This window comes from Sceloporus occidentalis, unplaced genomic scaffold, assembly GCF_023333645.1.
Source record: "Sceloporus occidentalis isolate IW3139 unplaced genomic scaffold, rSceOcc1.0.p SCAF_291, whole genome shotgun sequence".
In the NCBI taxonomy this organism is placed as follows: domain Eukaryota; kingdom Metazoa; phylum Chordata; class Lepidosauria; order Squamata; family Phrynosomatidae; genus Sceloporus; species Sceloporus occidentalis.
The window spans coordinates 78632-147999 of record NW_028317271.1 but is presented as its reverse complement, the minus strand read 5'-3'; the positions used below and the strand labels follow the sequence as shown (position 1 = coordinate 147999).

General features: G+C 43.1%; 3 protein-coding genes across 3 annotated transcripts; 1 reads left to right on the top strand and 2 right to left on the bottom strand.

The window, feature by feature from the left end:
• Positions 1–10227: 10227 nt before the first annotated feature.
• Positions 10228–18536, bottom strand: LOC149275391 (serine/threonine-protein phosphatase 4 regulatory subunit 2-like). Its single transcript, XM_089504780.1, has 9 exons — positions 18503–18536; positions 14688–14769; positions 13580–13750; positions 13141–13234; positions 12803–12840; positions 12556–12630; positions 12167–12307; positions 11017–11279; positions 10228–10532 (listed from the first exon to the last, which is right to left on the bottom strand). The coding sequence occupies exons 1-9, from the start codon at positions 18534–18536 to the stop codon at positions 10228–10230; spliced, it is 1203 nt and encodes a 400-aa protein (XP_089360906.1).
• A 4262-nt stretch (positions 18537–22798) lies between these two features.
• Positions 22799–36323, bottom strand: LOC149275390 (glucoside xylosyltransferase 2-like). Its single transcript, XM_089504786.1, has 7 exons — positions 36058–36323; positions 30492–30675; positions 29889–30014; positions 26770–27021; positions 24183–24306; positions 23574–23746; positions 22799–22981 (listed from the first exon to the last, which is right to left on the bottom strand). Exons 1-7 carry the CDS (start codon positions 36321–36323, stop codon positions 22799–22801), a joined length of 1308 nt encoding a protein of 435 aa, XP_089360912.1.
• A 5174-nt stretch (positions 36324–41497) lies between these two features.
• Positions 41498–61397, top strand: LOC149275389 (protein SHQ1 homolog). The gene is made up of 11 exons (XM_089504777.1): positions 41498–41640; positions 41747–41811; positions 42199–42321; positions 44770–44921; positions 45834–45946; positions 48623–48717; positions 49470–49624; positions 50827–50880; positions 54077–54200; positions 55468–55588; positions 60767–61397. Exons 1-11 carry the CDS (start codon positions 41498–41500, stop codon positions 61395–61397), a joined length of 1776 nt encoding a protein of 591 aa, XP_089360903.1.
• The last annotated feature ends 7971 nt before the right edge of the window (positions 61398–69368 follow it).

Genomic DNA, 69368 nt, shown 5'->3' with positions numbered 1-69368 from the left:
AATGACCTGCACTCTGCGTGTCTTCCATTTCTATACACAAATCTTTTTTTTTTGTTCTTTCCTCCGTTGGTTGTAATTAAAATACTCTGGCTGTGCTCAATTTATATTAAAAAAAAAAATTAAAAACTTCATTAAATAAAAAAAAATACATGAATCGAGGCACTCTAGTTCTTATCTCAGACAAAAAATACCTATTGATCTGTTCATTTTGCTGGATTTTGAAATTATAGTAGAGTGGTAAAAAAAACAAGAGATCATAACACTTGGGTTATTTAATTGCTTAACTGATAATAATAATAATAATTATTATTATTATTTTTATTTTTTTTATTTATTTTTTTTATTTATTTTTTTTATGTTTTTTTTAGTACTGAGAATTTTTTTTATTAACCATGAAATATGACATTTTGAAATGCCAGGGCTAATTCCTTGACTGCCAACTGCTTAAGAACAAAAGTCTGAACTCTTGAAATAGAAAAAGTAGAAAATGAACAATTATCTTCAGATTTCAATTGTTTTCATTTTTTGACATGTATAAAATATACACTGGGATGTATTCGTTTGTTGACCTTGTAGATATAGGGAGCAATAAACGTTGGTACACATTAGGGCTTTGATATTCACAGACCGGCAGGACAAAATCAATAGTTTTAATTTTCACAATATTCGGCTGACAATCTCAGCGGGTTTTAATGGACACAACAATTTGCTTTTTACTGTTTTAATTGCTTCGGAGTCTTAAGACAATTCCTTTTTATTGCTTTTTTATGCAAGTCACATAAATTCATAGAGTGCTACCCGTATAATTCAGCTCCGAGCTGGAACCTTAAGGAGATTAATACACAGATAATGCCTAGGGGTAAATTCAACCAGGATCAAGGAGGACGCTTGATTATAGTCCATGTCGGGACTGGAGGGGGAAAATAAATAAGAGAGTAGTTTAGGAAATCAAGAAAGTGAATAACTTAGAAACATAGAACCTGTCGGCAGATCGGCCCCATTGGGCACCATCTGTTTTTCCTGCTGTAAAGACTCAAACCTTAATCAGTCGTTGGTCTCGTCTTAGATTCAGGAGCCGTATGTCTATCCCATGCAAATTCAAGGTAGAGCTGGCCTAGGGGGCAGGGTGGTAGTTGAACAAAGCCACTGATTGAGACAGGAGCGCAGTGGGGCCACGTAATGCAATGTTACATGAATTGTTTGGTCACTCGCACAATGTGTGAGCAACACTTGTAACACTCTGCGGAATACTGTGGCACTATATAAATCAATAATAATAATAATAATAATTTTAATAAAAATAATAATTATAATAATAATAATCTTAATAAAAATGATAATAAAAATAATAATAATTGTAATAATAATAATAATAATAATAATAATCTTAATAAAAACAATAATAATAATAAAAATTATAATAATAATAATAATAATCTTAATAAAAACAATAATAATAAAAATGATAATAATAATAATAATAATAATGCAGAGTTTACAAAGTAGATAAGAAATTGCATCTTCTTAATTTAATTCCTATTTCCATGTTGGATTTTAAGTCAGAAATATTCTTCCGAATGTCATATGAATGTTTTATTTTCTCATCTGCATGCTAACACATAAAACAAAAGCAGCCAAGCAGAGATCGGGGGATAGCAGAGCATGCAGGGGAAGGCGGTTTATTAAACAAATGTCTGGTCCCCAGTTAATTTTGTGATATCGTAACTAAGGAGAGCACAGATGTTCTTCAATCCAGAGTCTGGTAACAGGCGTTATTTGGCTTTTACTGAAATGTCACGTCAACGGCTGCACCAACGCGCGTTTCATATTCTGCTCTCGTGGGACCTAGTTTCGCCCGGACCTCTGCCGAGTGGATAAAACACAAAACCTAATAAACTGGCTTAAAATTTACATAAACCTAGGGTAATGATGCAATCGGCAAAGGTAATAAAAGAACGGTGTTATTGAATCCATCAAACAGGTTACAATCAAATGAGGCGGCGTGGAGGCTCTCGCCCGCCCAGAGACCCACCAAAGTCTGTATTTAAAGTAATAATGGCATAACGCACGCTGGGTGGTCTTCCAAGGCCTGTTGGGGATCTAGTGCTTTTAAGAGAGTACAATGGATAATGAAGGATTTGTAACCAAACTAGGACATTTTAATGAGTGAGTAGCCACTGAAGTCTACAAATCAGTTACATGTCGGAATATAATTTATATGGAATTGGGCTCATTGCCATAGCTGGATATCTCGGCTGGATATGAGATGAAGCGTTCTACAATCAGCTACAGACTTTACCTCTGTGGACACCTAACAGTTTCTGGATTGGGGAGATTATATCTGCCAAAAACATTCTTTTGTGATAATGATTGACAAAAAAGGTCCAACTCGCCTGCCTACAAAATGGGTATTTTAATGGTTAATTAGAATTTTTGTTTTAATTATGTTCTAACAATAACAGTCAGGTTTATCTGAAAGTTCTGAAGGCTTTTGTCCTGAAAGACAGTAATTTACTTAATCACTAGTAATTTCTAGGAAAAAGAACAGCCCGAGACATCCAAAGAATGACAAACCTTGATTACAAACAATTGTCAGGTCATTAGAAAGTACTTTTATCAAGCAGGGTATTTTTTTTCTCCAACAAGCACGTCGAAGAGTTCCTGAAAATTCTAGCACTGGGTGACTTTTTTGGATAGTAGAAGTAATATATATGCCTCCAATGACCAAGCGTTGAGTTTGATAGAAGAACCTGGATGAAAGGACTTGGATCTTGTATTGCGGCCATCAAGCTGAGATATGAGACCTCTTTAGATGCTCCTGTAATGAGTACCCGTTGATTTAAGTAGGAATTTGGCTCAGGAACCAAACGTAGCCATCAACTTCAGTAGGGACTGGACCTGAGTTTGTGTCATTGAGGACAGAGAAGATCAGCCATCTCACCCTACTGGACACCGCTCTTGGTGAATCAACTCCGGAACACAGATCCAGAATAAATCGCGAACTGTGGAATCAGAATGAGATAGTTAGACCTTTTTGTTAAAAAAAGGGAGAACATCCAAGTTATTTTTGAACTTCATATCTTTTCTGGTTTTGGGACGTGGAATTAGTTGGTTGCCTAAAAAGAGGCAAGAGAAAGTTAGCGACGACCCCGTCAGGACAGGAACTGAGACAGGAGAGGTTTAACAAAGGAGAGGGGAAAAAAGAGTTATTTTAAGAATATTTGGAGTTGAGAAAAAACTATAATAACATTCGAACGCCAGTGACCCCTAGGAGTGCAGCTAATATACAGACCCCTTAATCTACAGCACCCAAAATGTGAACATTATGACCTAAGATTATTAATTCAGTGCCTGGATAACAGACTGAAAGCTATGTGGTTGGTAAATATGATTTACCAACTAGGAGGAAAATGCAATTTCTATGGTGCAGATCAATACATATGATGTATCACTATACGATCCCCAAGGTTATACTTTATAGACTAAGTCCCATAAAGCATTATTAGGAGAAGACGCTGCTGAAAGAAAGCTACCACCTTTAGTCCCATCGGTGCCCTTTCACCTGCCGGAAATGTCAAGAATCCTTAATAAACGTGAAATGCGCCTCGTTACACCGCGGACATAAGATCCTCCAGATATGACAAAAATTCCTTAAAGTGCAGCTGTCATGTAGACCTGATAATTCGTAAAATCGTGTTCCATGACAGCCAGTTTGTGAACAATCTAAAGTATGGAATAAAAGAGCAAAAGATTATAAATACAGAGGAAGTTTATTAAACAGAGAAAAATTCAATAAATAAAAAATGATGTTGGTTTAATTTATTGCTAACAATGTATATAATAATAATAATAATATTTCTTTTCATTATGTCAATTTAAATGTTAGATTGTTTTGTAACAATATTTGTTTTTGGTAGTAAAAAAAACCTAACATTAATATTGTGCACTCTGTATAGTAACAAACGGAACCCACTCAGTATTTTGCTATTTACGTTAGAATATTATGAAGGCAATTTTCCACTTCATTCATAATTTCTAGATCATAGCCGGGAAGTTATGAAATTATTGCAAAATAGGTAAATTAGAAAATATTTTCTTTGTGTCATTCACTAAGAAGAACGAACGAATTAAGAAACTCTGGACATTTAGGGATAATATTAAAGAAATGATGGAGAAAATGAAATGAAAATAACATTAGCTTCTGAGCCATTTTATCCTTCTTCTTTTGTGGAAATGAAAGTCTTTGCAGAATATTTTGAGAAAATTGCATTTACTTTAATTGCCATTTTAGCTCTTCTAGCCCATCATAAGTGCAAAAATAAAAATATTAGAAAATATTAAGGTGGATAACGATCTCTCTCTCTCTGAGACATCATTTCAGTTGCCTTTTGGCCAATTCCTGATCGCCTATGATATGGAGAGGCTGCTTTTTCCATTATATCTTCAGCAATTTCTTTGTAGACCGGTTTCCCAGGGCCAAAAATAGGCAATCTTGCAAATTTAAAGAAACACAACAAGCTTAGATCGGAGTAACTGACTATGTGTTAGTTGTATATTTCGCATAGTAGTTAAATCTGCTAATGAACTGTAATGAGCTATAAGCTCCGCCCATGATTTCCTTGGGCAGCAGGGAGGATCTGGTTCCTCCTACCTTCTCTCCACCCCTGAGGAATGCTGGACATAGGAAAGGACTTTAAGGCAACTACACGAATATTGTTTATACTTGGGTTTTTTGGCTTTCTTTGGTAATTCAGTCTTATCTTATAAGCTCTCTATTTAATAACAGTCCCATGACCAATGCTTTCTCTGTGTTTTCTCCTTTAAACCCTTGTCCTAAATTACACTAAATTATCTTTCATTCTCTTACATCTAACTTTTCGTCTCCGTTGCTTTTCTTGGCTCCCTCTATCCTCTCTCTCTTTCTTACCTTCCTAGCACTCTCTCTGTCTCTCCTGACCTTCTCTTCTGCTCTGAACACTACAGAGACTGCCGAGGGCCCAGAAAAGGGCCAATATTAAAGACAGTCTTGGTCTTCATCACCCCACATCAGTTAGCTCTTTATCCTTAAAGGGATATAGAGAGGTTACAAATGAAATATTCTACTATATGATCCGGACCCTCGCCTGCTCCTGAAATGTATGGCGTCATTCCTCCTTCCAGGGAGAGTATAAGCTCTGGGAACGAATCTGTGTTTAACATGTAAATCGATTCCTGCATGCGCAGGATTAAAAATCCAAATCCAATTAGCAGTCGAACGGCTTCCACAAAACTGTATTAAATACCAAGAATCTCACCTTTCCCCTCAATTTGCTTCATGTGCATTGGCGTGTTTGTAAACCAGTCTCTGCCTCGCTGATATTGTTAAAATGTAATTGTTATGTACTGTACACAAGCTGCTGTGTTCAGCCCTCAGGATATTAATGGAAATGAACACGCCAGCCATTACTTAAAATCCTGCTGGGAATGAACACAAATTAGGAAGTATTTGCCTCGATAAGAAGGAACGCGATGCTTCCCGCTCTGCCTCGCTGTCTCTCTCCGTATCATTACGAACAGTATTAACATTTAAATGTTCCCTGGTTTTAAATCTTTTCATTAAAGCAAAGGTAGTTAAACTCTGCCAGGGGACGATGATTATTGTTTGTTTATATAGCGCCATCATATTCTGCGGCGCTGTACAATGGGTAAAAAGGGGTATCACATAGCAATTTGGACTCACAGAAATAAAAGGTAAGTAGGGCCGTGCTCAAAGGAACTTACAATGAAGATCTTGTATGGCATGGTTAAGATCTTTTTAGATGTCCCACACCAAACATCATAACGAGGTTAAAAAGATCTCACGTGGGATGTCCAAGATCTTTTAAAATGTTGTAATGATGTCGTGGTGATGTCATAATGATGTCACGATGATGTCAAACGCCAAACATGGTAACAAGATTAAAAAGATCTTGTATGGCATGTTTAAGATCGTTTAAGATGTTGTAATGATGCTATGGTGATGTCATAATGACAACACAATGATGTCCCACTCCAAACATCATAACAAGATTAGAGATCTCGCACGGCATGTTTAAGCTCTTTTAAGATGTTCTAATGCTGTCATAATGATGACTTGGAATAATGATGATTTTTTACCAGCAGCAGTCAAAGGCCAAACGTAACCTTCTTGTGATTTAACCTTTATGTCCCAAAGTGGCATTTTCTCGCCTTAGAAGGAGCACTGCTGGTTAAAGGGATATGTACCCTCACGCCAACAGTGCATCATTCATAATCCCATGCTGCTTTACTGGATGACAAATGTTATGAATGAAGGTGCCGCCAGTGCAGCGGTCGTGTTAAGCTATCGTATCTGCGGGATTTCTCGCTGTAGTAAAGATGTTGCCAGCTTCATTAGAAATGGCTGGTTAGCTTAGCGTCTTATTTTAATTTTTAGACCAGCGGGCGGTTATTCCATTAAGAACCGGTCATTTTGATCTGGAAGGTCATTACAAATCTCCTAAAACGCCATTGATGGAAACACATTTACCCAGCAGAAGCTGCGCCAGTCCCCGGACTCTAAAACCAGTGAATAGACTTTAAACGTTCACACAGAAATGGCTTCGGCCCCACATAAAAATCCAAGCGTTTAGATCATGTCAAATTCCAAGGAAAACGACTTAAAGGATGTTTCTATAGCAATCCCACTAAACATTCGAGGAATTCTGCGACAATGCCGCAGGCCCTGTGTACCCAATATCACTACAATAAATTACACATTCCCCGCTTATTTCTATAAAAACAAAAATCACTTCCAAGAACTTTCCCTTCGAACAGCATGGACATTGTATCATTTGGAATAAGGGTCGTTTAAGAGGAACGTTTGGGGTTCTTCTGCTTAACATGTTAAATTTAAAGTGTTACATTGTTACATAATTAAAACGTAACAATATAAATTCATTATTGGTGTAGCCCTTATTTATTTATTTTTCCTGATATTCTGGAAAAAAATTGAATTTTTAATCTTTTTAAGTGCTTGTATGTTTTTAGGGCAATTTAATCTGGAGCGGTATTCATCATTTTGTGTTTCTCCGACACAATTAAAATGAGTCAGAAGAAAGAATGAGGGTCAGGGGAACGGGGTTTATTTAGATATGGAGGACGGTGAAAGCGGACGATTGATTTGGTGATATATATATATTTTTTTTCCCCGGGTGCATCAGAAGGTGGCTCGCTATTGTATCCTGAAAGATAGCCCCCTTGGGACTTCATTAGCTATATAATGGGCTTATTAAAGCGACGGGTACATTAAGCATTTGGAAAGACCTTGATCAGGATTGCAGCCGCTGGTTTAATAAAGCAATTATACCTTCAAGCCAAATCCCACGTGAGACTCTTTAATCGGGAGAGGGTATCAGATAGAGGGCTGCTGCAAATAGTTTGGGGGGCAACTAGCGGCAACTAATGCGTTTATTGCATCCAGAACTTTATGATAGTTGAGGTATAAGCGTGGAGCTTCATAACCATACCTGGGAACAGACCCTGAGACTCTAACTATTAACCCTTTAATAACGTAGCATTCCCATTTAAAGGGAAAATGGGCGGGGAGTGGGGCGTGTCAAGACCCCGCTCGTGCAACCCGGAGGATTCGGGTCTTGACCCGGAGAACCGGTGCTTTACCCGGCAATCTCCGGGCAAACCCAGAGAGTTCCCAGGTATGGTAATGAGTCACCAAATGGGTTATCTAAGTGTCTCTTCACACCGCTCCTCGTGATCTGCGAGATGCACAAAACTCTGGAGAAAACGTTAGAATCTCAGGGTGTATCGTGCTGTTAGTCCAACCGAACTCTGAACTAGAAATAGTGTATTGGTGCAATTTTAAATTCAAATTTTGTGGCAGAATTTCACTATAGAGAAGTCAGGAACCCTCACATATTCCCAAACCCACAGCTCCCTCTAGTGGCCAAGAGAGATTTCACAGTAAAGCAGCATATATTGACAGGACTTTATATATTTGAGTGCAGAAGGCACATTTTATTTTATTTAATTTTTTTAAGACCATTGTGAGAAAGCAAAAGTCTAAAGGTTCTGTTGGTAATATTTGGGTTAAAGTATAGGAGTTTATCCAGTTTGTGAACCAAGGACTCCAGACAATAGCTCCAAACTCTGACATGCAGAGTTAATCTAAGTTTAATTGGAAAAAGTCACCCTCGGATCCTGTCACATTTACAAAGAAATCCAACTTGGCTCAGACCCGGTGTAGCCGATGGTTACATGAGCGACAGCATTGAGTGGTATTATCTTTAATTACCTTCCAAAGCCTCCAATTCTTAGGCAAGTTTAGCTCAACTCACTCAGTCTACACACTTTGGCACAGAGCGCCAACCAAGAGGCCAGGTCATACAAAGTTTGGTAGCCAGATAGGGACTGTGGTATTTATTATGGTCAATGCAGAAATAACTCCAATGTTTTATGCCAACATTTTTTTTTCTTCCAGGTCTGTATTGGCCGTCTGGCACACTGGGCCAATGCCCGCAGCTGGCCAACATTACTCCATGCATCTGCAGCGGCGCAATGTGCATTATGTAATAACGTGTCAATCAGCAGCTTGCTAGGTGGCAGAGATCGGAATGGGGAGGAATAATCAGTTAAGATGGCCACATCGTACATGATATCACATAGCGTAGGTGGGCACATCCAATAGTGTGTATAGACACAAAAATCATACAGACTCAAACTTTAGGTTTTGCTTTTTATTTTCAGGTGCATATATTTGATAAAAATGTACTCCATGACTTCATAACATTAATATTTATTGCTTCGTATGAATACTGTATTGAAAGCTCAAGCATTCAATGAACACACAAATTATACAATTATATAACGTTCCACGAAGGCAGTGAACACTTGGTACATCCTACAAAATCTACTTTACAGAAATTTTAAAAATTCTAAATATCAAAAAAAGCTATAGTTGAAGATACAAGAAGAAATTTGGCAGCCAGTAACGATGACAACGGGTTAAAGACCGATCGACCAAGTTAGGTGTCAAAAGAACAAAACCAAATAAAAAAAACACAAGAAAACAGTTGAGGCATTATTGTGCTTTCAAAGCTGGTCCGGGATGTTTTATCACTGGCTGTCAAAGTCCAAAAATATTCAGTTCACTTCAAAAAAAAAAAAAAAAAAGTGGTGATTTTAATGCACCCAAGTTATTCAGGCCGGGGACAATAAGTAAATTAAAAATACTCTCAATACAGTTGAGCATCGTAGCAATGCAATTGCATACATTTTAATTATGGGGAAAAGGGGAAAAAATAAAAAATAAAGTCTTTTGTAGTCACAAAGTTCCAAACAGATGAAGGCAAAGTACTTTTTGGGTGTTTTCCGACAGATTTCCGATCATACCTTATAAGAACCTGTATGCAAAATGCTCCAAGTGTAGTTTCTATAATAAGCGCATCCTCCATAAATAAAGTGAAAATGTCAATACTTGAGGCACCTCAGAAAAACAAAAATGTACAAAAAAAAAAACAAAAAAACCGGTGGTGCAGTTTTTGGAATGTGTTCATATTTGTATTTTTGCAGTGTCTGAAATTCCTTAGCGTCACAGAAAAGGCTTTTTATTATAGCTGATTAGTTTTTAAAAAGGCAAAAAAAAAAAAGCTTTGATAAACAATTTCTCACTGGGTCGACCCCCCATCTCCCCAAGGAAGAGGAAGATAAATGGATTTTTTCTGTTACAATTTGAACAGTTCTGTGTAAGCTTAGTAAGAAAATCCACAGACCGTTGTTTAAAGACTGTTTCCGTCGAAGCGGTGAGTTAACAACTAAAAGAACTGCAATAAACAGAAAAGGGACCAGACATGGGGGGTTTTTTTTTTGTATTTTTCTTATTTTAATTTTAACCAAAAACGTGTAACCCTCCAAAAGGGTTTGAAAATTATAACCTTCCAGTTTAAAAACCTCTCTTTCTAAATAATAAAAATAAGTCTATACACAAACCACTGATTTGACCAAACCAATAAGTCAGCGGTAGGCAGAACCTGAAGGAACAAAGATTCACAGTTCTGAGACGGGGGTAGATAAAGCTCATTCAGTTTCTATTCCAGAAAAGAGTTGTTTGCAACCTGCCTTTTTGTAAAACTAAAGGTCCAACTGGTTTGTTTTTTTTGTATGTTTTTTTACATAAAATTTGTATACAGTGTAAAAACAGAACTGTACTGAAAACACTGCGTCTCTAGGCGTCAGTTAATCTTGTTCCATAGGTTCATCTGCTACTTCTGCTGCCTCCTCGCTGTTTTCCATCGACTCCACTGGGGCGTCTGGTGCCTCCTGAAGAGCCGCGTGGGGTTCTGCGTCGCTGCGGTCAGTACCAGTACAGTTTGAAGTTGGAGCTTTCTCTTGTTCTTCCATCTGCAAACCGCTCTGAGCTTCGTCCTGTTCAGTCTCCTCCATTTGATGGCTCTCGTCGGAAGTTTCTTTGTTCACAGTTAAGTTGTCAGTGGCGTTTTTGTCATCCTCTTCAGAAGAATCACTTGGCGTCATTAAGGATTCTGTAAAAAAGAAAAAATACATTTAAATACTGGGTAATCACAATTCCTGTGAGTAACTGCTGATGTCACACACACTCAAAGACTAAAAATTAAAGTACAAGTTTCATCGTTCATTCATCAAAAAAAGCTGGCTTTTTTTTTTTTTTTTTAAATAAAATCTTGGTGAATAAGCTGCAGATACACCAAGCCCAAGATCAAGCTTTGACCTCAATTTTTTTTGGAAATGGTGTTTTGTATGACAGCAAAGTATATTTTCAAACCGCACATGTCAAGTGTGCTTAGCACAACCGGATCACATCAGATCCACTGATTCCGTTTGAACAGCCAAGCAAATCCATGATTTCAGCCAGGTCACAATAAGGCATCTAAAATCATTTAGGCCGTTTATAATATAGTTATGTAATATATAATAGCCTTCTCACTGTTGGAATTGACAGACATGCTGGACAGGGGCTTAAGGTGAAGGTCCAATCAAACAAATTACCTTCTCCCGCAGAGTGGTCAGGATCGTGGGTATCTTTCCCAGTGTCTTGCTTTGGTGATGCAGATTCTGCTTCTTCTTCCGTCATGTCTGAGGAGACCTCACTAGATGAAGCCCTCAGACTAGCAGATTTATCTTCTTCCTCCTCGGGGTCAAACTTTAGCCTTTTAACTTCATGCTCCTCTGGCTCTTCCAAGTCTTCCTCTGAATGCTTATTCTTCACAGTACTCGTGGGAGAATCCTCGTTATTAGGAGACAAAGTATCACTGAAAGCAAAATGAAAATAGAAATTCAAACCAAAGTTTTCTGTCTTAATTTCACAGTGAAAAGTTCCAACTTAACTACTGCTTCAAATCCAATTATGACAAAGCATAAACAGTAGTAGCAAAAAGGAAAGGAGAAAAGAAAAATAATTTGCCGTAGAGGAACACAATCAGGCAAACGGCAGATATTGGGTTGTAAGCACGTATGACCATTAACGCCCAGTAGGTACTTAACATATGGGGGTGCTTTGCATAAAAAGCGATCGATGTATCAGGTAATCTCATTACCATAACAGCTGATAAAGTGTTAAGGACTGGTCCATTCCACTGATTGCTATTGTGATAAGACCACTTAGAAACATAAAAACATAGTTAGCCGGCAAATCGGCCCCCGTCTAGTCTGCCTGTTTTTCCTTGCTGTAAAGCCTCAGACTTTAATCAGTCCTTGGTCTCAATGTATTAACCTCTACCCCTTCTAATAAGAAGCTCTTGCATTTACCTACCAAGCTCTTGACAAAGTAGGACTTCCTTACATTATATCTGAACCTTTGATGCTCTAGATTAAAAAGCATTTATCATTCAGTCAAATATAGTTTGCCAAAATGATTGCCCCTAAATAGCTCAGCACTGGAGAAGTTGATGTTAGTCAACACATGTCTAGCCCAAATTGGCCCCCAGCTGCCACTTAAACCCACAGTGACTTAACCATGAAGAAGCCGCAGGGTTGTTTGGAGATGTTTTAGCCAAGTGTACCTGAAACCTAGTGGCATTATATTTCAGAGCATCCAACCACAGCGCTAAAACTCAGGAGAATATTCTAAACCCTACATCAAAGGCTCTTAGAATCATGCAGGAGAAGAGAGTAAAAGAATTGCCAGATAGACAGAGACCTGTGAGCCTTTTCTTTCTGCAGTAAGTCAGAATCCTTATTCTCCAAGCTGTCAGGTAAACCATTGGTTGTCATGGGACTAGACAGAGAAAGCTTAGGTCGACTCAGTGGACGAGGGGTCCCTGGACCGTTAACATTTGACCTAGAAGAAAAAGGGCTTTTTATCACCCACAGCCTTTTTTTTGTTAAGATATGCTTTTTTTTATATTAATATCACAGTGGTGGGGAAAAAAACATTTATATTTTCATACAATGCTACAGCACATCATGTTAAGGATGTCCAAATGGGACTACAGCTGTACCCCAACCCCATTCTTTGCCAGTCTGAAGGTGGTTGTTGTCCAGCAGATGCTGATTAGAATGCGACCGTAACAAAAACAAGTCACGTACCTGTCTGTGTAGCTTTGAGAGTTACTTGGAAACATCACCCCATTCATTCGGTTCAAACTAGTAGAACTGTTTTTCCTGTAAGACAACGGCATGACATTTAGGCTTTTTAACGAAAATGCATTTAAATAAAACACGCTCGCGTGGCAGTGGAACCACAGCAGTGTTCAGTGCTAATTTCTACATAACGCTGTAGTGCATAACTACGCGGAGCCAACATGTGTCACTTCATTTACATGCAAATACTTACTCAGAAGAAGGGTACACACAGCTGACAACCATAACGTTCTACAAAAAAAGAAAAGAAATTAAATGGAGGCCTCAGTAATTCCTTACAAGTTTTAAAGATAGAGCTTGAAAACAGTAATTCAGTTTAGAATTTGTTGCCATCATTCCAATAAAAACAATCTAGACTCGAACACCATGCTGAGTCGAGGTTTCAGGCCAATGGTATCTTAGTCTCTAAACTTTAGATTTTTGAGAACAAAGTATTCTATTGTTTAGCACAAGGCAGTGATAAGAACTGCATCGGGCTATGGCCAAATATCACATTTTAAAATATAAAAATGACACAGGACAGAAACTTACCTTCTCTACTCCTCGCAGGAACTTGTCAGTCCCTGTGTAATTTCTCCGCGGGTCTGTCACCAGCTCACAGAGTCGCTGAATAGTGAATGGAGTGCTGAATAAGCAGAAAAATAGTTTAAAGAATGTGGTTAAGAACCCCACTCGAACAGCAAACTGGCAATTACAGGGTTAAACTGCATCTGGTGCAATCATACAGTATAACATGTAGAGGGCACTAGTGCCACGTGTTAATGTTAACTGCTGTTTGAAGAGCAAGTTCACTAAATCACTTTTTAAAACTAATCTGAAATCTGAACTCAAAATAAAATATGTAATATAAATATCAGGCTTCACAACAAGACTTGGTTAGCGCTACCAGTCTTTATGGGTTGAGTTAGATGTTCGACCCAATGTGTGTATGTGCGGGGGGGGGGGGGTAGTGAAAAGTTTGAGAATTTACCCATTGAAACCAGTGACAATCTTTAGTATTCTCTCCTTCATTTCATCAAAGGGAATATAATCCACATTAGGATTGGGAGGTCCTCTCTGTTCAGGGGCTGTAGATCTGAAGTCGTCCATCACCTTCTCCAGTTTAAACATGAAGTATTCTTTAAACTGGGGCCACTGGACACTAGGAGAGTAAAAAGCAACATTGTTACGGAACGACAATTGAAGTACAGCAAATAAACAAACACTTACTATTTTCTGTTTTGCTAAATCAGACAAATATTTAAGAAGCCGAGAAACAAGAACAAAATATGATTTTCTACCTAGGCGATAAACAGCCAACCCTTACAATAACCTCCCGATACGAGTTGTACATACGCACATCCACATTTATTTAGCCGTTTATCATATAATAAAGAGCAGGTACAGTAAATATGGTTGTATAAGTGCAGTAATTTTTACACATTTTGATTGGGGTTCAATAAATTAAAGCTTATGAAAGGAGGAGGCATTAAACCCGATTAACACACACATTTATACATTTATGAAACCAGAATTGGATTAAAAAAGGCACAAAAGGGTGTCTTTTGGATCCACAACCGTTGCCTCTTAGAGAAAAGGTTCTGCCCTGAGCGGAGATGCGAGGATGAGCACCAACCAGTGCGTTCACCGATCTGCCACTTGCCCCCCACCCCCCCAGGGTTATTACTCGAACTTTCTTTTGGGAGACAGATATTGTCGCCAAGCAATCCATGGACATGAACCAACATTCCGAAAACATGGCATTAAAGAAAAGCAAGGCTCGCTGGTAAGAAAGTCAAACCCAAATATGTTCTGTGGTGGCTCCTATGTGCACTATAACCCAGCTTCCGTTATGTCATCTCAACAGAGGAGGACAACAGAAACAAACCCTCTATTAGTTAAAACCTAATTAAGTAAACTGGGGGGGGGGCTGTGTCCAAGCATGATTCTGAAAGTTATATTTAAAACAAAAGACTAACAAAGATTTGTGTTCCATTATGTTCTTGGATTTGTGAAGGATTTCTGTGTGAAGCTCCTGCCCTCGGTATAGCTACCCTATAAGTTTTTAGCTGCAAAAGTGTAAAACAAAAAATGCTTACATGGTCTCTCCAGTTTTCGCCACATGACATAGAAACTGGTCCAGCTCTGAGCAGACCTCCTTCTTCCCTCGCTTTTCAAAATCTAGAAGAAGAAGAAGAAAAGAAAAAAAACATCTAAGTCGGCAAACGCATGAGCTTCTTAACGGGACAGTTTAGTGTCCGACACCCCGATATAGAAGAACGCATATTAATGTAATCCTGCCCTCCTTCACCATGGTCTGGCATTTGTTGCAATCAGCTGCAAAGAAACCAAAGGGAAGACTTTCCACACATGCGCACGAAGACCTGAACAGACCCCTGCTAGCAGCCCCCACCCCAGCATATAGCAAGGGGGGCAATTCTGCAGAATCGCCCCATGTGTTTGTAAAATTAACACGAAAATTTAAAGGGACCACGCAGCTATAATATGCATTAGAGTGCACATGACTGCCAGAGTGTCCCTTTAAATGAAGCACGGGCTTAACTCGTATCTAAGCAAGACCAACGCACTCAAACTACCGAAAGCAATTGAAACATCAAAGGGAGGTTGTTAAAAGTAAATATTTTAAACAAATGACCTTCAGAGTTATGAACTTCCACTCAGTACTGCGAAAAGTCCCACTACAGCGTAACACGACAAGCACGACACAGACAGTGTTATGTCGCACATTCCGACCTTATGTATATGAACCAAAGCCGGGCAGCTCAAGCTTTTTTTTTTTACTTAATCCTGTTTTTTTCTATTAGTATTGAATTAAAGATATCGTACTGTGCCGTTCTCTTGTAGTTCTTACATAAGCTTTCTAGACATCTGCCATCCCAATCCATCTCTTTAAAGGGGGGCTCCCACTATACTTTTATACCATTTTGGATGTCATATGGATGTAAAGAATATCTGTCACAAATAGTAATTATTTTAACGTTTCATACAAGTACTCGCCCCCCCCCCCATGAACCTGCACTCGTTCTCGCGACTGCACTGATTGCATCACACATGGCAACACATGCCCCGCAACCGCGTAAATATTTATGGTGTTTAACGGGCTCAAAAACACAAAAGTATCTGTAGGTTTTCCTGCTCTTCTGTTTCAAGTAACAGAAGAAAACACAGTGGGACTGCCTCTTTAATCAAAGCAGGTTTTCTTCGGGGCTAAACGACTGTAGACAACATTCTGACACAAAGTAACTCTTCACAGGATGTCCTTTGATCTTAATGGATGGATGGATGGCTTGGATTACTGAGAGTGAGAAACACAGGAGCGAGCGGCAACTGCACGGCGAGGGTCCGGTTAGAATAAAATCTCTGTTCAGGTGAGAAGGAGTTACCACTAAATTCACTAGGTTTTATTTTGGTTTGTGATAGAAGGCAACACAGAGACGTCAAATATATTATTTTCCATGAGGTGTGGGGGGGGGTCTTGTTTTGTATTTCAGAGGACAAAAGTCTCTGGATCAGTAAGATCATAAAACGAAAGGCACGTCAACAGCTTTAATATTGGCACCAAAAAAAAAAAAAAAGCTTCGTTGCCTTCAGCTGTAAGAAACACACCCATGGGTTAGGCTCCTGAGACGGCTTAAAAGGGACAGGAAAGAACGGGAGCAAATAAAAAGCTTTACTAAATAAAAGAAAGATGGAAGGCGATTGCACTTCTAAACAAACTCCATAAGCCTACACACTAATATATATATATATATTAATATATATGTATAGTAGAGATAGCTTATGAAGCCTGCATGTGATTGGATGGCTATTACCCCGCTGTCCCTTTAAGATTATGGATTATGTCGCAACATCTGCAGAACATCTCGGAAGGGAACACAGCATTTGTTACGTGAATAAGAGTTTAGAACCTCTCGATCTACAGCCGGTTTAAACGTTTGCTGCAGCCTCTGGCCTTATTGGTCTTTAAGGATGGAGTCTGTCCGAAAGTGAAGCCTTTTATTGGTCCAAGAGCAAGATGTAGAATCACTTTTGAAACCTCCTAGGTCTCATCATCAGATGGAGGTATCGAAAGGTTATTTGGTTGTACTTCTTCTACGCTGGCCTACTAAGATGTTATCACCTTTGACTCAAGACTCCGTTTTATTGTAGTCACAGACTATATGGGGGGGGGGCCTGGGACACTGCCTGGTTCCATTCCGCCAGGCACTCTGCACTGAGGGAGGGATCCAAGTGACCCCACTGACCCAACACGTCCGCCAGGCACTGAGCGCTGAGGGAGGAATCCAGTGACACCCCTCCCAGCACATCCACCAGGCACTTGGCGCCGAGGGTGAGAAGGATCCAGTGACCCCTCACCAAGGTCCGCCAGGCACTCAGTGCCGAGGGATCCAGTGACCCTTCACCAAGGTCCTCCAGGAACTCGGCCCAGAGGGATCCAGTGACCCCCTCAACAAGGTCCGCCAGGCACTCGGCCCCGAGGGCAGACAGGATCCAGTGACCCCTCAACAAGGTCCGCCAGGCACTCGGCCCAGAGGGATCCAGTGACCCCCTCAACAAGGTCCGCCAGGCACTCGGCCCCGAGGGCGGGCAGGATCCAGTGACCCCCTCAACAAAGTCCACCAGGCGGCACTCGGCCCCGAGGGCGGGCAGGATCCAGTGACCCCCTCAACAAAGTCCACCAGGCGGCACTCGGCCCCGAGGGCGGGCGGGATCCAGTGACCCCTCAACAAGGTCCGCCAGCCACTCGGCACTGAGGGCAGGAGGGATCCAGTGACCCCCTCAACAAAGTCCGCCAGGCACTCGGCCCCGAGGGCGGGCGGGATCCAGTGACCCCCTCAACAAGGTCCGCCAGCCACTCGGCACTGAGGGCAGGAGGGATCCAGTGACCCCCTCAACAAAGTCCGCCAGGCACTCGGCCCCGAGGGCGGGCGGGATCCAGTGACCCCCTCAACACTGTCCGCCAGCCACTCGGCGCTGAGGGCGGGAGGAATCCAGTGACCCCTCAACAAGGGCCGCCAGGCACTCGGCACTAAGGGCAGGAGGGATCCAGTGACCCCTCAACAAGGTCCACCAGGCACTCGATGCTGAGGGCAGGAGGGATCCAGTGACACCCCCCCCAGCACATCCACCAGGCACTTGGCGCCAAGGACGAGAAGGATCCTGTGACCCCTCACCAAGGTCCGCCAGGCACTCAGTGCCGAGGGATCCAGTGACCCCTCACCAAGGTCCTCCAGGCACTCGGCCCAGAGGGATCCAGTGACCCCCTCAACAAGGTCTGCCAGGCACTCGGCCCCAAGGGCGGGAGGAATCCAGTGACCCCTCAACAAGGTCCGCCAGGCACTCGGCGCTGAGGGCAGGAGGGATCCAGTGACCCCCCAACACGTCCGCCAGGCACTCAGCGCTGAGGGATCCAGTGACCCCCCCCCCCAACGCATCCGCCAGGCACTCGGCGCTGAATGCCAGAGGGATCCAGTGACCCCCCCCGGGCGTATGCCACTCAGCACTGAGGGTGGGAGGGAATCATGTGGCCCTCGCACCCCCAGTGCTCCCAAATATCTAAAGTCCCCCAATGACTAGTAACCACATCACCTGAGCCCTCAACATCCTGATTTGCTCCCATTTATCCCCAACCACTTCCCCATAAAAAAAAAAAAAGATTTTTAAATGCTTTCAATTACCAAATACCAGGAAACATACAACTCCAAATACCCCCCCAATTCCCAAGCGAGGTACCCCCATATCTCAGACAAAATCCTTTCCCTCAAAGCCCATCCCCCACATAAAAAGTTTTACCCCTAATAACCCCCAAATCTCATGCCCCTCCCCATAACACCCAGTACCCCTCTCCAGCCCATCCTGCCCTGAGCAGCCCAATACCCCGGAGGACAGTGACCTTTCAGAGCTTCCTGGAGCCGCTCGACGTCCATGGCCGGAAGAGGTGGGGGGTATCACCCAACTGCCGCCTCACACCGGCTGCCTGCCGCGGCTCCTCTCCCGGCTCCTTCTCGCCACACTCCCTCCTCTCCGCTCTCGGACCGCACAGCACCGCTCCGTCCGGCAGAAACCTCTCAGCTCCACAGCACTAACACCGGGGACCGTGACTTGGGCCAACCGGACCGGCGAAGCGAGGTGAAGCGAACACTACAGGGAGCGAGAACAAGCAGCGGCCGTCCAATATGGCGCTCGTGACGTCACAGGGAGCGCGCGGAGGAGGCGACACAGGACTGAGCACGTACAAGCAGCGCCGGGGACGCGCACGGTCGCTCTCGGCCTTTCTCTTTCTATTTTTTTTTTTTTTAATGGAATCATAAAGCGAGAGCTGATTGGTACTGCGTACAGCCAGCTGCGCGCTGATAGGGCGGCTGGTGCTCACGTCACTGGCCTGAGTGCAGAGCATGCCAGATCCATGTGATTCAGTGAGGAGATGAATTAAAGTTGCCATGTGATGTAATTGTTCACACGGTAAGCGTTTGAGCACATGTATAGTATTACCCCCGCCCCCCCCCCACACGGTGACAGCTGCTCCAAAAAAGAAAGGAAACTGTATTGTCAGTTAAAAGCCCCATAGCAGATTTTAATAATTGCCAACACTCCTAAATTTTCTATACAGGCAACTAACCAGTGCATACCACCCAACTGTCCTGATATTTCTTCCCTGTCCTGCTGAGCTCTGCATCCTGCATTTTGGGGCGATAGTAGAGCTCAACGGGATTTGGGACCGCAATGTCGCAGTCCTAATTCCATTCTAAGAATGTATGGTGCGCTGCCAGGTACCTATCAAGCTCCGCCCCCCAGTGTACCGATCTACCATGGGTAGAATTTGGGAGGGGTGCCTCCGCCCCTCTTCTCTTCCCAATGCCCCTCTCTCCCCCTCTGATGCCCCTTTTCCCTCCCCCTTTTCTAGGAGCTCGGAAAGTTTGCTGGGTATGAGGGTATCGCAGGGTTCTACAGCCATAAAATCCCCAATAATGTCTATAGAAACAGCAGGTCACATTAAAAGCCTTAGTAATGCCTCTCGGCCCAAAGCCATACCCCCCACCGCACCCCCTGGGGTAAATGTGTCACTCTGACCCTTTCAAATATTGGGAAGCAGATGGCAAATCTGGATTTTCACTACACCCTCCTGTTCCATGTTATTGCCCAACAAAGCATGTTGTGCCACTCCACCGGGTTTGTATCACTAGAGGCACCATACTAGTATCCGACGCACTCCCACCAGCCAGACATCTATGGGTTAAAAACCTGACTACAGATGCCTTTATGTGTTATTTTTGAAAATCAACAATCACACGCAAATAACTTCATGCCTTTTTTTGTGAGGGACCTCCGAGACCTGTCCAGGAGCCCGTATCAGATGTCAGGAATCTCGGCCGACCTGGCGAAGGGCGTTTCGAATGCCCCGCGTTCCAAAGAGAACAGAAGACAATCGCTGCTTTCGCATTCACGTTTTATTTCGGTTCAGTAACATAAACGAGATGATCAAACCAGAAAATAAAAAATGAAATTTGTGCGCATTCATCGATCCGCCGCCTCGCGGGGCTTCCACAAAGTACCCCCAGCTTCACCAGCTCAAAAGGGGTTAACGCCGTTTTTATCTATCATTAAGTGATATCACTGGGCATCCCTCATCTCCCTGGGAGACATAAAATTAAATACTAATTTATTTATTTTTTCCCCATTTTTTTTTTTTTGTGATATTTTATTTTTCCAGTTTAATGAAAAAAAAATAGGATTCCATAATAAAAAAAAAAGATTAAAATCCTTTTGAGAAGATAATCGAAGATACCGTGTATGCAGCTTCCCATCAAAGCAAAGTCATAATATAACAAAATAACGAGACTGTTATCTGCTACTCCCGATGAAGGTCTCTTTGGGCAGAAACTAAAGTAACTATTGTAACGTGTGTATAAAAGTTATAACGCATGCAGAAGGAATATAAAAAATACTTCTGTATATAGAATTTTCACATAAAAAAAAAAACATACAAATATTTTATTAGATTATAAAAATAAAGTTGAAAGTTTGAGGGCCGACGAATGTAGCGTACGGTTTTACGGTATGTACAGAACAATGTTAATAAAAGTTAAATAAAAGTGTTAATAAAAAAAAAAGGAGACGTGGGGCAGATACCCCTTTAATGATCCTTTGCAAGTTCCGCGGCATTATAGCCGGAGTAAAACATGTTGCCTGCGTCTGCTTTAGCAGCGGCTTACTGGCATCGTTCATATGTCGTGGAGAAGAAGGTTCAAAGAGTCACTCGGGCCAAGCAAACCCCCATGGCAATCCATTGGGGGCCACTGCCCAGAACGGGTGAAATACCCCAATAACTCATCAAAACCAAAAGTAACTTCTGGAAAGAAATGTTGTTGCTGTTCTTTCTACTAAAAGGTTCTTGCGTAGCCGTGGGAATCAAGTGCCGTCTTCTTTTGTAATTTGAAAACAAGGAAATTTGGTAAAGATGATACTTTTATTAACTGAAGTGTAATAGATTGCAAGCTTTCAAGACTATTTAGGTCTCTTCTTTAGGAATATTATATGTATGTATAATATATATATATTATATATGTACTATATTTATTGTGATATAATATGGCCTGAAGAAGAGACCTAGATAGTCTTAGGCAGCTTGCAATCTATTATACTTCGCTTAAACAAAGGGATAACAGATCGCAAGCTTCCTAGACTATCTAGATCTCTCCTTCAGACATAATATATCTATATATGATATATAATAAAATATATAATATGCCTGAAGAAGTCATCATCTTTGCCCAATTTGTTGTTCTTTTTATGTCTATATTTATAGCTTTGTAATTTGAGTCATTTAAGTGACGCCGATCCAAAGTACCCCCCCCCCCCATACATATGGCCCAGACCCTAGGCGGCCGATACGTTGGCCTCTACTCTCTGCCCTAGATTAACCCTTTACGAGCCAACTCACAGAGGCTGGCGGATTAAGCCGCACTCCTTGGGAACAGTAAGGCAAAAATCCAATATTCAAGGGTTAAATCGCCCATTACAGCGCAGATTTTCCAGGCAATAAAAGATTTTTTTTTTTTGGCACTTAAATAATCAGCACTAAGTATGTTTGTTCCAGCCAGGCCTTCAACAGATAACGAGCGCTCTTAGCGAGTTCAATTGATCACTCCGTAACAATCTTTGGTGTGTTTATACACTATCGACATCTTTCGTCTCCGCCGCTTCGACTGTAATTTGCTAAAAACGGCCCCCGTGTTGCGACAACAACCCACGCCGTTATTTTACAAGCATTTAGCACGATTCCAGCAGGCATCGCGAGAAGTCCTGCCAACTCCTCGCACATCCATCCGCTAAATCATAACCTGTTTGAGACAACGATCCTTTTCTTCTTTCTTCGCTCTCCCCCCCCCCCCTTTATCCCAGCTACGTAACGGCAGTGAAAACACATTGAATTCTCAGCCGTAAGCACGGGGCTTTCGATGACCGCACGCTGGGACAAAGTATCGGCTATAGGCAGTAATGGAGATGCACGCCAAGAGAAGCCAAAGCTTCTGCCTTGGTGGTAGACGAGCAAAATGACAACACTCTGCACCCTTTGTTGCCCGTAGTCAACACAGATAAGATGTGAATGCTCTCCCATCTTAGCCATATTTCACAGCCTAGTGCCTGCTCTTAACATATTTCCCATGTCAAAAAAAAATCCAAGTTCATAACAATGTTTAAGCATTTAAAAAAAAAAAAAAAATCGAAAAATGGGAAAAATATCTGAATTGTTAGAATATGACATCATGGTGGCAACCAGTAAATTTCATCTTCAAAAAAATGTTGCCTTTTAATTTTTTTTTTTATATAAATGACTTTAATAACTTTAAAAATAAAGTCTTTTCCTCGGATTCTTCCCTGAAAACAAGAGGAAAGATCAGCGTTTTACTCCTCTGGTCACCAGAAAGGGGTCCACGTCGTCTTCTTTGGTCAAATTGAAATCTGTGTAGTTTGTTTTTTTTGTCAACTACCGGAAGGCCAAAAAGCGAGGGACACGACACTACGCGGCCATTGGGGGACAGTTAAGAGATTTAGAATCCAAAACTTATTTTTAATTCTAAAAGTACTTTATAAAAAGTGAAAATACTGACGTTATCTTTTCCAGGAATGGAAGAAAGTTTTTTTTTTCTTTATAAAAAATAATTTAAGGAGAAGCTTGAGAAGGTTTTCAGTTTCTTACACGGCCCCCGCGATGGACAATGACTCGCCTCTCGTAGACCTTCTTCATGGTCTCCTCAATCTGCCTGAGGAATACTTGGGGGATCCTTCCACATAACGTGTGCACACTCTCCAGAAACTTTGTCTGGAGCGGGTAATACATAGACTGAAAGAGATTGCCGTCAAATGGGTACTGTTTGGGGAGAAAAAAGAGAATACATTTAAAAAAAAATTTAAAAAAATATATATATTTTTTTTTTATTCTTAAAATTTTTTATATTTTTAATTAAAAAAATCCTCTTAATTCTTTACATTTTTAGTTCTTAAATTTGTCATTTGACAAATAACTTTTGATTACTAATCCCAGCAGGAGGGCAGAAGGCAAATTCTGTAACGATTGACCGTATAAAACAGGACGATAATGGAAGATTTAGCAAATTTTTCCATTCTTCCTATTAAATTAAAAGTTTTAGATTTTATTTTGCATTATTTAGCGTCTGTCCTCAAGAAGCATTACGTTTTAAGACTCACAAATAAAGATTTTAGTAAAATACGCCACAAAATTTATAATTGCTCACTAATTGCAGAAACGGTAAAACACTTTAGGCTTCGGCCTCGGATGATCGATGTTTTGCCAAAAAGAGGATTTTTCTAATTAAAATGTAATTAATAAATTCATTTATGTAGCCTTATTCGGAATTTTACAAGGAACGTTTAAAGATTATCAGAAGCGGGAGCCAGTGGAGTCACACGAGGTATGATAATGATGGGAAAAGGCCACGTACGTCCCGTATGACTTCATAAAACGCTTTGAAGGCCGGCTGCTTGTCATCGTGATACACGCCGCGATTCCCGTGGAGAATGGACACGCCATACTCCTCCGACGTTTTACAATTACTTCCGTACATGCAGTGGTCGGGACGGTAATTCCATTCGCAGGGGAATACGAAGAGCTTCTCTGAAACCACAATCAAAGGCAACAAAAAAGCTAATTTTAAACAATTACAAAAAAACGTATATTCTTGCATTAGCTGGAGAGAAAATAGAGACTTTACGGGAAATAGGAGACCTTTTATTGGGACAGTACAGACAAATTTGTAAAATTACGTACGTTTCTGCACCCTCGGAGGTCTCGTCCGGAACGGCAGGGTTAGCGCCAGTCCTTGGTCTGTCGTTCCATTTGAAGAAGAGACCTCCGAGGTCATGAAATATTCTGTAACTTTAAATAATTTCTTAACTAATAGCACATTAGATTCCCCCCCCCCCATTTGGGGCACATTAGCTCAAGCATGACTCCAGTAAAGCGTCTCCCATCCGGTGGTACTGATACCCCACGGGGGATGTTAGGCACAAGTACCCTAGGGTAGATTTTAATATCCGTTTTAAAAACGTACCTGGATTGAAATGAAAAATAATATTGAGCAGGTCCTGGTCGCCCCACGTGATGTAATTCTTGTACTTCTGATACAACGGATGCAAGATCTCTTCCCACGTCAGGCCGGTCGGAATCATGTTATTCTGCGAAACGGCAAAGAGATCCGTGAACACGCAGAATAGTGATAACACGTGTCACGCGTGACCGCTAGCCGGCTACTTACTTCTATCCTAATAATAGAATCTGGTAATGAATCTATATTATTGATCGCCAGTAGACACCCAGACGCGCCGCTGAAATTATTCACAACTAACGGGATTAATCACATGGGACGTGCGTCTTTAAAAAAAAAAATACAGCATATGGGCAGTGTTTTATGTTGCCATGGTGCCATATAAATCAATAAACTGCTAATATTAGTAATAAATAATATAAGCAATACTTTATGTTGTATATAATGGTGCCATGTAAATCAATAATTGCTAATAATTATGATAATAATATTCCATACTTTATGTTGTGTATGATAGTGCTATATAAATAATAATAGTAATAATAATAATATTAATAATAATATATGCCATACTTTATGTTGTGTATGATAGTGCTATATAAATAATAATAATACTAATAATAATAATAAATAATAATAATGATAATAATAATAATATATGCCATACTTTATGTTGTGTATGATGGTGCTATATAAATAATAGTAATAATAAAATTATATGCCATACTTTGTTGTGTATGATAGTGCTATATAAATAATAGTAATAATAATAATAATAATAATAATAATATTATATGCCATACTTTATGTTGTGTATGATAGTGCTATATAAATAATAGTAATAATAATAATAATAATAATAATATATGCCATACTTTATGTTGTGTATGATGGTGCTTTATAAATCAAATAATTGAATATAAGAACCACGATAATAATGCATTTATTGATTTTATTTGATAGAATCTTCATACACAATATAAAATATGGCTATTATTTTTATTATTTCTACTAATATTAATTGTTCGCCATGGTTTCCCAGGGGAATTAATAAAGCAGAAGAGAAACCCTCCTCGTCTAAAGGAAGTTTAGACACAACCGCAGGAGTTCAGGAACCCAGATAACGGATTATTGGGCATTTTCCAGCTTGGTGGCCTCGGTGTGCCTTCCGAGCCGCGTCTCTCGCACAGTAAACAAAGAGGACGAGGATTCGTAGAAAATCAGAGGTACTCGGCCCCATCTAGCCTGCCCGTTTCCGTCCCGTCTTCAGCAGCCATGTGAGTATCCCATGCATGCTTAAATTCCCTTACTGTTTTAGCCTCTACCACCTCTTCTGGGCGGCTGTTCCATTTATCTACCACCCTCTCAGTAAATTACACGTGTGTTTTCCTGTGACATCCGAGAACCAGACTATTAACGTTCGCTTTGGCAGAAGCTCCAAGCGAAGCGAAGACTTCATCGTCACAATGTAACACCGACGGCTGGGCTTGCCAGAGAGTTTCGTTCGATTTAATACTTTGGGTTTATAAAGTCAGTCTTTTTAATCCGAGAGAAAATACAGCTGGCGATGTCGGTTTATTCAGTCTTCCTAACACCCTCTACAATAACCCCCGAACGTGTAGATTTTAGCCGCACCGCGACGGCATACAAATCACATCCCGGCTGAAATAATATTTCCGTAATCCTCGCACGTCCCCCTCGGGACGCCTCGGCCGGGCCGCGCTCGGGAGAACCGGATAATTGAGCATTCAAAGAAGAAAAGATAAGCAGAAACACGTGCGCTTTGTTATTTTATCACGTCTTCCCAAAACCCATTCTGCCGAGGGCGTCCCGGAGCTAACAGTCTGATGAGTCCCGTCACACACGGCTGAGCTGGCGAGCCGGCGGCTAATGCCGAGCAAGCGACGGTGCGTATTTTGGACGCCGCGCTATGCGATTCACGCGCACGCCCCGGAGAGATTAACTAAAGTACGAGAAGAGAACGTTGGGGAAATATATTAAGGGAATAAGGAGGCAAAGATAACTCTTTAAATGCCAGAGGATCGTACAAAAAGGTTAACAATGAAAGGGTTAACCCCTGCTCGGCAATGTGATGCCCCCCCTGGAACCAGCCCTGGTTTAACCCTTTGAAATTTAAATCGCCTTCCCAAGACTCTGAAACCTCCCCAAAAGAATATGTTCTTATTTAAAGACGCAGTTCCATCTACTGAAAGCTCAACCATTTAGCAGGACGGTAGGTGGGAGATAAATGGAACAGCCTCCCAGCAGAAGTGGTAGAGGGTAATACAGTGAGGGGGTTTAAACACACATGGGATAGACATGCGGCTCCTGAATCTAATACGAGACCGACGACTGATTAAGGTTTGATCTGCCGGCAAAAAGTGTGAAGTTTGCCCCGTTTGATGTTATGGTGCAAACACAGGCAGTAGCGCTGAACTAGATAATGACAAAAACACATCGGTCTTTTCTCTAATTGAATTACTGTATTGGCTGGAACACCCCCCCCCCCCCCCGAATACGCTAGAGCAAAGCCTTTCAATAGTCACTATTAACTCTTTAACGCCGGTCGGTCTCCAACACAGCGACGTCTTACCTTGAAGTGCGTTTTTCGAATGCGAGTCAGGTTCATGAGCATAACTCCAGAGTTCACGCCGGTGCTTCCGTAGAAAGGGTGCCGGGCGAAGCGGCTGTACCAGCCAATCTTCGGGATCTCGTGTTCCGGGGCCATGGCCGCCAGCTGGGAGTCATTAAAACGATGCAGAAAAGCCCAGATGTCATCCAGCGGCCGCAGAAACAAAACATCTGTGTCCACGTACAGCAAGGAATCCACGTCCTGCAGGATCGTCTGTGCCGGGAAACAGCAACGATACATTTATCTCCCAACCATCGCTTTCCTTTCACAGATACTCGACTTTTTATTCGGATTATTTTGTTTTTTGATTATAAAATTCTTGTAAATATAGATATTTAGAAAAACTTTTATTTGGACTAAAAACACCGTTCGGGGTCACTTAGAAATGTCCTTTAAAAGGAAAGCAAATTTTGTCCATTTAAATAAAATAAAATGGATCAGAAATCCAGCGCAGACGGGGTTAATGTTGTAAATGACTTTTGTAGCTGGGAACGGCTGATTTTTAATGGAATCTCTTCGTAGGCGTACAGAGGCCCTTTATCACTCCCATCACTCCTGTGTTCCAATGGCCCTTTATCACTCCCATCACTCCTGTGTTCCAATGGCCCTTTATCACTCCCATCACTCCTGTGTTCCAACAGCCCTTTATCACTCCCATCACGCCTGTGTTCCAATGGCCCTTTATCACTCCCATCACTCCTGTGTTCCAATGGCCCTTTATCACTCCCATCACTCCTGTGTTCCAATGGCCCTTTATCACTCCCATCACTCCTGTGTTCCAATGGCCCTTTATCACTCCCATCACTCCTGTGTTCCAATGGCCCTTTATCACTCCCATCACTCCTGTGTTCCAAGGGCCCTTTATCACTCCCATCACTCCTGTGTTCCAATGGCCCTTTATCACTCCCATCACTCCTGTGTTCCAGTGGCCCTTTATCACTCCCATCACTCCTGTGTTCCAATGGCCCTTTACCACTCCCATCACTCCTGTGTTCCAATGGCCCTTTATCACTCCCATCACTCCTGTGTTCCAATGGCACGTTGTGTTCGCTGATCCAAGTTTAAGGTTAAAAGTCTAATTGATGGTTAGAAACCCTTTTGTAATTATGCTACAGCCAGATTTCCATGGAATCAGCTCAGTGGCCCCTGTACTTTGATCAGTGCCGAGTATAAAGATATAAATGGTAACCCGATAAAATTCTATTTACGCCCCATTTATTTCCTTGATTGAGGCACGTGTGAAATCGTCGCTTATTCTACAAAACAAATGACTTCCTGAGGATTACGGGATTTGGATTTCAATGACAGATGTTGACTGCCCTTGAATTAGATTATCGGTGTAAGAGTTTATAAACCGGTTATGCGCCCCCTGGTGGAACCACAAGAATTTGCAAAATTTCTTCAAGATGCCCAAGTATGAAAAGGTTACAATTTTCTAAACATCATTTGGGAGAAAAAATAGCCATAATTTCTTCTTTTATTCCTATTTCTATTTATTTTTCTGCTCCTTATCCTCTGATGTCATATTTGCCCCACCTGCTCACCCTTTTATGCCATTATCCATACATAGAAACCTAGAACCCACCGGCAGATCGGCCCCATTCGGCCCCCGTCTAGTCACCCGTTGCTCTTGCTGTAAAGACTCAAACCTTAATTCAGTAGTTGGTCTCGTCTTAGATTCAGGACCCTTATGTCTATCCCATGCATGTATTACCCTCTACCACTTCTGCTGGGAGGCTGTTCTACTTATCAACTACCCTGTTAATCATTGACAAATTATTAAATTCCCTCATACCCCCTAAATATATGGTACCACATCCCCTTGTAGCCATCCCCTCGCCCTTTACCCTGCTCGCTTTCATCCCTTTCCTGTGCGCCCAAACTATTTCATCCCTTCCTGTTGGGTTATCTGCTCAACAGATGTCAGGAATTGGGGGAAGCGATTACTAAAGTACAATTTTCTAAATTTTCTCTTAAAAGGGAAAAAGAATATTCCTGAAAGCAGACTCATCGCCTAAAAGAAGCTCGGGATTAATCAACAGAGAAAAAAAAAAAATTATAAATTATAGTAACAATTTTAACAGAAAATACGGCAGCCGTTACAATGTTTCAAATAAAATGATTACGTTTAAATGTTTTGAAAATATTTATAATGCGGGCATTCAGGGCGATCAACTTAACTACTTCCTGTTTCCTGTAGCAATAAAAAAAAAAAAGATGTCAAGTGAGCAGCCAATCAGAAAGAGGCATAACAGGCAGGAACGTCATGGCTGAATGATAGTCTTATACGTAATTCTCATACCTGGGAACATTCCAAACGAGCTGCCCCTGAGGCTTTTGGAACACAAGGAAACCTTGACTTATTATTTAAAGATACACTTCATTGAGTCACCTGCATTCAAGCAGGGATATCAACCATAACATACTGGGAGCAAAAGCACCAACTGGGAGTCTTATATATGATCACACCGGGGTAGAATAGGAAGGAGTTGGCTCCAGGCTGTGTGACCCCTGAGAATCTACCCTGAGATAAGGGCAAAAACCCAGAGACTCAGGGGCAAACTCTGAGAATTTGCCCTTTCCTCCTGTCCACTCCTATCCACCTCCCGTAACGTAGTTTCTGAGAATGTTTGAGGTTCTTAGTTAACGAAATTCAAACCCAAAGCTGTAACTTCTGAGCCCTGGGGCATCTTGGACGGGGCCCGTTCTGACACCCAGAAGGATGCTGCAGACGATTCTGGTTTATGGCACGTGCAGACATGTCCGGCCAGTGACTATAAGCTTCTTAACACAATTTCAGCTTCTGTGTGTTAGCGATGACGTGGACCTCTATCAAACTTCGCCAACATTAACCCTTTGTAAAGGAAACCTCTTTCCCAATCACTCCCTGCCAACAAAGCTTGACTTTCCTATTCATAAACCGGCCATTAAAAAAATGTCAGTGAAACAGAGAAAGAATCTTTAGCTGGAGGGAGATTGGAAATAAGAGCTCGATGCCGCAGACAACCATTCCTACATCTGGATTCTACCCGGACAAGGTCTAAAGAGAAGAGCTTCTGGAGGCCAGGTGTCTCTCTTACCGGAAGAAATAGACGTTGGGCTGCGCAGGGCTTAAAGAGTTTCTTCCATTCCTCTGGATTTCCTACCGAAAATGTAATCGGGTAAATGGTGTACTCATACTTTTTGGTGGGCGGCCATTCATTAAACTGTTGGAGAAAAGAACATACAGCGACATAGATTAATGAACCACTGAGTATGTGATCAGCAAGCCACGATGTGCGGTCGGGCTACGGTGAGGCCCAGGAGATTTTGGCTTGGTTTGGTGTGGTTTGGAAGGGTTTGTGAGTTGGAGCCAAGCTGGGAAATGGAAGTGAACTTGGCCTACCCTACTAGCATCACGTCAAGACCTAAAGTCAACGTGGGTCTTACTCCGGCTCAGCTCCATCTTATCTTGGTCATATCTTTGGTTGACTCCTCAACCTGAATCATGACCAGCCTGGTGTCTCTTCCCCTATGCCAAATCTGTAACTGGGATAATAATAATAATAATAATAATAATAAATATAATAAATATATTATGATACTTTACATTCTTCAACTTTGTACCGATTAAGTTGTTTCCTCCCAGACAAAAAAAAAATAAATAACAGTACGGCCCCAAATAACTCTCACCCAACGCTTACCTTAGTTTCAAAATCTGCTTTTAAAGAGTCCTCTGCAAAGATGTGGAATTTGATCCTTTTCATACTAAACAGCACCGCTGATTTCAGCATCGTAACCGTTTCTTCTACGCGGTCCCCGCACGTTACGACAGCGAGATGCATCCACTCGGCGGGCAACAGCGGCCGCTTCTTTTGCTCCTTGGTTCTGTTGAACAAAAAGTTTAATGTTTTTACCGCTATAAATCAATAAAATTTGGCGAGGCCCTAATCTCATGAATAAGGAAATTATATTTAAAATAAAAAAAATAAATAAATAAAGGTTTTACGGACACAGAGTAACTTCTCATTCTCTGAGCTTTTCCATTGCCACCACAACACATGCTTTACTTCTTCTCCCAGGTCAGGACGAAAAGAGGGTTCTTCTCAACAGTATTAAAGTATACAATAAATTGTAACTGAAACGGTTAATGGTTTGGTCCATATGGACGGTACCGCCATTCCAATAATTCTGCTGCCAAACATTAAAGAATTTTCCGTAACCTTCTAACCCAGACACCAGCGTAACATTTTATTTTGTATCCATAATGTAACATGCTGAAAACCAGTTCATCCCAATTACACAGAAGGACTCTGGAATACCCTGTTTACTCTTCGCCTAAAAAAAAGCACAATATAGAAGAAATATATTGACGCCATGAGCAAGCGACCATTGCTGTCAGTCATGTGATATTTCAGGTGACTTTCCCCGCTCAAACACCACACTGAGCTGATGCTTTATGGCAATGCTTATGAAGTCCATTCCTCCATAGACTTTCATTAGTCTGAGAGTCTGCTTGTTTGTTTAAGACTGAGCCATTCTATTGTTTCCCGCAGGCAGTATGATAAGGAGTCGGGGTGTTTGTCTACTAGATCAGATAACAGAGCGAGAACTCATACAAATGGCTGATATACAGCTGCCTGAAAATATATTATGGGACCGAGCAATATTTTGGGGATTTTTTTTAGTCTAATACTAGGAATAAAACAAAAATGGTAGGAGTTCCTCCTTTAAACCAACCGACACCAACACAGTAATGATTTTTGAGGGCGGCTTCCACTGACTTAAATGATTCAGCCCATTGTTTTAATTCTCCAATGTCTTTAAATATCAACAATGGCCGTTTGATTTCCTGTTGAACTTGGCCTGGAAGTGATTATATTTCGTCGGAGTGCAGAGACGTTCAACTTTCCAGCTAAAAAACAGGAAAAACTTGCCTGGAAAACAAAGCGGCAGGAAAGATGATACTATATCGGGTTTCTTTTTTTTTGTTGCTGTTTTAAGGAAACCAAAATGTATCTTCCTTTGTTCTTCAAAGGAAAGATGTCTAATTTTAGCACAAACGTAATGGAGTAAAAGACCTAGGAAATGTAACGAAAAAGGAAAATAAACTGAGATAAGGAAAAAAAGAAAAACAAAAAGAGCTACTTAATAAACTACGGGGAAACACATTGATCGATAGGATAAAAACGCTAAATAATCAGAGAGAGTTAAGCTTGTGTGCTCGGGTGGTCTTAGTTGGTCAGTTCTAGATTGTTCAGACCCTTTGAATGTATGGGCTGTAAGAAGCGCTATGGAGATTGTTGGCGCCATATAAATAAAAAGATTATTATAATATCAATTATATCAGATCCATAATGTGGTCATATTTAAAAGCAAGTAGAAGGGGTTATTTACATTAATATTATATACGCGTTGGGGTAATTTATAGATCGCTAGCAGCAACTCAACGACTAGACAGCAGGTTGGTTCCGGCAAATCTGTTGAGCCTCGACAATTTTTACTGGGACCCAAAACCAGCCTGTAGCCCCCGTTAACTTCGGTGTCCTTAATATTCTACAACATTGGGACGGACAGTAATAAAGATTTCTGCACCAGTTATGAAAACGCTTCACAGACTCGAGGTCTGGTTGGGATCTATCAGTCACATTCTGCTCATTTGAATCCATCTCCTACAGCTTCGAGGTTGATCAATAGGTCTATTTTGTCCTTATTTCATGTTAGAAACATAGAAAATTAGAATCGGACCCATTCAGCCCATGTTGGCCAATTTTTCCTGCTGTAAACACTCGAACCTTAACCGTCGTTGGTCTCGTCTTAGATTCAAGAGCCATATGACCATCCATTGCAAGCAACTTGGCTGAGTGGCTACCATATTGTTTGAGGGATTGATATGTACAGTTGGAGCCATCCCAGGTCACCATGACAGCTTGACCAGGTGGGTTCCCATGGGCTACATCTTCTTTTTAACGGGTCACAAAAGGATCAACTCCCACCGGATTTACCTCCAGAAACGTTCAAGCCACTTTTTTTGGTTACTTGAAAGCTACGAAGTTGAAAACAATTCCCCCAACTTCTCATGCAGTATTTCTTATCTGCGATTTAATGCTCTCCTTTCGGCGGATGACACTTGACAAACAGCTTGTCTAAACAGATGTGAGCCAAGGATAGATTTATATAAGAGTAATTGATTAAACTGCCACGCAGAAAATTGATACAAATGTGTTTTTTGATTTTCTTATCCCCTTTTGGTAATGGTTAGAATAAAAGGCTCTGCACAGAATTGTAGTGGATTATAGATCTTTTTACGAGTAGAAGCTCTTTTTTTTTTCCTCGAGGCATATATTTTGACATGACCTCATCAATCAAATTAGCTTTTAGTGAGAAGGCAGGAGCCGGGGATTCTGAAAAGATGCTCTCAATAAAAGTATTTTTTTCTGTTTTATAAGGTTTTTAATGTCTTTCTTATTGGTCTTTTGGAACAGTTTGGGTTTTAAAAAAGCTTCTTATCTGGGCCATACGGATGAATTTAAATTAGGGGGGGTTTAGCTCATAGCCTTAAGGAAAATTGTAGAAGATATCTCATCTGGTAAATGATAAGATTGTATGCTCATGCTTTGAGACAAAAAATTCTAAGGTTATAAATTCCACAAAAAAATACTGAGAATTGATTGAATTTTTCGATATTCTTCTTCTTCAGTGAGCCAACAATCCCTCGACCACCCTGCATCTACTTCTAATGCTACACGTATCCCTCATCCTATCCCTTTCATGTTATCTTCCAACGGAAGCCCTCATTTTAACCCACTTTACCCACAATAAATAATGATAAGCCTAGTCAAAATGTAGCTGGCCACCCAACAGGTCCCAAATCTAGAGGAACTTTGCCAAGGTCAACTGGTCAGTCCAAGTTGGAGTCTCCAACCCCCAAGATTCTTTTTCTGTTACAAAATATGTATGACGTTGGCCAACTCTACCCATCATGAACAAGCTAAACAATCCAGCTCCAGCTATAGAACTTATTAACGATGATACCCATTGGCCAACAAAGGGCCAACAAGGGTTATAGACCCAGGAGACGCAAAGAAGATACTCAGTTTACTTGATAGAACGCTGTAGAAACTCAAACAACGAGCCAAATGAAGTTTATCTGCCTTCAGAACATTTTGATCCTTGGAATCTTGGTCTGTTTAATGAGTGTTGGACATGTAAAAAGTTGTTATTCCAGCCAATAAACAAAAAGATCGGGATAAAAAAAAAGTGCGTATGAGCAAAAACATGAGCCTGACATCGTCTTATCGTTACAAAGAACCAGAAACAAGGATCGTTTACAGCACAACACATGTTGGATGTCAGGGTGACAAAGTATAGAACATTCATGTTTCGTGAAATAGAGAAATACGTTAACTGGACTAAAAATTAGATTTCAGTAAATATAGCTGTATTTGACCTAATTTCGGCTTCATTTTATCCAATTCACTGGAATAGCCCAGTTTTTTTTAAAACATTTTGATGTCTACTGTTAGGACTTTTAGTCACTTTAGTGCCAGCCCAAGTCGGTCCCCTTGTTAGTCCCTGCTTAAGGTTCCCAAAAGACTTTTGCCAGTAATTTTCAGCCCAAAAGATGAAAATTAGATACCGCTGTATCTTAAAGAAATCTTTAAGGAGCGCAGCGCCGATGGAGTCAGCATGGCCGCCATAGTGTAAATAGGCTGGTTGGGGAGCGCCCCCCCCCCCAGTCAGTCTCAGGTTAAAGTTATTACCTTTGATTGGGCCAATAAATTAAAGTTACATCTTTCGGGGCCTCAGATGTCCCTTCTTCTGATGGACAGTAGATTTTTGTTTAGAATTGACATTTTTGGGGCTAGGATATATCCCCCCCCCCCCCCGAGGGTCCTGGTAAGTGTATCCGGTCAGCCCCCATTACATTATCTTACAGGAATACTCATTTATTGGCTATGTAGCCGACATATAGAGTGCATGCCTCCCAACCGTCTCGCTTTGCGCAAGGCAGTCCCAATTTTGCCACTCTGTCTCCCGCTGTCCCAACGAGACAGAGCTCGACGGGACGACGGGATTCGGGTCTGTAAACCCGCGTTTCCAATTTCATTCTCTGCAAAGAATTGAGTGACGCGCCACCTCCCAAGCTCCGCCCCCAGCGCCCCGATTCACCGGGGGGTAATGAGAGTGGGGGTCCCCAAAAATGTGACCTACCTTTTGGAATTGCTACACATGGCTTGACATACAGAATAAGATAAAGATACACAAGATTTAAGAACCCCTTTTTGAGACGCGTACTCATGAAGAAGAGACATCTGAGGCCTTCAGTCCACAAAAAGGTATCACAACCCGCTTGGACTACATTTAATACGAAAGCGCAAGTCGGCCGCGTTCCTGGAAGATTATTTCCCGCAGCTGCGAAGCCCGTGGACTACACATGGTCAGCGGGATACGTCTTCGAGACGTCTGCCAGCTCACAACTTTTCTTGGCAAGGATCAAATTAAAATATGTGCTTAATTTAAAGCCTACCGAGGCCTCTGCCTTCCAAAAGTTGTTTTAATAAGTTATTAAACTGACGGCACATCAGTCTCTCTTATTTGAATTTAATATCAAGAGTCGTAAAACCGACGGGCGCTATAGGTTATAAATATTAAGCCTAATAAAAGGCGTCGGGGGTGATTAACTCTCGCGCTGCGCTACAGCATATGTTAGCGGCTCACAAATAAAAAGGAGAATCGCAATCACAGTAGCTTCACGTCGCGCAAACCTGGAGATCCTTCCGGGATCTGTAATTAAATTGTAAGCTCTTTGGTTTAACTTAAATCGTCAACCTCAATGCGAAGCGACTTAACAGAACTACCTGCAGGGATCATTTCTCCGGGAGAGGCGGTAGTGCGGATGCGGCGTAACATCTTGGGATGGGCTGTCAACGGCTATACGCCTTTAAAAAGCGATTTAACTCTTTGCGGGCACCAGAATGGATAATGCTTAGTGCGGTGATTTAACTCTTTACGAGCAGGAGACACAAAACTGCTTTAAGTAGTCATTTAACACTTTGTGAGCAAGAGAAGCGAGAAATACTTTGTTTAAGCAGCGCCACGGGGCATCTTTCTGGTACGCGGAGAGTTAAAAAGCAGAACTGGGAATGACAGGTTCGTTCTCGGAGTTACGCCCCATATCTGTTGAAATAATAGCCCCTTAAGGGCCAGGGATGGTTAGTATTACCCCCCGGCGGCTAAGTAGTTATAGGAGAGATTGGGGTTTATTACCTGGCATCAAACCCGATAGCCTTCTCATCACTCCTCTTCTTCTTCTTCTTCTTCAGTTGGGTATCTCTTCTGGGCTTGTGCCCCTCCACGGATCTAAAGTAGCTGCTGGTGGGGGGCTGCACCCCACCAAGTCTGGAAGGGGCTGGCACATTGGGTTTCGGAGTCCCTCTCACAGCAGGGTCCCCAGTGTTTGCCAGGTACAGGTAGAGGATGAGGATGCCCCCCAGACACAGCAGGCTGGCCAGGAGCTTGCAGTGGGTCCTCATGATGTGGGGTCACTGGGGGGGTCCCCCTCACCCTGGGGTCTCAGCCCTGGGAGCAGCTCCTGGGAGCAGCATTGTGCGAGCTGCCTGCACCACGTATCCGATTGTCAGAGCAGGGGGAGGGGAGGGGAGGGCAGAGGGTGGAGGGGAGAGGGCTGGGAGTGGTGGAGGGGGGGTATTACCGTAATTCCTGCAGTGGGAGCTCCTTTTCTTGAACACTTCTGAAACTCATTAAAGTGTGTGCATCAGTAGTTTAAAGCTGTGGCTGAGCAACGACTCCCATCATTCTCAGACAGCATTTGTCGGTTGAGGGTCTTGGGAGTTGGATGGGAGCCTAGCTTGGAACCTACTGTATATACATAATGCGCATAATTTAGTTTTAGGGGGAAAATATACTAAATTATTACAAAAGGGTCTCCCCAGTGTTCTGTATTCTTACAGTTCAAATACGCAGCCGCCATTGTATGGCGCCATCATATTCAGCAGCGCTGCACACTACGTCGGTTTGGATCAACAACATTTAATTGTATGGCTGGAATGAATCCAAGTTAATACTAATTATTTGGGCCAACGAAGAAAAAAAAGATATAAAGTAATGTAACACATACACTCATGCTAACACATACACACTCACTCTAACACATACACTCACGCTAACACATACACACTCATTCTAACACACACACATACACACTCCCTCTAACACATACATTCATTCTAACACACACATACACACTCCCTCTAACACATACACTCATTCTAACACATACACTCATGCTAAGTTGCTAACACATACAAACTCACTCTAACACATACACTCATACTAACACATGCACGCTAACACTAACACAGTCATGCTAACACACTTACACGCAGACACACTATTACCACCAAACACATATTCTTCACTCGAAATAGCCATGTAGGGGGCAGGTGAAAGGGGCAAATGCATATGGGAGGATTTGCATTTGCAAAACGGACACCATAGAAATTTAAAGTGACCATGCAGCTATTATAAGCATCAAAGTGGATTAAATATCTGGAGTGTCCCTTTAAGGATCTGTGTATTGATTGATTAAAACTCAGATGTCCAGAATAAAACTGTTTCGATTGGTGAAGGATGTTGGTTGGACATTTTACGCATCAATTAAAGGATATTATGATTTTAGTTTCATGTACCTTTAAATATATAATAGCTTCACGCAGTCAGATGTTAAATGAATTCTAAATATCAATTAAAAAACTATCTTTCTCGGGAGCTGAAACAATAACCCCAGTGTGTGTTTTATAAACAATGGGGCTATTGTTTTATCTGCAGCACTTTCAGTCTATTGTGTGGGACCACGACTACATCGTTGAAGGGATCAACCAACGTGGAACGTCCCATTTTCTAATACAAAAGTCTGTGTTATTTATATTTTCTTAACGTGAATCTGTAATTTTTTCTTAAATCCTACTTACTGTCCCCTCCAAAAAAAAAAACGATTTAACCGTCCCTTAATTTCCTTTTCCTTGAAATTAAATTCCATATCCCTTATTGCTTATTTCTCCCCATACAGTTATCTCTCCCCTATTGTTAAGTTGCTGATTGTTGTTGATTGGTCCAGGCATTAGATTAGATGATGCTGGCTCTGCCACAGGCTGCCAATGATATCAGCTTCCAAGAGAACTTCAACAATTACACGAGAAACGGAAAACACAATCTATTTTCAATAAATAATTGACTGATGCTCACAGCCGTCCTGGTAATTGATCTTTGAACGGAATATTAATACAGAAATCCAGCACAGACGGGGTTAATGTTGTAAATGACTATTGTATCCGGAAACGGCTGATTTTTAATGGAATCTCTTAATAGGTGTGCAGAGGCCCTTAATCACTCCCATCACTCCTGTGTTCCAATGGCCTTTTATCACTCCCATCACTCCTGTGTTCCAATGGCCCTTTATCACTCCCATCACTCCTGTGCTCCAATGGCCCTTTATAACTCCCATCACTCCTGTGTTCCAGTGGCCCTTTATCACCCCCATCACGCCTGTGTGGCAATGGCCCTTTATCACTCCCATCACTCCTGTGTTCCAAGGGCCCTTTATCACTCCCATCACTCCTGTGTTCCAATGGCCTTTTATCACTCCCATCACTCCTGTGTTCCATTCAGCGGATGAGATTACACACCCACACACACATATATATATATATATATATATACCATACACATAAAATGCATTTTATATTAATTATTAGGAAGTTTAAACCTGAATGGGGGAGGGGAAAAGGGAAGGGAGTGGGCGTGTACAAATACCGCTCCTGTGACCAGGAGACAGAGCACATGACTCGGTGAACCAGCGATTCACCCGGAGACTCTGAGGACCACAGTCTATTAAAAGAGACATTACTTTGCCTTTTATACATATATATATACACACAACGTACTATAAGATAAAATTATTTACGTGAACTCACACATGAACCGCGAAATGCGAAACAATGATAAAACGAACATCGATAAAAGCTTGTGCTCAGACGGAAAGGCCACGTTGGCGTTAATCGCGAAACCCGAATCCAAGAAACATCTGGTTTGTTTAAAGCTCAATCTGCGGAGGGGAGCGGGGAGCGCGGCGGCGAGCAGCTGTCTCCGAAAATATCGAATCTCCGCGCTTCTCGGGAAAGGAGCGCCCGGCGGACTATTTCCCCTCGGCGCCGGCACGGGTTTATTTATTTTGTCACCGGAGCTGATTCACGCTCTCGCGGCGCGGTGTAATTTCCGTGGGAAATGACTTCATAAATTAGTTTCGGGAAATTTAGGCCGGATGATGAAATGTGTTGATGGCATCTGAAGATTTGGAGCATAAAATACCCCGGAGTCCCCCAACGCAGCGCCATCTGAATTATTGTTTATTTCCAAGCGAGGGCAATTTTGGAAATCATTTTTTATGGAGTTTGAAATGAATCAAAACGCAAAACACACTATAGCGTGAATTTACGGCATCCCCCTCTCTGTGGGACACCTTCCGAGCATCTCTCGTTAGGAGGCCCAGTCCCTCTTTTTGGGACTCCCCCAGTTCCTCTTGCATTTTATTTGTAGAACACGGATTTGCCGCTGTTTCCATACAAATTATTGCATACCATCGGTCCCACTTCTCGCAGGATAGTGCCCATTTTTGGGGACAGCCACCACTTTTTTAATCTCATTTCCCCGTAACCAGCCCAGGGAGGCAAACGATTAATGGGGGTCTTTGCTGTTGCAGCAGGTGACTCCATTGCAGTTATCGCTTTGCTTCCTCGACCATCCTGGCCCACATTACATGTTTAGTCCCAAAATCATCAGCAGACCACCCACCGATGTCAGCAGACAGCTCAATGACGTCAGTAGACCCGCTACAAGAAGAGGGAGGGCTCTGAGTAGGCAACGGCAATGGTGGCCACACCTTCTGATCCTTTCTGAGGTCAGCCCCACCTATTCTTGCCATTTACCACACCCCCAACACAGGTATCCCAATTTGGACACCTGAAATTCTGAGCTCCTAGAAAAGAGGGGCAAAAGGGGAGGAAAGAAGGGCTTGGGAGATGAACGAGGGACATGGAGGTTGAACGAGGGGAGATAGATCCCAAAGAGGGACTTTACCTCGTAAACAGGGACACTAGGGAGGTATGGACACCTAAGTTATATAGATTTTCCCAGCTATTGTCTAGTAGAACTATGAAAATAATATTGAGAGTCAGATTGGATTCCAAAGCGTTGCTTTTTATTTTATATTTCATATATTAATTCACGGAGGCTGAGGGTGATAGGAGTGGCAGCACACATCCCAGTATACGTAAAGCCCATTAGATAACGCACAATGTGGCAGAGATACAGAACGTCTCAGGTTCCATCTCCATGGTAACCGTAATGTGCCTGCCGGAGAGCTCACGGACACACCTCTTTTCCTTTCTCCAATAAAAAATTTCATGCCCGTCCCACCTCCCCACGGCTTTGCAGTCCAATACTTTCGCAACTTTTTCCTGAAGAGTGTTTGGATTGGTCAGTGGGCGGGCATTAGGGAAGCACTGCGCCAATCACTGACGTGGTTTAGGATGCGCTTAGTACACGTGCACATGCGGAAGTCGGAAGCGGGCAGAGAAGCACGTGAGGATTTGGGTGCTCAGGTGAGGAGGAAGAGCAGGTATTTAGCTGTAGGTATTTATGCGGTGGAGTTTAATTTAGGAGGTTGTGTGATTTAATTACATTTTTTTAGAGGTAGAAGAAATAAAGACGTGAATCTGGTGTGAATTGGGATTTAAATGACTAATTTCCCCTAAAATAATATATATGGGGAGAAATAAGTGTCAGAACTTCTGTGAGGGACAGTGAACTGGACTTTGGATGCAGGGGATACCAGCCTGGCCCCCCCCTTACAACATCAACCCTTCTGAATGATATGGTCATTGTTCAGAAGAAAAAAAAATAATAATCTGTGAAATGCGTAGGTTCTTCTCATAAAGTGCATATGAGATTCTCATCTGTTTTGGGCGCGTCGATCATTGAATATTTATTACATAAACGTGCGTCCGTTAATGTAAAACGCGCTGACGCTTTTCTATGAGTCTGTTGATCAGAGTATTATATGTTTCATAAAATATGTAACCCAAATATAATAAGAAAAACAAAATCAACCTGACAGAAACATTTCAAATTCTTACTTCTATGAACTTTTATGTCCTTACCTGGGAACTTTCTAAATGAGCTGAGACTCCTGACATATTAACCTTTTAATAGCCCGTCGTGAAGATTCTAATGTACTTAGTCACCAAAATAGTTCAAATATCATCTGTCATGGAAAGCTGGACTTGCGGTTATTTAAAGACACACTTAATTGAGTCACCTGCATTCAAGCAGGGATATCAACCATGACATATTGGGAGTCTTATATATGATCACAGGGGAGAATAGGAAGGAGGCAGCCACAGACCGTGTGACCCCTGAGAATCTGCCCCTTCACCCTGAGACCCGGGGTCAAACCCTGAGAGTTCCCAGGTGTGGTTATGTCTGTGTATAGTGATCATACACTAATTGGCTGAAAATATGTGTAGTTTTTGCTTTTTTGGATGTCTGTAGTGAAAATTATATAAATTTATATAAATTGGGTTACTCTTATTTGTTGCACGTTGTCTTTCGATTTACAGTTCGATTCGCGATGATAACCCCGGCGTTTGAGATAACGCAAGATTCCTGCTTCCTTACGATAACCATTAAGGTTCCTTTTGCCAGAGTGTCCGAGGTGGATGTTTACATTGACGGAGATGACTTTAAATTTTATGCCAAGCCCTACTTTTTAAGGTAATAATGAAATAATTAAGGATGTATTTTTAAATATGTCTCAATGGGGCATTTTGCTTCTAAAAATCATTTATTTACTAATCTATGTTTTTGCTCCTGCCTACAGACTGAGTCTCCCGGGGAGGATTGTGGAAGATGGACGTCAAACTGCCAAATATAATGCCGATGAGGGTATGAACTTATTCTATTTCTGTCCGCGTGTCAGAGCGCCATGGTCCTTTTCTGTTGACAATGGCAGTATTGATTATTATTATCTGTCAGTGAAACTTGCGATGTGGCAGATACAGCCTAACAAATTCACATCTTACAATCATCACAGAACTGATGGGCTGAATGTAAATGGTAGATGCCGGGTCTCGAATATCTCAGCTGAACTCAGCAATTTTATGGTTACAACAAAACATCAAACCAGGGGTTAATTCCTCTACTGTTTTAGTAATGGTTGCGGTAAGATTTTTGCTTAACGTATGTTTCCTCTCTTGTAGAAAATTGCTACGTGCGATATTTGTACATTTACTGTCTTCTGCGTCCCAAATTTTTGGGTTTTTTTCTCTCCAGGTATATTTACTATTTGTGTCCCGAAAGAGACCCCCGAGGAGCATTTTGAGGGTCTTAACCTGTTGACCTCGTTGTTGGCACCCAGAGGAACAAAATCATGTAAACCCTTGATAGAAGAGATAGGTAAGGCGATATATATCTGGCTTACTTTCCTTGTCTGTCTTCAATTAGTTTTCTCATTTCTTTATTTTTCAAATGAAACCGAAAAAGACGGGTCATCTGCAAGGCATTCCCATCTGGCTCTGGATAACGTTGCAACAATTCATAATTATGAGTCAGATATATTGGCTGAAATTCTCTTGATTATTCAAGACCTTTGTTTCTGAAGAACATTTTTAAAACACAGAAAGTCCCCGACTTACATTAGTGGGTCGTTCGGCAACTCTGTATGAAAGTCGAGTTTTATACAACTTGGCTTCTTCTCTTGCCTCTTCATGTTCTTCTTTCTTCGTCTGATTCTCCACGGTATAACACCGCTATCCAGGTCCTTCCGCAAAATGACGGAGCCTCCGCAGACACGCTCTCCCACATCCTTGGAGGAATAAGGAAGTGGATGTCACCACGGTCCACTCCATGGCTCTACTCTTTTATGGAAGTAGTCCAAGCGGCCGGAATGTTGCAGACGGATTCGTATAGAAAGAGACGAGGGGAAATGCTTCTCCCAGAATCAGTCTGTAATATTTTGGCGTCTGTATTTCCACAAATGGGCCGGAGCCTCGGTACGCAGAACGGGGACAGCTTCTCCTACGTTCCTCTAACTGTGGGAGAGGGTGTGCGTGGAGGCTCAGCCGTTTGGCGGAAGGACCTGGATAATGGAGCTGATACCTGCGAGAAGCCAGACGAAGAAAGAAGGCAGAAGAACAAAAAGAGGGGAGACAAGAAGCGGGGTTGTGGGAAAGTAGACGGGGACAAGTAAGCGGAGACGGCAGGGAGATTTTTTTTTACTTAAGTCTGGAGCTACAGATGTTGGAGTTTGTCTATATACATATATTGATGAGCAAACAATGAATAAATGATAGAACCTCTTGAGCAACTTATCTGGTTTGTGTCTGTAGTATCATTATTTTGTTTTAGCGCGCAGTATGTTCCGAGAGTATTGGTTTTTTTTTTCACTTTTAAGCAAAAGCCAAATTAATGATGTCATATTGTAGACCAAAAAAAAAGTTGTATTACCGCATTAAGTATGCCTTATGCAGGGCCCAAACCCAAACACGTTTTCCAGCCCAAAAAAAGGCTTGATCCTACATAATGAATAAGATGAGATTAAATTCTTTATTACACCACAGCTCACTTTTTCAGAAAATGTTTTTTTTAATGTTAACTGTATAATATTTTTTATTATCTGAAACTTGCCCTCCGAAGCCTTAGTGTAGACTAAAACCTGCTATATTTCTGACTCGGTGATTATAACGACTCTCCGGTTACTGAGGTTTAGCCAGGAAAATGTGTTTCATTATGTTTTTAATTATGTTACGTTACTAAAATGGTTTTGGATTATTCCAATTTTATATAATTTTGTTATTCAGATTATTACTGTAGGTTTTATTACTTTGTAACTGTACCTTACCCTTATACTCGATTGTACATTGATTGTATGTTTTTTTAGTAGAAATTTTAGGCGCTCTTCCGTTACTTTTTAACCTTTTTCTAAAAGGGTCTATAAAAAAGCGCATGAAGACGATCTAAAATACCATCATTACTAGATCAGCTGCTATTTCTATCGTAGGTGAGATTACAGGCTGCGGCGTCTCTTTAGGGGCATTTAAATCTCTTCACGCTGTGATGTTATCCGTGGAGGGCTCTTCTTCCAGGGAAGAAATCCATACCTGTTTGAGTAAATAAGGCTCTAGCCCGCTATCTTGCTGCGTGACTTACATCCCAGAAATCAGGATCTTCCAGCAAGAGACGCTCCTGTACAGCTTTATTATTTCGTATAGCGCCATAATATACCGCGGCGCTGTACGCAGTGCTAGAAAAATGGCTGAAACCCATAGATAAAAAGATACTTATTCGTATTAATGGGTTGGAAATGGGCTGATACGCACTTGGCGTTGTCGTTGAACGCAGACCGCTGGGTGGCCATAGTTGTCGTCCTGCTACCGGACGCTGGACGCTGGCAAATATCTACACTTTGTCCCAGAAATTGAACTACCGCTCTGTTTTATATGATGTTTTTGTGCACCGAGAAGAGCCACTTTGGCTTATTTTCATGACAGATGCACTTTAATTAAGACTCTGATGCCGAAATCCCCTGTCAGCTCTTCTGCCGTGGAACACAGCAGGAAGGAAAGGAGTCTGATCCGGCAGTAAGAACAGAACCCGGGGGAAATATATCGCAGAATGATTATTCCTATAGTTATGCAGATTCAGAAAGGGACGGCTGCCTGTGCGTTTACTTCATTTCCAGCTTGTACTTTTTTGTTTTTAATCCGTAGTAAAAAGTTGCAAAACTAGGAGAACCGTTAGTTCCGGGGGTTCTAATTCATGTATTTGGTGTATTTTAACCTGTAAAATCCATCACACGGGGCAGTAAAATGTCAGCGGGTGAAACTGTATCTACTGTTTTTGTAGGTTCTCCCAGTGAGTTACCTCCGGAGGATGACGAGGAATTCGACTGGCAAATTGAACAAACGCCTTTCGAGGAACCCCCGGGAAGTGCGCTTAATCGTCAGTGCAGTTACGGCTTTGGCAATCTACGAAGCGGGGTCTTCGGGCGACTGCAGGTTGGATATAGTAATATAAGCCCCCTAGCGCTGTATACATTAATACCCCCCCTAGTGCTGTATACATTAATAACCCCCCCTAGCGCTGTATACAATAATCTTGGTTGGCTTAGACAAAAACCTGGTTTTGTAACCCCCACCCCAATGAACTCCCCTTATCTGCAGACCTGGAGGCCGCCATTGTTGTCAGCCATGTGATATTTTTGGTGACTTTCCCGGCTCAAACACCACACTGAGATGATGCTTTATGGCAATGCTAATGAAGTCCACTTCTCCATTGACGTAATTAGTCAGAGTGTCCGGCTGGGTGATTAAGACCAAGCCATTAATTTCTTTTGGTATATATTACTTATCTTTTATTGTTGTATAGCCATATCCTGCTCGTCTCGCCCTTCGTTAAACATCACACAGGGATGCATGATAACCGAGGCAGTCACAGATCTAAATGATTACCGGTCCGGGTTCACCTACACTGAGATTCAAGCAATAATCAGGAACCACCTTGTGGCGATTCAGACTACTATAGAGGGTTTCTGCCAGGGGCGGGCTGGCCTGGGGGGCCATTCCCGGTTTAAAATTCCAGGTCAGACCAGCCCTTTGTGAACAATTTTTTACCCAACCCGGGAAGGCAGAAACGCAGAAACCAGAAAGAAAAGCTGCGGGTGATGTAAGGAAGGGAGGAAGCGAATGAATGAGATGTTTAGCGAGGATGTATGTGTGTTAGCATGAATGTGTATGTGAGTTAGTATGAATGTGTTTATTATGTCTGATGGGGTGCATTTGGCTTTACCTTCCCCTGCACCAACAAGTAGCAATTGTTTTCTCTTTCCTTTATTATAGACTGCTATTTACCCCTTTAACTTTTGTACTTTCTTACATGTGAAAAATCTGCCCCACTGTGCTTTTCTCCAGGATGAGCTGAATGATATTATTGATTTACGAGACCCAGACATCACGCCGGTATCGGAACGCACGCAGAGGCGTCTGGCAGCTGAAAAGGATAAGTTTGACCCTGATCATTACCTGTAAGTGCCTTTTAGTGTCTGAGAGAAACTATAGCCCCAGGAGGGTTTTAGCAGAATGCTGCAGCTGCTGATGGATTTTCTTAACCCCTTAATGACAAAGCCCGTACATGTCCTTAAGGGGTTAAATCTGTAACCTCTACGCTACTGATTTCAACAGAAACACATCAGCCTCCCAGCAGATGTGGTAGAGGCTAATGGTGAGGGAAACTAAGCATGCATGGGACAGACATACGGCTCCTGAATCTAAGACGAGACCAACGACTGATTAAGGTTGGAGTCTTTACAGCAGGAGAAACGAGCGACTAGACGGAGGGCCGAGTGGGGCCGATCTGCCGACACGTTCTATGTTTCTGAGCTTATTTAGTATCCCATTGACTTTGTGCAACAAAAACCCCTTTTTTTCTTCTTTTTCTTACAAAATATGCTCTGATTTAGAAAAGCAGAACCCAGCAATCTATATACTTTTTATATTTTGATAAATATTATTCATTGCAGCATCAGACCCTCACAAATATTCAGACATTTGTTCTGTATATCTTTGATTGTTCTGACTTCATTTCTAAAAACAGGTTCACTTGAGGTTACTGAACTGCAAAAAGTAGACAAACCTTTGTCACTATGGTTACGGAGTAATTCAACATGTTTCGTGCTTTATTTTATATTCGTAGCCAGAGTTGCCAGCGACTTGTATTTTTCCCCACATTGAATTGTCTTTTATTCTTTTTTTTTTTTTGCCTTTTTTTGTTGCGTTTCTGTTTTTCCCTATATCTTTTGTGCCGCGGTGTTTATTCGTTTAGCAGTGACTTACACGGCGGTTGTGGTAATGTGAGAGGTTCCATCTCCTCCTTTCCTCCATAAAGGAATGGGATGCAAGAAGCTCGGGGGGGGGGGCTTGAGACCCCCCAGGAAAGGTGCAGTGTGGGTGTGTGTCACATTGGACCTTTTGTTGGCTTGTGCCGGCAGGGACAATGTGCGCCCATGGACCCTTTTGTTACCTTTTTTGCCGCAATGAAGCCAGATCAACTGAACACTCGGTTTTATGGTGGGGTAGGTGGGCTGGCCTCTTGCCCGCCGTCTCCCCCTGAAGTCTTGAGTGGTTTCCCTTCCTTAGGGGAGGACCAAGAAGATTCAGCCCTGCTGCTGAACTTATAGCCAGTGAGGAAAGCATATGCCAAATCCCTGATCCCTGGGGAGTGTGATTTCAGAAAAAAAACTGAGGGTCCACTATGGGTGGGCTGGACAGGGGGACAATTGTCACCCAGCCAGTCCAAAATTCTTCACAAAGGGTCGTCCGATCTGGCCCAGGCCGCTCGCAGAGACAGGGACACAGCAGGGTCACTGTAAGTGTGTGTATGTTTAAGTATGTGTGTTAGCGTGACTGTGTGTAGATGTATGTGGCAGTGCATATAAACGTTATGGGGGCCAAAGGGACCTTACCAGTCCTGGGCTAGGAGTTGGCAGCCGTCCCCTGACTGTGGCCTTACGACGGGACAATGGACACCACTCATGTTTCTTGGATATTTTTTTTTTACCACCATCTGCAATTTTAATTAAGAACCCCTCGGCCTTCTCTTTCCTCCTCAAATACTTTCTCCCCCTTTAGTCTTCCCACCCGCTCTCTTTATTCCCCTCGAAGCCTCTTCCCTTGAGCGATGTGGTTGCGCTTGTATTGTCCTTTCACTGGGGACCTTCGCCGTATGTTTGGCGCGCTCTCCGAGTCGCCGTGATCCGTTTCATACGGACGCCGAAGGAATTCTCCCCGCTGTTTTTTTTTATTGGGTCCGTCGTTGGATAGAGATGGCTGCCTGGCTCTGATCTCTTTATCAAACCTCTCGCTCTGACGAGCTGTTAGAAATCCCGAGCTCCGCTTTCAGAGATTCCTTTCGCTCCCTCGGAAGGCCGGATCCGAGATTTGAGCGTTTCGCCTTTATCCCAGAACGTGCCGGCGTTCTCTGTGAAACTCTGCGTATCGCGGGGCTTTTATCCTCACAAATTAAACGTTTAAAGCTCTGCCGCTGAGATCGCAATCTCTATCCGGCAACGTGAGCCGTGAACGAAATGCCTGGCGTGTTCTTGTAGATGCATCTTTTTCTTCCTGCTTATCCCCAAACTGTCAGCCGGTGAGATCCCTCCCCAAAACAATTACCCCCATGTAGGGGTCAAGTAAAGTTATCAAGGAGGCAAGGACCCCTCTGTTATTACCCCATGCTGTAAGTGCAGGTAGGCAGAATTTGTACAATGTATCAGTATTACTAACACTTGAAATAGACCGTTACCGGCATTTACGTGGTTAAAATAATCCTTGGGGTGCCGCATTGCAGGCGTTTTGAGGAACCTTTAGGCTGATTAAAAAAAAAACATGTCAACACTGAGCAAAACCTTTTAAGGATGTCTCGTTCTGGATAAATGTTACGGAGCGATATATTATTATTTATTATTTTATTATTTATTGTTTTTTATAGCGCCATCAAATTCCGTAGCGCTGTACAATGGGTAGACAGGACACAACAAGTAGTATGTAACAAGTCAATCTGACTTACAGAGACAACAGGCGAGGAGGGCCCTGCTCACAGGAGCTTACAATCTATGGACGTCATGTCAGAAACGGCAAATTTGATTATATCTGCTGTATGTGGGATTTTACCAGATAAATAAAAACGTTCTCCTTTGTGTCAGGGCCGACCTCTTTGAAGACGACGCCATTAAGCATTTGTTGAAGTACCAGCCTTGGTGGGTTGAAGGAGCGAGCGATGGATCCCAGGAGGGAAAAGGTAAGAATTTGTGGCTTATCACGGTACCTCCTTTATATAGAAACGGGGTAAGAATCTTGGTGGTCGGAGTTCTGAATTAGAACGCCGTGTGACCCGTTAGAGAGACGGAGGCAAAGCTCCGGCGACGGCTGTGTTCACCGGCGATGTACCGTCCCGAGCGTAAGGGACAGAACGATCTCTCTTTCTAGCGCGTTGCCAGAATACTAACGCTGTATTGATTTTACAGACTAACCGTGGCCAATAAACTCAAAGATTACGTTGAAACGCCGTCGTAACCCTGGCTAGAGTCTCCATCTTTTTTAATTTATTTACTTTTTTTTTTTTTTTCTGCCAATTTTTCCTGCTGTAACCCCCCCACACACACACACACTGTATGAGCCTCTATCACTTCTGCTGGCAGGCTGTTCCACTTATCTACTACCCTCTCAGTAAAAACAAAAAATATATCTTTCTTACATGCCACATTCTGTTTTAGATTATGGCCTCTTGTTCTAAATTTCCTTTGAGAACCCCCCCCCCCCCTCCACACAAAAAAAAACCTATACTTTGTTAAATCCTTTTAAGTATTAAAATGTTTCTCTTCGATCCTCTTTCTCTCTTCTATCTCCGAGCCGGACGTATTGAGATCCCTGAGTCTTCAATAAAGATATTTAATAAAAGATTTTATAGAAACGTCATTATTTTAGAAATAAAATCCTGTTCGGATACTTCTTTGTTTGTTTTTTCATAGAATGTTTTTTTTTTTCTTCTAGTTATCTTTAGTAACGAGGAAAAGGACCAGCTGAGGAAATTCACCAACAAGTCTTATTTGCTTGATAAAAAGGCCGACCGGATGGCGTTCCTGGGTCTGATCGACCTGCTTCTGCCGTATTGCTATGAAATCCGCGTTACGGAGGGGGACAGGAGTGTAAGTGGATTCCCGTCTGCTGGCGTCGTCTCGTTACTATGTCACCCCAGGGGGGTACTTGGCATCGAGTTATCCCACCTCTCCTATCTGATTATCGACAGATAAGGACGCACAAAAGGGCTTATTCTCTAAGACAGGCGTTCCGGTATTCTCAACGCATTGAGCTCACGATACATTATAAAAAGTCCGCCGTCCGGGAAGTTCTCCTACGTTAGACCTGCCTGTATAAAGCATAATTAGTGAGATTTCCCAGCTCGTCGTTTGAACAATGCTTTGTCCAGGGCCGGACAAGTTGACGGAGTTTAATCATCTCCTGTAAACTCTCTAGAAAAACCCTCGCTTTAGTGAATACACCTGAATATGTCTGTGGGGAGAAAAAAAGATATTCTTGTGTTTAACCCCTGAGTAGTGAAACGGCAGATTTAAATCCCAATTTCTCAAGACTTTAACGTAGTGTCTCATTAGTCCTCCTCACACGCATCGCTGCTTGAGCTCAGTCCCAAAAAGCTAATATTTTACAAATATGTTGCTTTGTGTAAATAAATAAACCAAAACTGGGTATTTATTCTCGAAGTTTTTTTTCTATAGTCTGGAAACAAATTACAGTTTCCAAGGAGACTATTAAACCGTTAAAAAAAAAAAAAAAATGAACAATGTTTCCACTTTACTAAAGTTCTGTCTGAAGCCGGATTAACCACAGGGTTTAAAAAAAAAAAAAAAAAAAAAAAAAAAGGCTTGGGGGTGACAGTGGCTGGCTTAAGATAATGAGAGTTGGAGTTCTCTAAACCGACCATCTATGCTTTTTTTGCAAAGCAGCCGGATTCCGTTCAGACTTAAACCGGTTTCTTTCATTTTTTTTTTTCCTGCTGAAGCCGGTACGGAGCGGAAATGTTTTTTATTATTTTTCCTGACTCATATTTGATTTTTTTTTCTCTCTTTTTTTTTGGGAAAGTGCAGGAATTTGCTCAATGTCTGGATTTACAGGAAACCCCAAGAGAAGCCGAGAGAAATCTTGCAGACCATAATCTGACCTTTTTTTATTTATTCGATTCTTATTGCCAAATTCTTTCTAATCAGAGGGTGTCCCGTTTCCGAACTGTAAAGATCGAGTGCCCAAACCTGCCGCGCGACCGCTACGAGACGTGTAGATAATATCTGAGCTTAGAATAATTCTCCTAAATTAATTTTACTATTTAACACAGGTGGAGTCTCCCTGGAACATAAGGAAGCTGAGTGGAACGCTGAGCTGGTTTGAGGTGAGATAGTAACTTTTTCGTTAACTTCTTATCCTGTTTGCTCCGACTCGCGCGCGCGAAGGGTCCGCCTCGGGATACGCGCTAACGTTTCATTTTACGGCTTTCGGCATGTAAAGGGTTAATATCTCGTTCTCACCGGAATCCTCTAGATCAGAATTTTCTTCAAGATGAAGAGCGCGAAGTACTTTTTAAAAACTACCAATTAATGAACAAAAATACACAAAATGAATCTTTGTGAATGTTTTTTAGTATTGTGATCAGTAATACGCTATGAGACCCCCCCCCTTCTATGTAGGTATAAATCCCCCCCCCCATAACGTCTCTGAGCCTGCATTAAAAACCGCATTATCTTCTTTTATTTCTATAGCGCCAACAATCTCCGCATCGCTTCTTACAGTCCCTACATTCAAAGGGTCTGACAAAAGTAGAACAGACAGCCTAAGAGGAGCCGATCCATTAGGTAACGAGGGATCGGCTCCCAAGCTTCTCGTGGCATTAATTTATCTGAACCCTTTTCCCTGTGCTTTTAAACTGAATTTAGTCCTTCGCTTCACATTACTGGGCAGAGCTGATGGCAATTAAAGTGAATGACGAGGGTTTGGGGGAAGTGACAAGACACAAAGTATCAGCAGATGATATTTTAGTTTGTGTATCGTACGTCGTGGGTTGCGGTATTGTCCACGTAACAGTACCAGCAAAATGAATTTACACGCCATTTAAAGTCTGCTGGAAGCTGTTGACGGGGTTAACAGCGCGTGTTCGGGACACGGACATGCGATGCCGGCGGCCGCAGCTCTAGACCTCCAGCTGCTTGAACCAAAGCCAGAATTAAAACTAGACCAGTTAAGCTATGGGGAGGGATTGCGTCCGCCGGTGGAGGAGGGATTGCGTCCGCCGGTGGAGGAGGGATTGCGTCCGCCGGTGGAGGAGGGATTGCGTCCGCCGGTGGAGGAGGGGTTGCGTCCGCCGGTGGAGGAGGGATTGCGTCCGCCGGTGGAGGAGGGGTTGCGTCCGCCGGTGGAGGAGGGGTTGCGTCCGCCGGTGGAGGAGGGGTTGCGTCCGCCGGTGGAGGAGGGGTTGCGTCCGCCGGTGGAGGAGGGGTTGCGTCCGCCGGTGGGGAGAGGGTTGTGTCTGGCGGTGGGGCAGCTGCCAGGACCAGCCAGATGCCTCAGGGGGACCTCTTTGAAACTAAACGCAGCCTGAACATTATTCAAGCGCGTGAGGCCGATCCGGGACTCTCTCCTATGGTTTTTTTGGGGGGGGGGGGGGGCAGAAATGGAATGGATGTAAAAGTGAAAAGTAACACTGACAGATTTTGCATCTCATTGAGTAATTACTGGGCAATTTGCGCGTTGAAAGACTGGAAGACGTTCCGGCCGGACGTTCTGCTTTCAAGTTCCCTTCTGATCTGTTTGGTAAAGATGCTTAAGGGAACTCATAAAAATTCCACCTGCAGCCTGCGATTCCAAGAAGAGACTGAAGGGAATATCGCATATCCACGTCAAACCACAAGCTTTTCCCGTGAAAGCGTGCGTCTCGCTCTTCCGAGGCTTCAAGAACACCAGCGTTTTCCAGAGCGTGACTCTCGTCCTTCTTGACGTTATCACCGAAGTTCATCGTGTGGCTGAGAATGAAGAGATCGTTCCGTACCTGAAGATCAACCGGTGTATAGTTTGTGTCTCTCAACTAACGGGTTAGAACCTAAAATGGCTATCGTTGCACTGGCTCCATAGAAGACCCTTGCATCTTAAATGTGGACCTCTGAGGTCTTCAAAGCTTGCGTCATTCTTGCAAACTTCTTGCCCTACTACAAAGGTGCTCCAAAGCATAAATTATTCATGAATCATGAGAGATTCAGCAAATGATGGATAGGGTTGCTGATATGTAGGTCTGAGGTTTTTGTTTGCTATCCCTTTGGTCTGCTTGAAGTGTCCTATGCCTGGGTTCTCCGTGGGCTGACCTCCCCGAGGACTTATGTCCGCCAACGACGCCAAAATAGAGTCAGACGGTCCAACCTTAGAAGCGAGCAGAAGTGGTAGATCATCTAAGGTCTGCGGGAGAAACAAGGCACCCTGTTCAGAGGCGTCCCACCAGCCCGATCATCTCGTACTATGGAACAGCAGCCATTCAGGTTTTCCTCGGACTCATTATCATTAATAAAAAAATAATCCACCCGGTATTCGAAGGAGCTGGGACCGTCTGTGTGTTTAGGTCGGTGCAGCTTTATTTTAATTTTATCTGAGCAGAAATCATGGTCGCTGCCACCGCGCACCCGTGTCTACATCACTATTCTATGGGCTTTGATGAATTCTAAACACAGCGCCACCCGTGGCATTTTCCGGTACTGCGTTGCATTTATTGTCCAGATTGGGTGGTTGGTGTTTAGTTTTTCATATGGCGCACCCTGTAGGATGGAGGCCAGAAGAATGACCATCAAAAATGACGTCTCGCTCTCGCCTCAGCCCCCCGACTTCCGCCTCCATTTTTTTAAGGGTTCCAGGGCTGTACATTTAATTTTGTACAACAGCTGAATCCGACCGCGGAGGAGATGGTAACGGTGAAATATTCATGTGACATGAAACTGCTTTGAGCCTTGGCAGCGCAGAGCGGCTTTAATTTTTAATCCGTGGTAAATGTCGATGTCTAATCAAGACAACATAATTCATAAACAGAATCCGTCCCGGAGAATCCGCAGTCCCCTCCTTCAGAGTCTTTAGTGTTTCACAAATGCCTTCGGCTCTCGCTTCCAACAACGCGCGCCGAGCGGCAGATGACTGCAGGGAAACGCGGGAGAATATCCGTTCTTATCCCTGCGCGGCACTCCTGGCTCCCCGATGGCATGAACCGTTCTAACAGATCCAACGTGTACATGTGTGTTTGATAAATGTCACGCGTGGCTTTACTGCTTAGTTTCATTAACTCCTAGGTTTAACACGTAAAATGTGTTGATCGTTCAAAAAAGTGTGTGTGTTTTTTGCAGTTTTGAAAGGGGTTTTTACTTTACTGAGAGGGTGGTAGATAAGTGGAACGGCCTCCCAGCAGAAGTGGTAGAGGCTAATACAGTGAGGGGGTTTAAACATGCATGGGATAGACGTACGGCTCCTGAATCTAAGACGGCTCATTATTAGTAAATGAATGATTTAGGAGTTACTTGGATTATTTTTATATTCATCCCTTCCTTTTCTTTCATAAACAGAATTACAAGACGGTTCAGGAGGTCCTGGTGTCGTTCGGAAGGCGCGTGTTGTGCTACCCTCTGCACCGGCACTTCAGTCTGGTGACGAAGGCTATCGAGGATACGTGTTCGCTGCTGAAGCTCGGTGAGATATTATCACGGTCCGATCCGGTCTACTTAAAGTCCTCCCTCTGTATTGACTACTCTGTGCGTCTGGGCTGGGGCTGATGTGAATTGCAGTTAAAATTTGCCCAGCCTTACCCTAGTCGGGTCTGTATCATGCTATAGCTTCCCAATCCCTCCATAATGCGATATAACCCCTGGTTTCGGTACCCGTCGGAGAAGAGTCGATGGTCCTTTCTCTGAGTGGCGCTGATGGGTCGCGGACGAGTGCCCACAGGGGGCTCTAACCACACGACTCTATCGCGACGTGGTTCTCGTCTGCCCTCAGAAGCGCGTTTTATTTAACGCAATCTGGAAGTGATTTCAGCCCTTTTTAAATTCTCTGCCAAAAAAAAGGGGGGGGGGTGAAAATGAGATCGGGGAGAGCTGCCAAAAAGTCGCTCGAGCTTAGACAACAATATCTGTTATTTTTATCTCTTGCTGTATAACGGAGCCAGGAATGTGTAACGGAGAACGGAGTCTTTGTATTCCGGCTCCGACGGCTTCAGGTCGAGTTTATTTACGACGAGAGCGTATTATTATTATTATTATTATTTATTAAGAACCCGGCGTGGCGCGGGAGGGGAAGACCGCCAGACCGCGGGCATCTACCCCGATCCGTAGGATATTCCGTTATATCCGCGCTACTTATACATCAGAACCCACGAAGAAAAGCTCCAAGACGACTCCTCGTGCTGGGATTCCAAGCTTCCCGCGCAGCGTTCCCACAGAATTCCGCTTCTCCGTAACAAAGGAAACTTGGTTACAATGTAACATTTCTGCATGAAAATAACGTGTTCTACGTAGCGAGACAGCGGCTCCTGTCTAGAGCTCCGAGCTTGTAGCTGAAGTACATCTTCAGGCCGGGGAGGATTTCCGAAGACTTTAAAGATAGAAACATAGAATCTGCCGGCAGATCGGCCCCCGTCTAGTCGGCCCGTTTCTCCTGCTTTAAAGACTCAAACCTTAATCAGGACTCTCTCCAAACAGTCCTCTGTACAACGATACAAGATCCTTCTACTGCCTCACCCTATACAACCCAGCATTCTGCTCGCATCTCCTGCTGCTCTATCGCATCGTCTACCTGCCTTTAAATCCTCCTGAAATAATCACCATCGCACGTTGAGGTCAGGGCAGTATTTTTATGCCCCAGATGCGTTATCTTGCACTTATCCACGTTAAACGTCACGTGCCGCAGCTCTGACCGTTTTTCCACATTATCCATTTTTTTGTTTTTTCCTTTTTTTTAGGTAAGGCGGCCATTTTGAAGTGCTTGTTGGATATCCACGTCATATTTCAGGGAAATGACCCGGCGTACATCCTGAATGACCTGTACATTACGGACTACTGCGTCTGGATTCAGAAAGTCAAGTAAGCTTTCGTTTCTAAAATGGCATTTTGTGTCCCAAATTAGCCCCAAAGTTCAGGCTAGAATTTCAAGTGTTGTGCCGTCACCACGGAAACTAAGCAAACAGAATATTGAACGTTGCCGTAACAGTTTTACGTTTTAACCGTTTCATTACCAGGTGGTGGCAGTTCAGGGGGTCCGGTGCTTATGAGTCTGTGGGTGCAGACCTCTCTGTTTTTTTCCCCTTATGTTTTGCTTGGTTTTTCTGCTGATTTAAATGCCCTAGAAAATACTTTACTGACATTCAGTGTTTTGTATAAGCGCGTTTCCATGGCGATTAAGCTTTTGGTTGCAGTTTTCCGTAGATTTGACATTTTTTGCCCGGCGCTTTGCAATTCCTCTGGTCTGTTTCCTTTGTCTGGATTTAGACTTGCGGACCGGCAGCGACGTGTGAAAAACGGCTATAAAGTTCTAGAAATAGTAATAATAAAAAATAATAAAATATTCGGTGGGTTCGCCGTTTATCCGACGCGTCTTCAGATCCGTTAGAGAATCGCGTAGGACCGGTCGCCGTGTGCAGTAAGTATCCGAGCCGAGACCTCCATCCAGGGTCGTATCTGTCGGCGGAAGCAATTCTAGGACAAGCTGCTGCTCGCCATCCAAGCAGAGCCCGGAATGGCTCGGAGACCCCCCCTGCGCAAGATTTCACCGGAGTATCCTTTTAATTTCTCGGAAGCCACGCACGCTATCTCTACGCGCATTAGCACGTTTCCTACAGAGTAAGCGGGCGAAGCGACTGCGGTGACCGTGGTTTAATGCTTGTGAGCGGCCACGAAGAGGCAGGTGGTGAAAGCGCGAGGACGCCTGGTCGTAGCAGATTGAAAATTGCAAGTTTAACCCCTGAGGTCGCAGCCTTCATTCCGTTGCTAGTGCCAAGTGAGCTCATCGGACAGCCTCCCCCATCTGTACCGTCATAATACGAGTAACGGGACCCCATCAACAAAGGAAAAGAATGTGTGCGCATTAACTAAATAGCGCGGCGTGTAGCGTTTCCATGCGATGCCCTCGTGCCCAGCAAACATTCTGAGCTCCTAGGAAAGAGGGGCAACGGGGGGAGGAAAGAGGGGCAACGGGGGGAGGAAAGAGGGGCAACGGGGGAGACCGTCCCTTCTAAGCAAGACTTGTTTTAGGGCTGGATTGGAGATGCAGAATCGACATGATGGACGATCGTTGGGATTTAACAGGAAACCTAAACTGCTTTCCACAGGGCCCTTTAAATGTCAGTTTGCACTTCAATTTCGTGAATTTGCTTCTTTAGAGTTTAAAAGAGTTTAAGGGTCATTTTTTGTCCGTGGATCCCCCATTCTGTGCTCCGACCATTAATTATTATTTATTATTTCATTTATTATAATTATGTAATTCAGCAAAGTTGGATCAAATCACTGGCTAAACACCGCGAATTTTAAAAGAAATTTAGTGTAAATTAACCAAGTTTTTTGTGTTTTGAGTTAATCCTTTTTTTTTTTTTTTTTTTTTTTTGGCCAAAATGATTTTTTCGCCATAAAAGCTAAAATATCACTCCAGCGGTGAGACTCCTACTTGGAGAGTTCTTAGTACATGGGGCTTATAGAAACATGCGGCAGCGAGAGAGATATCTCTGACCTCGTTAGAATCGTCTTTTATGGCAGTAATTCATAACCTCGACTGACCCTCTCTTGTAATAACGGTTTATCTTCTTTACGGTCTTAGTTTCCCGATACTTTGTGTCCGTCTCCTCTGATTCCGGGACGTATTCGCCTCCAGTAGCGTTTTTTGGCGTCTCGGATCCTGCTGCCCCCTTTCTACTCCAACCTACCCTTCATTGCAAACCCTGAATTGTTGCCTGACCAGCAGGGGGCGCACAAACCTAATGCTCCTGTCCCGGGATATACCAGATTGTGAAGCATGTCTCCTTCACCTCTTTCCCTTCCCTATTAACCTTTTAAACACTGTTTTTCCCCAGTGGCTTCTGAGGTCAAAACACATTATTGATTATAAAAAAAAATGTAAAAAAAATCCATAATATGCTTAAAATGCATTCCCCCCCCCCCCGTAACTTAATTAACGTCTCTGTCTTTACAACTCTGACAAAAATGTCCGAACAATTAGCAGATACGTTCTTCTTGCGCTAATAAGTTAATCAACGGGCAGTGCCAAAGCGCGTCGGGCTTTCGCTCCGGGCCGAATAACTTTGCCGTGATGAAAGGGTTAAACGAAACGAGCAATTAGGGACTGTGTGGGTAATTATGGCAGTCTGGGAGCTTGTTGGAGAGATAATGGGGGTGACCCCGTGTTAAAGGGCTCCTGCTGCCGTCCCCGTGGAATCTCCTACCGTTTCCGATACAAACCGCGGAGCGCTGATAAAAAGAAAGCAATTACTCTCCTGTTTCGTTCATAAAGGCAGAGTTTTGTTGGCCGCTTCAGATAAAACATGCGCGGCTGAGATAACGCACACAGGCACTGCTGAAAACGGCGAGAATTTGCCAAACCGTCGCAATTTTCTGTTACGTTGTTCTGTATTAGAGGGGGGGGGAACGCGTACGGCTTGGAGGAGAGAGGGGATGGGAGAGAATCATTTAAATACTTTAAAGGGAGGGAAGTTTATTTCAATGGAGGAGAAATGTGAGAACGAGAGGGTCAGAGGCTTAGATGGACTGCAAGGAAGTACTTGTTGGTCCAAAAGCGCCACAAGGAAAGCACTGAAAACGCAAGAGTTTATCCTTTTCTTGATGTCACGCTTCTGTTATGACATCACATCGCTACCACGAAACGCCGAGAGGCAGGACAGGTGGGAGCGCGGGACCCTCCATTGCGTTTGTGTCCTCCTTTTGCGTTTGGGACAGAATAATAAACTTCTGCAAAGCAGACACAGAGCGGGATAAAAAAGTATTTATTCCGGAACGCAGCGCCGGCCCCTCTGCTGTTATTTATTCATTTATCTCGCCATCGTCCTCCGCAGCCATCATGGAGATATCGGTCAGAAATAAAATCGTATCGGGAGGCGGCCGGCGGAGCGATTTATTCTCCCAGGAGAAGGAAAAATAAAAGCCGCTGAATCAAGAGAACGGCCCTCGGCCCCGGGGATCGGTGTGTGACGTTATCTGCCGCCCCGTGGAAGCTTCGAAGGGTTACGCAGAGGAGCCGAAGCGGCGTCTCTCTGGAGGGTCTACCCGAGACGCGGAAATCTCCGGAAGCGGCGATCGGTTTGTTGGTAAATACAGGATATGCTTGTCTAGAACGTCACGCGCAGCGCGTCTTTGTTTCTTTTCGAAAAAGACACCGAGGCCTGTATAAGGTTTGAGTCTTTACAGCAGGAGAAACGGGGGCCGAATGGGGCCGATCAGCCGGCAGGTTCTATGTTTTTATGAATGGTAATTGTCGGGAAGCGGGTTACAGTATTTAGCGGGCGATCGGTAGGCAGATAAGGGCTGGTCGTGGGGTTTCTTGCACTCGTTATTGGTTACGTTGTCTTGTCCTCCAACCACTGAATGTTCCAGAATAACAGAACAAAACTCAACCATGACTCCGGAACCGCGGGAGATTCGCCATGACAGGAGAACGTCTGACACTCGTCCTTAAACCAAGAACGGCTGCATCCCGACCACCTCCTGTACCGAGCCGCCCGGAGAATTCCCCTTTTTGCATTCTTTTCCCTTAATTCTTTTCTTAAGGTTAAAGTCTTGCTTTGCACCGCGTGACTCTTACCTTCCGAGGGCTGTAGATTGACGCACGACGCGCTGATCTTTTATTTATATAGCGGCAACGTTTTACGTAGCGTTTGTTTCCAGCATGTGCCTGACTTACGGCTCCGCTTACTAACCGCGTTTTTTACTATCGTTTCGGATCAATTTTACAAAATCTTTAACCCCCCCCCAATGTGGCAGTAAAAGTAACCTATTAGTATAATAGTCCTCAGTAGAAGGAACTCGCCCCCTGCGTTCTGTAAAACGAGCTTCATCTAAGCTGTCGTGTTAAATGGTGCAAATCTGCAAAAACAGCCTTTTAATTACCATGGTGATTGCTCCACGCTTACCACCAGAACTTCATCAGAAATAACGAGGCCACGCATTGTATTTTGATTATTTAATTTTGAAATTATTATTATAATTTACAGCATGTTAAAAAGTCCATTATTACAGGCAGAAAGGGTTAATACACCGCTCTGTTAGGGATCAGTATAAATAGGGTGTTTATGAAAAAGTTGGCTGCCTCGTTAAAAAAAAAAAAAAAAAATGAATATATTCTGTATTTAATCCAGAAATGTTTTAAAGGTCTGTTACAAAGGTTTGGCCCCCAGGGGCAGTGATGGGAAACGGATTCTTAGCAGGTGGCGGTGGATCTCACGGTTGGTTTTAACACCCAGATCAGGTCATTAGGGATAGAATGGTCACCTGTGGAGGGATGGTAATTAGTAACAGCGGGGTAGAGGCGCGTGTCGGGGTAAAGGCGCGTGTCGGGGTAAAGGCGCGTGTCGGGGTAAAGGCGCGTGTCGGGGTAGAGGCGCGTGTCGGGGTAAAGGCGCGTGTCGGGGTAGAGGCGCGTGTCGGGGTAGAGGCGCGTGTCGGGGTAGAGGCGCGTGTCGGGGTAAAGGCGCGTGTCGGGATGATCACGGTGAACTCCCAAAGCCCATCCCCGGAGTCTCCCGTTCTTCCCACCTCCGCTCAGACCACAGAACCTTCCCCAAAACTGGAGTGAAAAGCAAACATCAACCTTTAGGAGTCCTCAACAATTTCTAATATACATATATAATATATTTGCAAGCCGGGCCCTCATTACCTTTGTTTTAAGCTCCTGTCTGTTACTTTTTCCGGGTGTCCATTCAGCCTGTATGGACTCGACCTCCCCTTCCGGCTCATTCTCTGAATCTTCGTTATCTTTGTAACTGGTCTTTAGTTAAATGAGGCCAGCATAAAAAAAGATGAAAAGTTACCCAAGCTTTCAGGATCTCAGAGGTCCTTTCTTCAAAAAGAACCAAGACAGAGGAAAGTGTGCACATTAATTAGCATAATTGTGACAAGTGAGGTTTGTTTTATTTTCAGTTTGTGTCTGGCTAAGCATTCTGAGAGTTGCACCCACAGCTGATGGTGGAATTTTGCACAGAACCCCTTAAAGTATAGAAACCGCTTCTTTTAACACATGTTTTGGTTTTCTTCGTGTTTTAGAGCCAAAAAAGTATCCTCCCTGTTGAGCTTCGTGCGAGAAGCCAGCATCTCCAAGACTGATCTCGGGTTGGAACTGGAGGAGCTGGAAGAAGCAGCTCGTCTCGTGCAGGAAGAGGAAGAACATCTCCTCTCCGAGTCCCTCCACGTTCCCAGACGACAAGCTGAGCTCCTCGACTCCGATACGTCAAGCGGCAGCTCCTCGTCCGGCACAGAAGACTCCCCGTCTGAGGACGACGAGCCATCGGAGACCAAAGAGCCTGCTCTGGAGGAATCTCCCGAGTCCCTCCAGAGGGAGACCGCCAAGCTTCTTATAGAGGACATCGAGACGAGCCAAGAACCAGCTGAACACACACACGTTTCACCCAAACCCACATCTGTTCCCTCGCAAGCCGCGGAGGCCATCGAAGAGAAACCAGAGGCTGTAATTATCCACTCGGAGGATCCATTAGAACAAGCTGCTGCTCACAGCAACACTCAAAGCGTTCCGGGAGCCGTCTGCGCCCTGCGAGATACAGAAGAGACTGCCGTGACGTGCGCCGGCAGAGAGTTCCTTGAAGTGACGCCGCGGAAAAATCCAATGCTCATTGTTCCCCAAACAGATGAAAACGATACCATGTCAGAGGAAGCTTAATCTTCCCTGCTCCACCGCTTTAACCTAAGACTGCTTCCCTTTCCTCGTGGAAAGAATTGTTGGGGCGGATGACCTTTGATGCGGTTTAAAGCGTGCGTTCGGCGTTTATATGGCGCTGCTTCTAGTCGATTTGCGCGCTCGCATTCAGATCTTACTGGTCGGAAGCGGATGAATCACATTTATCAGCAAAACTTGTTTTTCGTTATCGTTAAACCGGATTTACTCGTACAAAGTATCTGTCGTTTGCTTTGTAAATAACGATCGGTTCTTTGTGCAAACATTGGCTATTTCTCCCCGATTTCTTTCTAGGCTTTCCTATCCTCCTGGAAGATGATACATATTATTCTATACTCTACATTGTGATACGTTTTATATGTTTTCTGTATTAAAAAAATAAGAGCAGAGGTTAAATAAAAGGTTTCTGCTCGTGCGCATGCACACAGCTGGAGTTCATTCATTCGCTCAGAGATCCTGTTCCGTCAGCAGGGAATCTGCGCCGTTATGAGCCAGGATTAGGACTTCATTTACTTTAAAACTCTCCTTATAAACGGGAATATCTTGAAAAGTAATTTGTGATCCCTCCATCTACACGCATTCTCTGGCACATTGGATGTTTTTCAACGAGATGCCCCAAATGTATCCAAAGAAACCGTATTAGGGCAACATTTTGATACATTTCTGTAATTTCTATGATGATTTCTCAAAATGTAAGGAAGTCCTACCATTCCTTGATAACCCTAAACCCTCCCGGTCCCTTTAACGTATTTTCTACAGCCAGCAGGAAACTCCTATGATTGCCAGCCAGCCGGCTGGCCGGCCAGTAGGCATCCTTAGTCTGGCTGAGAATCCCGGCTAAGACTCCGCGTTCTTATTGATCTAATCGATAACATTGATAATCCCAGCTTGCCTTTGATACATTTATCGAAACACAGGAGCCGTTTTGTTAAAAGCAGAATTAAGAGATGACCTCTGCCCCCCCTTCATGATCCTTTCTTAAGCCTCCTCTCCGGCAGACTTTGTGTCGGAAAAGATAGGCATTGATTAGGTGAGACTTAGCTGCGTTTCCTGATAAATGCACCAAGGAAATTGATTAATACCTCCGGAGCGCCAATAGAGCGTTTCTGTCCCGAGCAGACACAACTTAAATAACGTCGAGAAGATTGAGCTGATGTCTGAAGGCTGAAGAAAACAAACTCGGAAATACTTGTCGGGGAGATAAATGGCCGGACCGTTTCTTCCCTCTTCTCTGTGCCATTTGTCTGCGGGGAGATAAGACTCTGCGGGAAGAGATAAGCTGAATGGGAGAGAGAGGGTGCGGGATTCTCAAGGCAATTAGGAGGAGAAAGCCCTGTTCTTGTGTGGCTGGCGGATTCCCTCTGAAGATGCCTTTTAAGAGGGGGGGGTAACGATGGGGCGAGATGTTTTGCTTCCCCGGGGCCGTAAAGAAAAGCAGACAACGTTAGAAGCTGCTGGAAGTTATTAAAACCCAAGTCAAGTTGGGAAAGGGGTCCGGTATGTCGAAAAACGAGCAAATTGAGAGTCGAGGGGCCCGCAAGCAAATAATCACTTCATTTAAAAATGAATTGATGGCCCATTGAGTGGACAAAGAGTAGAAATGGAGAACCGAGGCTAGAGACCCGTTTTTGCCTCCGGCCCTGAAGTGCCACCAACTACAGATTATGTCAAAGTATACAGCCCCCCCCCCCTCAATAAATTGTAGGGGTAACGACATGGGTGTCAGGGTTTACAGCTGTTACCGGATCTTATGTTGCGTGTGCTTCAGTCATCTACCTCCCACGGGGTCCATATGTTATGAGCTCGGGACACCGAGTTATGATGTCATAAACTGGCATTTCCCCACTACTAGGAGAGCCCCCAGGACCATCACACCCTCTGCATTCCCCTACAGACAAGTAAAGGGATGGGAGGTCAACGGTACAAATAGCAGTAGGTGCCCCCTAAATGTTTAGGGCAGGGACCCCTTCGACATGTTTTTATGCACCTCGGTGATCCCTTGGATGCATTATTTTAAGGTCTTCAATGGGACCAGCAGCTGGGCTGGAGAACACTGATTCACCGAACCCTTAACTGCCCCCCACCGCTGCTTCCTAACCTCACTTTGTTTCTTTATAATTTGTAATCCATCAGGAAATTGGCTTTTAACCCTTGAAAGCCCCTCAGGGGTCTGCATCCCATTCCACCAGAACCGATTCCTCTCGGGTCGCCTACAGTTTAATTTTCCGTCGGATGAAAAGTCCCGCTCGTTCTCCGCTCCAGACGTTTTGCTTCATGTAGCATCGACCAACGATGGTTTGCCTAATTTTTCCACCGTGTTCCCTTAATTCTATGTATTGCTCGTAATACAATGCGTGAATGTGACATCTGCTCTCCGTGTAAGCGGAGGGCGATCGTTTGGTCTCCCCCAGGTATAATCCCAAAGAGAATTCCTCGGCCGGGTGTCCAAGGCAACAGAAACGCCGAGTCCGGCCAAGAAAAACTCTAAGGGTCCTATAAGCCGTTTCCCAGCGTTCTAAACCAACATGGGTTTGACGGCAGATAGAAACAATACGGCCAGTGTGTTTCACCCGTCTCCCAAACCGCCTTAAAACCTCACACAATCTCATTCCTCGACAGCCTCTTTTTCTTTTATTCTTGGAAAAACTTTTTACTTTAATTTATTTTTTTAACTTGGGCTTCAAAAGTTGGACTCGGTCAAAAAATTGAATTTTCAGCAATAACTTCATTTAAAAAAAAAAATAGATGTTGGATATCGGAACTCTTTACTATATCATGTTTAGGATCCCAGCTCCCCAGTTGTTTAAATGGGTTCATTCAAACCCCCCCCCCCCGTACAGGTGTATAGCAATAGAGTGGGAAGAACAAGGGAATGACATTAAGGACAGACATCTTAAAATCAGGGACTGTTGGCAGCTATGAGACATCTCTCTTTTTCCTTAGTTTTTTTATCTTAATTTTTTGGGGCAACAGGTTGAGTTTTACCATTTGAAGCCATCCCGGTAAAAGGGGCAGCGGTTTGGGGTATTGTTTTTTTGTTATAATGTATCACCTCTGTTGTAATTGCCTCCGCTCAGGCGCTGTGGGTGTTAAAATATCCTGGAATCGGCCCACCTTGCGCCCCTTAAAAAGGCCGGTAAAATAATTAGCTATCTGCACATTTCATTAAAGCTACCACCAAAAAGGTATACTGCCATGTGGCTGAAACGCAGTGTATGGAGTGGCCCCAGGGGGCCAATTTTACATGTTTAAACTGCTTTCTGCACTCTCCAGCCTCCCTGCAGCTCTCATTAGCGATCCTCGCAGCTCATGCTGGATGCCTCTTATTTCTTGGTTTAATTAACCCCATGGCTGCCTGGGCTGCATTAACTAAATAACTATTAATTACACTACTTCCGGAGCTTCAATTAATGATCGTTAATAACCGCGTCTTACGTTGTCATATTGAGAAGCTGCTAATGTTTGAGTCTGTGTAAACTACCAGCCGAAGACTACAACTCTCACTATCCACAACCCAGGTTGAAGGCAGAAGATCTAAATTCAGTTTTTTTTATAGAAAACATGTAATTCTAAAAACACGTATAACGTGTGAGATGGGTTTTAGACGGGTATATAAACGCACGTTTCTATCCAGAATTAGTTTCCCTCTTAAGATCCAAGTAAGGGAATTAGTAACCAGAGCCTTTTCTACCCAATAGATTGTAAGCTCCTACGAACAAGGCCTTCTGTGCCATTCTTATTGTTATTTTAAATTGTCTATTGTTTCAGCGCCACGGAACCTGCTGGCGCTATATAACTAAATGGAATGTCATAAAAAGTATACAATGTTCAGAGTATTCTTATCTTCTCTTTGATTCCGCTAACCAACAATTGCCGCCCCACGTCCTTCCGACCTCCTGACCTTTAGTCTATAGTCTGAAAACCATCGCCCCTAGGCGGTCCCTTTTGTTAGGCAATTTGCATGGGTGTTTGTTTTTTTTTAATTGTGTCGGTCCCCGGCATTAACAGCTTCTAGTAAATTCTCACCAGAACACACATTACTTACCATCTGAAGTACTTAGCAGACGTTATAATTGAAGTGTCAAGTAGCTCTGTCGGGATGACTTGGCTTCCAGCCATGGCTGATTTACTGGGGTTAATAAACACGCTTAAAAGGACTCCGTCATTAACAATGTATATCATTATTTTTAACAATAAACTCCTTGCAGCTCTCTTCTGAGATGTAGGCGCCCGAAGATGAAATCCAATCCATGTTGAGACTTCGGAGAGGCGCATGTTGAGTGTTGGCATTAGTGGTGTCCATAACTTGGGTCAACTTGGATGGTCCTTCAAGACCAAAGGATGAGTTACAGGTCGGTTGTCATTTTTGTTCATTTGTCGATTTCATTGTTTAGAAGATGAAAGTTAAACGAAGAGAAGAAACATGTGAACCTTCTTAGATCTTCATATTCTAGACGAGGCAACGATGGTGCCAATGGAGACCACACAATATAATGGCTCTACTTGGGGGGTATCAGGCATTTAAAAAACCCAACTTCAGACAAGAATTTCCACGCTAAAGCTTTGACGGTATCTCAATACTTTGATCGGCAAATAGAATTCACGTAGATTGCATAAAATCCTCTTTCACAGCCTTTTTTCATGTTTTATACATTTCTGGAAGACTCTGCCTTATAGATCGATCCCGCCGCGTCTTTTCCCGATATTCTCTCTTTCCGTGCCAGGTTTTTTAAGGCTGCTCATTCGCGTGGTTGGGATGACGATCCCATTAAATGCCTGTATTTTTTTCATCGACACGACAGAACGCAGTCGGAAGCCGCAGGTACAAGGTTGTAAAAAACTATCGATGTCAATCATCTCGATAAGAACAAGATGTTTCCATCAGACGTTCCCCCCGAGCAGCTGGATTCTATACATCAGATTTACACAATGATGAAAAAATACAATGATGAAACAGGCCGGGTTTCTTTAAAATGAATTCCGAGGGGTTAATTTTGATGATTTATTCATGGGTTAAAGGCAAAGGAGAAGGACGTATACACGGAAATGGGTGGAAGGAGACAGGAAAGTATCCGGAATAAAGGAAGTGTCTTCAGAAATAGACCTGCTTATTGATTAGTATTGAAAATTATTGATGATTTGGATAACGTTCCCTATCATCGATTTTATTTTTAAAGTTATTATTCAATGCAATAAGTAGACTGGTGTGGAGTTTGTGATGCCAAAAACCATAGAAAATGCCTTTAATGGAATCTAAAGCAGAAAAACGGATAATATTATTTATTTTATTTACTATTATTATTATTTACTATTATAATTATCATGTAATATAATTATTATTATTCCATCATATTCCGCATATAACATTTACGTTTAGTTTACATCAAAAAGGTATAGAAATGGAGTCCTCTTGCTGTTGAGAAACTACAACTCCCATGACCATAAACGGGTAAGATAAACGTTTAATTAACACACACAAAATTACACTTACTACCTCTTACATGAAGTTCATTTTAAAACCTTTCCCCTGAACCTCTTTGATTCGTTTAACACCTCGGAGCTAATGAGGTGTGAATAATAATAAGCGCCGAGTATCCCACTGCTGCCACCAAACCTTGGCCGGGTTACTGCTTGTCTTTCATCATCGCTCAGACGATTTTCTTCCTCATCGTCCAGTTTGGGGAAAGAGGGAAGTTTATCAATTTGTTTGGATTTTGTAGCATTAATTTGGACAAAAGACAAAATAAACTATGATGGGTTTCTTGGATTTTCTTATTTATTTGTTTATCGGGACTATGTTCTGTCTTCTATGTCTTCTATCTTCTGTCTTCTATGTCGGGGGGGCCAGCCATCTGGGAATTATCCTTAAGGATATTTCTTTATCCCAAACCTATACGTTCCGTTGTATTATATAACCATACCCTCCATTAAAAGCCTCTTTTTTGATCAGCAGGTGGATTTATTTTGCTATTTACATTCTAGTTCCCTTACCAGGCCGTGTTATCCTTTTGTTTTCCCCTCACTTCTGGCACTTCTGACGGATTTCCCAAATTCAGAGAGTTGATGATTGACGGTACCCAGAGGGGTCTCTCATCCCACCCCTCCCCCACACTCCATTTGTTTAGATCTATTCCGGATTCTGCTGCTAATCCCTGTCCAGACCGGAGGGTCACTTTCACCCCGCGACTGTTCAAAGGCCAGGAGTAAAGCAAAGCCGGTCTTCTCTGTAAAGACCTAAATTCAGGTGACTCAACTTTACTTTTGTAGAACTGAATTGAGACGTCCAATGGGACGAGCCGAGTAGATGTGGTTATCCGTGGCCGGGTTAATGAAATGAATCAATATATATATGTAACGGCATGTCTACAGGAGCAAACCACATTACTTGGCTTCCACCAACAGAGCAAGATCTCCTAACCACACGTGAAAGGCGATCTGCTCGCGCATGGACGTCTTACGGGACAAATATCCAAACCGCGGGCGAAGAATAAGAGAGGAGAAACATGCAAGCCGCGTGTTGCCTTTGAGATGAAGCCGCTGTTCCACTTGCTCTCCCGTAGATAACTTTTCTAACTATATTCACAAACGTCATTCCTAGTACTGTTGGATTCCAAAAGCTCCCCCCCCCAAAAAAATGAATGAAGTGCATAAAATGTGGGCTCATTCATAATTTATTTAAGGGAATGCTTAATTGTCATGCGGCATAAAAACAGGCGCTGATAGGTTGCTGCCATAAAAAGTAAAAACAAAACTGAATAAATAAATAATAATAAAGGGAATAATACGGTGACAGATATGAATTAAGGTTAATAATAAGTATGAGAATGAGGCTCGCATCTGGACCACACACTTTAAGTTTGTCGTCCGTGAAGTATGTCTTTGTGTCGGATCACTTATTGTAGAAGCCTAGTGGGTCTGGGGTCTGGAAGCAGCCGTTTCCACATCTGGAGAACGTCATACCCACCACCCAATCTTCTTGTGAGTCACCCTCTCGTTACAAACGGCGCGTTCATTCCTCGCACGTATCCTCTTGTTAGGAAGAGTTCTTTGCATCATCACCAAAACCTCGGGTGACGTTCTAAGCTGTGCCTCGGCGTGCCCTGTCGCTTCTGATAACACACGACGAGCTTCCATGGAGCGAGAACGGCAGGAGTGCTCTCCTCTACGGATTTACTCGTCACGAGTCGGGATCAGCAGCCAAATTCTTTACGTATCGTACATGATCCCTACGGAACCTTAGCCGCCGGGGACCATCGCCGGCTGAGCTCGTGCGTTATTTTATTGTAACCTAAGAATGTATCCCTTGCGGTTAAAGTGCGTTCAGATTAAAGTTAGTGTCTCTGGTGGGGTGGTAGGACTTGTTGGGGGGGGGGTCTCCTGAACCGACTACTGCCTGTCCCTGGAGCGTACCTATTTCCCTCTAATTTCTAGTTTCTTCTAAATAAATAGAATTAGCAATATTTGAAAAAAATATATAAAGTCTTTTTGGACAGCACGAGAGACATGGTCTTCCTATATATATATATATATATACGGTATAGATATATATGGCCTTGACCTGACCAAGGTAATGACTTCTCTTGGATGTCTTCGTTGTTTTGGGAACCCGATAGCGATGGGAAGCTGAAGCGATGAGAGTCCTGCTGCCATACAGGATTTACAGAATTAACTCATCTGCTTCATCTTCTGAGATTAAGTCCCAAAGAACGTCCAACCTGTCGCTCTTTGCCCGGCGATGTCCAAGGTCGGGTGGACATTAAACCGGAAGCCGCTCTGATGGAATTTGGTTCTTAGCTGTAAGATGAATGAGATGTATAGGGTTTGACAGTCATACAAAAGCCCGAGGACTGACTGGCAGTTTAAGACAATGATAACTCGGATCAGCTGCCGCCGCCACCGTCGTGTCCGTCTCTTTTAACCTCCACGTCGGGTGACCACCCCCCCCCCCCGGCTCGT

Bases quoted from the DNA above. Each gene is read 5' to 3' on its own strand.
- LOC149275391 (XM_089504780.1), bottom strand. From the start codon at position 18,536: ATGGACGTCGAGCGGCTCCAGGAAGCTCTGAAAG. The intron at 13,751-14,687 runs GTAAGCATTTTT...TTACTCTCCTAG, and splicing joins GCGAAAACTGGAGAGACCAT to TGTCCAGTGGCCCCAGTTTA. The intron at 12,841-13,140 runs GTAAGTTTCTGT...CTTTTTTTGTAG, and splicing joins TCCTGCGAGGAGTAGAGAAG to AACGTTATGGTTGTCAGCTG.
- LOC149275389 (XM_089504777.1), top strand. From the start codon at position 41,498: ATGATAACCCCGGCGTTTGAGATAACGCAAGATTCCTGCTTCCTTACG. The intron at 41,812-42,198 runs GTATGAACTTAT...TTTTCTCTCCAG, and splicing joins CAAATATAATGCCGATGAGG to GTATATTTACTATTTGTGTC. The intron at 45,947-48,622 runs GTAAGTGCCTTT...CCTTTGTGTCAG, and splicing joins TTTGACCCTGATCATTACCT to GGCCGACCTCTTTGAAGACG.
- LOC149275390 (XM_089504786.1), bottom strand. From the start codon at position 36,323: ATGAGGACCCACTGCAAGCTCCTGGCCAGCCTGCTGTGTCTGGGGGGC. The intron at 27,022-29,888 runs GTAAGAGAGACA...TTCCCGGCACAG, and splicing joins CCCAACGTCTATTTCTTCCG to ACGATCCTGCAGGACGTGGA. The intron at 22,982-23,573 runs GTACGTGGCCTT...CTCCCCAAACAG, and splicing joins TTTATGAAGTCATACGGGAC to TACCCATTTGACGGCAATCT.